Source organism: Mesoplodon mirus, assembly GCF_964341445.2.
Source record: "Mesoplodon mirus genome assembly, chromosome: 1".
In the NCBI taxonomy this organism is placed as follows: domain Eukaryota; kingdom Metazoa; phylum Chordata; class Mammalia; order Artiodactyla; family Ziphiidae; genus Mesoplodon; species Mesoplodon mirus.
Window position 1 is genome coordinate 194,907,114 of NC_138976.1, and position 72,089 is coordinate 194,979,202.

At 36.7% G+C, this 72,089-nt stretch overlaps 1 protein-coding gene across 1 annotated transcript; it reads left to right on the forward strand.

Annotated features, from left to right (window-relative positions):
- Positions 1–23,649: 23,649 nt before the first annotated feature.
- On the forward strand, positions 23,650–60,228 carry LOC309807010 (E3 ubiquitin-protein ligase RLIM-like; the record flags this gene model as incomplete). The annotated part of the gene is made up of 3 exons (XM_082626169.1): positions 23,650–23,655; positions 57,063–57,306; positions 58,634–60,228. 3 exons carry the CDS (start codon positions 23,650–23,652, stop codon positions 60,226–60,228), a joined length of 1,845 nt encoding a protein of 614 aa, XP_082482295.1.
- Positions 60,229–72,089: the final 11,861 nt, after the last annotated feature.

Genomic DNA, 72,089 nt, shown 5'->3' on the forward strand with positions numbered 1-72,089 from the left:
AATGCCCTCTTTCTTTGAGTTGTACATACAACTGAGGCTTCGTCTCCCTCATGCATCCAATTCCTGCTCAAGGGCTTCTCTCTCCACGTCCCCAGCACCCACCAGCAGTCTCTACATTCATTCCAGTTGTGCTTAGGGGATTCAGTCTTTCCAAACTCTAGGTTGCCTTCCTATTTCATTTGACTCCAGATTTTATAACTTTTGAAACAAGCTCCTTTTATTAAAATCTACTTTCTAAACTTCCTGAAGCAGATTTCCTGTCCTGCATGAGTAATCCCAGGAAAAAGATGCTCAAGATGGGACTCTGGAATAAGGTTTTGAGCTTGAATGTAGTAGTGACTCCATTGCCAATGCAAAGACAAGTGCTTCTTCCGAGTAGTGGAAGCCATAAATAAATTACCAGCAATATTTGCTTTGAACATATTGCCAGTTGAAGACAATACTTTTACATCTCAAGTGGCAGCTGATTTTGTCTATTACAGCAGTAATAACTACAAGCACCACGGGGACCATTAGCTGCTTCTTATAGCACCAGAGAGCTTACAAAATGAAAATGTTTACACTTAATGTTAAAAGGTGTTACGTGTTTAAACTCTCAGATCGAGGCATGGGAAGACACAGAGAGCCACACTGAGGGCCTTAAAATTTTCTCATGTCTTATAGCCACACAGCAGACATGGCTGAGGATCAAGTTTCAAATCTAAAAGTGTGAGTTGCAGATTTAAAATGCAAGTTCAAGGTACATCTGTGTTAAGTCTCACAGATTAATATCAGGACATTGATCAGGAAGAGCTGGGTATTAAGATAAGGATATATTGAGTATTTAGGATAAGTGCAGGTAGGCAGACTCAGATTAATATGAAAATTGTTAACCCAAATCTTCCTGTGGTTTCCTGGCCAAAGGAAGCCACCCTTCTTCCTCCCCATTTGAGGAAACTAACCTTCCCTTACTTAACATATCTCTAAAGACCTCATCTAAATAGGTTAGTTTTCAAGGAAGTTTCTACTTTTCTCAAGACCCATCCACATCAGCACGTACTGCATCCTAATAACTACAGTCAGATTCCACCAGGCCCCAGGAGGCAAGTATAATGTCCACCCTGGTAGGAGTTAGCATATACATCAAAAGAAATGCTATATCCTGCTAATGTGTATCAGCAGAAACCTGTAGAATGTGTGTGTGGCATATGGTTTTTTGGGTTTTTTTGTTTGTTGTTTTGCAGTACGCTGGGCTCTCACTTTTGTGGCCTCTCCCGTTGCGGAGCACAGGCTCCAGACGCACAGGCTCAGTGGCCATGGCTCACAGGCCCAGCCACTCCGTGGCATGTGGGATCCTCCTGGACCGGGGCACGAACCCGTGTCCCCTGCATCGGCAGGTGGACTCTCAACCACTGTGCCACCAGGGAAGCCATGACATATGTTTTATAAGTGCTAGAATGAGAAAGATGGAATATAAAATTGGAAGGGGTTGAATTTATTATAAAGAACATACCTGAGATTCAAAGTATTCGCTCTAGCTGATGGAATTGGCTCTAATCGTTGGCTTGTTTGGCTGACTGAAACATAGATTCAATAGTCAGCAACATTCAAAGAGGGCAAGATGCCATAATTTATCTGACAGAATGTAGACAAAGGAATCCATGTACTTAAAATGAGAATGTTGGAGTGGATTAATTATGTAAAACCCACTCAACTATCCCACAGTTATGCCCCCACAGAGGTCATCGATAACATTCTTCTTCAAGACATTAAGACATTCTTTGATGAGAGAAATACAAGCATCCTTGAATACAAGCATCTGTCTTCTGGGGGCTAATGATGACAATGTGGGATAGCACCAATGAAATGGCCCCCGTGCTTTTAACAGGAATATGGGGTTACAGAGTAGCAGAGGTTAAGTGGTAGCATTTAATATGAGAAACAAGGTGAGTGCAATTATCATAAAGGTCAGCAGGGCAGAGTGGCACTATTTTCACCCAAAATGAATTCCAGCAGTAACAGATTAATCACATTTACACTGGGAATTACATTGATGAGCAGGCTTGACTGTATAAATGAAAATAAAATTCAAGCACAATGAGCAGAAACCTGCATTGATTTTCCAGGAATGAAAATTACAGCCTCGCCCAGACCTAAACCAGAGATCAGTTGGCTACAACGGCTTCAGAAACTTTGCTGCAACACTGTCAAAAGTATAGAGTGTGATTTTTTTTTCTCCAGGTCTACCTCAAAGGGGTTTACAATTTTCCAGGGGGAATGTTTAGAAAAAAAAGTGGAAAACTCAGAATTTTTCAGAGATTATTAAGATAAATTTACACACCTGAGGTTCCAAAACATCACTGTGGTCTTCAGGTCATAATAGGGCTTAAGGAAGCCATGTGATAATTGAAATTTTGACACAAGTTCACCTCACTAGAAATCCTGTGCAGTGACCTACTCTATATTTTCCCATATCTGAATATATTTTTGGAGTACACATACTTGGAAAATGACAGAACTCTCAAACAAGGTAAGTGCTATTAAGAACGGCTACTGCCTGACACCCATTAGGATAGCTATTATTAAAAACAATAATAAATAACAAGTATTGGCATGGATGTGTAGAAATCTGAACCCTTCTCCACTGCAGTTCCTCAAAAAATTAAACAGAATTACCATACGATCTAGCTATTCTACTTCAGAGTATATATCCAAAGGAATTAAAAGCAGGGACTTGAACAGATGTTTATAATTTCATGTTCTTAGCAGCACTATTCACAATAGCCAAAAGATGGAAACAACCTAAATGTCCATCAACAGAGGAATGGATAAACAAAATGTAGTATATACATACAATGGAATATTAATGACCCTTAAAAGGTAAAAACATTCTGACACACACTACGATACAGATGAACTTTGAAGACATTATGGTAAATGAAATAAGCCAGAACCGAAAACACAAATACTGTGATTCCAGTCATATGAGGTATTAGAGTAGTCAAATTTATATAGACAGATAATAGAATGGTGATTGCCAGGGTCTGGGTGCAGTGATGAATGGAGAGGTGTTGTTTAATGGGTACAGAGTTTCAGTTTGGGAAGATGAACAAAGTCCTGGAGATGAATGGTAATGATGGTTGCACAACAACGTGAATGTACTTGATGCCACTAAATGGTACACCTACACATGGTTAAGACGGTAACTTTTATGTCATGCATATTTTGCCACAACTGGAAAAAAATACATAGGAAGGGCCAAGTGGGAGCTCCTGGAACTGTCCCTACATGAAAACAATACCGAAAAATAGCAATAGCACATATCTGGGGAATTGGCAGAGACTAAAATAACCATGCAGATGGTAATCTCCATCACCTGCCCCATTTAAATAATCTGTTTGGCCTGTAAAAAAGGCAAATAAGTCATGGACAATGATTGTTGATTATCATAAGATAATGAGGTACTAATTCTAATCAAAGCTGCTGGATTTTATGGGCCTTTTTTTCCTGGAACAAATCAAAACATCTCTAACTCCTGATATACAGCTATTGATCTGGCGAATAGTTGTCTCCACATCAAACAGCAAAGATAATGGAGCAGTTTACTTCTATCTGACAGAGACAGAAGTACACTCAAACTCTGACTTACTTGAGTGCTATGCCAAGTCTCCCGATGTCTATAATATTATAGTCCATAGGGAGATTAGTCATCTGGATATCACAAAAGCATTATGATAGTCCCTTGTATTGATGAGTTTATGGTGATTGGACATGAGAAAAAGTAGGAAGTACTCAAGTTGTGTCAGTAAGATACATAGATGTCAGAGTGGGAAAGAAACTCCATGAAAATTTAGGATGTCAAATATATCACAGCCTAGGTATGATAATGCACACAAACAGAAACCAACCTGCAGAAAGCACTGAAGATCATGTTGATTTGTTTTAAAGATGGAGGCAGCACACAGCTAGGATTCCGAACGATTTTTTACACACTCCCTTTCCTAAATCCCATTCCTGATAGTGACTGCTCTTTCCTTTTACCTCTTCTCTCCTGTCCTCACCCTTCCTTTATTGCTCCCTATCCTTCTTACCCCTCTGCCCTCTTTCATTCTTCCTCATAGAGAATAGCCTGGGCTATTATTTGTATTCTTTACATTCTTTGTATCTCTCTCCCGTCCACCCCCCACCTCAACAAAGGCCTTGTACCCACTAAGAAAGGAAACATTTCAAGTCCTCAGAGTATTGAGAGGAGAAAGGTTATGGGTAAATAGCAAATCCTGACAATTTAAATATTCTCTATGTATCACATAAGTATATTTATCGTAAATAAATTCATACATGCAATAATAGTACAAACAGAAAATATTCACAAGCTACCAGACTGCCAAATTCTGCATGAGATACAAAATCACATACCTATACTATCTGCTTTTCAATTTATAATTAAAACCACGTTACCTCAGAATTTTAAAAATAGCATTTTGATAATTATAAAAAAAAATTATAACTACATTAAAATTTTAAATTTCTGCACTTTTAAAGACACCATTAGAAAATGAAAGGGCAAGCCACAGATTAGAGAAAATATTCATGAGATATAGATATAGATATAGATATAGATATAGATATAGATATATACATAACATAGACTGGCATCCAGGATATGTAAGATGATCTTACAACTCAATAGTGAAGTAGTATTTAGGGGAAATACTACTTCAGAATTATAAGAAACAAATATTTGTGTTTAAGCCACCCAGCCTATAGTATTTTTTATTGAGATATATTTGAAATATAACATTATGTAAGTGGAAGGTGTACACTTGTTGGTTTGATACATTTGTATATTGCAGTATGTTTACCACCAGTAACATTAGCTAACACCTCTATCATGTCACGCAATTATAATTTTTTTGTGGTGAGAATAATTATGATCTAGTCTCTTAGCAACTTTGAAGTTTATAGTACAGTATTGTTGACTGTAATCACTATGCTGTGCATTAAATCCCCAGGGCTTATTTATCTATCAATACCAGTTGCAAGTTTATATCATTTGACCAACATTTTTCCAATTTCCCCACCCCCAGCCCTGGAAACCACCATTCTACTCTTTGCTTTTATGACTTTGGCTTTTTTAGATTCCATATATAAGTGATATAAGACAGAAAAAGACAGTCTATGGTATTTTTGTCATAGCAGACCAAACAAAGGAGTATTTGGGAGATGCCATATTATGTACGCTTTTTAGTCAATGGTGAGAAATATTGATTTTATTCAATTACAATAGGATAGTGCAATGCAGAGTTGGGTTTGGAAGCTTAAACATGGGAGAAAAATGATCTAATTTATTTTTGTAAGATTATCTATTGGGGGCTGCTTCCCTGGTGGCACAGTGGTTGAGAGTCCGCCTGCCAATGCAGGGGACACGGGTTCATCCCCCGGTCCGGGAAGATCTCACATGCTGCGGAGCAGCTGGGCCCGCGAGCCATGGCCACTGAGCCTGTGCATCCGGAGCCTGTGCTCCGCAACAGGAGAGGCCACAGCAGTGAGAGGCCTGCGTACCGCACACACACACACACACACACACACACACACAAAGATTATCTATGGGGAGTTTCCTATAGAGAAGTAAACAAGGATTCAAGAAGAAACTTTAGAAGGCCCTTTATAAGAGTCCAGGTAAAGGATAGCAGATTAAGGTGGTAAAAATAGAAAAACATTAACTAGCAATTAACTGAGAAATAGATTTTCAGGAACTAACCCCCACACATTTAGATAATTCATCTGAAATATGCTATTTGAAAATATACCTTCTTAGGATGCATCATCTCTCTGAAGGAAATGCTAAAATAACAATGGATTGATAGTCCAAGCAATGAAGATTTACTGAGTAGTGTGTGTGTGTGTGTGTGTGTGTGTGTGTGTGTTTCGTCCTCAACTGTCCTAGGTTCAAGGAAAGGCAAATAGAAATAAAACCTTCATGTTGGAATACTGTCCCATAGTGAGTAAAGGTATCATGTACTTTTAAAATTATATTTATTTAAACAAAGCCTAATATAATGGGAAAAATAAACTAGACCTGGAATCAAAAGACCTGAGTTTGAATCACAGCTTGATTAATTACCAGAATATTAAGTTCGGGCAAGTTGTCCACATTTGATCAATTTCAGGTTCCTTATTTACAAAATGGTAGGCTGGATGGAGTGATCTCTAGGCTCCCTTCTTGCATGAGATTTTGTTATTCTACAACACCATATAGGTATTCTCATTAAAGTGAATTTCAACGGATTGGTCAAGAAGAGGCTCATTTATTTACTTCTTTTATTTCAAATTTAATAATAATGTAAGCCCTCATCCCATCAGGCAAAGAAGAAACTCTACCAGTTTGTCATCATTCAAGAATCCATTTCTTTCATTAGGTCACATGAACATTCTAGAGGCTTAAAATAACCCTAGAAAGTGTGGTAGAGGCTCTGTATTTGGGCCTTAAACAAAAGATATATCTTGTTGAACTTTCATGGTGGCTTTAAATCTGCTGACTCTACTGCTTCACTGATAAACTGGAATAACAGGAAAGTTGGTGCCTGAACCCATATTACTTGCATGAAGTGCATAACCACTGTTTCTGAAATCTTTCTGTATATCTGGAGACATGCCCTATTTTCACATTGCCATAGTGAATGTTTAAGTTTTCTGCTACATGAAGATACGTCCCTCTCTCCAGCCTCAGGGACATCTATCCCTCTTCCTTTGGAGTCTCAATGGCTCTCCTCTGTTTCCTCTCTCTCTCTCTCTCACCTAACATTATTCTTTCAAAGTATTTGTGCTTATCAAAGAACAAAGGAAAATCTGTCAATTCCAGGAAACAACAGCTTTTCACCCTAACACAAATCTCCCCTGAAGTAATTAACAGCAAATGTTAACTACCATCTTGAAGTGGTGGTAATAGAGTTATTGGGGAAAATAAACACAAATTAAAGCTTCAGTAAATTATACTGCCATAACTACAAATAATTAGCTCTTCAAGAAAACAGATTTATATATCTACAAAATCCTTGTTTTGGAGCCTCCTCACCAAATAGCCTTAGTCGTTAAGGGAACAATCAATGATCTGAAATCTATCCCTCACCAAGCATACTTTGAAAAGTTCATTCTACTATACAGCTCATTAGATCGAACTTGCAATAAATCTTAACAGTCTCAGAGAAGAAAATGTTTATTTAAAGTGGTAAATTTTCAAAACTTCACGTGGAGCCTGACCATATTTCCAAAGATCTGATTCCTGCATTTCGCTTCAGATCATCCCCAATCATTAGAGAGATCTCTAACCAAAAGGTATGTAAATCTATGTTCATGTTGCCATATCTAACTACATATATATTCTTATTTAACACACACAAAAACTCATGCACACACTGTCTCTCGCTCTCTCACATACATACACAAACACACACACACCCATCCCTTCAGTTCATATATTTGTAAACCTACATACTCTTTTTGTAACTGCAATTTATTTTTTAAATCCACATTATGTTATTATGATCCACCCATGTTAATACACACAAAAACATTTCATTCAATTTACCTATTGTATAAGATTACTTTTGAAAACAAACCATAATTTATTTACCAATTACCTTTAAGAAGGGAATTTAGGCAACATCCACCTTATTATAAAAGGCACTACATTAAGATTCCAATGCACCTAGCTTCTAATGTAGATAAATAAGAACTTCCTTAATGATAGAGAGGCTGACCTTTCTATTATAATTTTCGTGGCCACCCAGATTTATTCTTTTGTGTTTTTATTTGTCCATTTGTCTATACTGCTGTGGAAATGTTTCAATATTAATGTCATATAATCTGTTCAGCTTTTCTTCATACTTTGTGATTGTTTAAATGTTGTGTTTAAGAAACCTTTCCCTAACCTGATTTCATAAAGCTATATCCATATTTTGCTTTTAAAGTATTAATGTTTTTTCTTTCATATTTAATTTTTGATTTGAACTGGAATTTATTTTCTCATTTCTTTAAGATAGGGGTCTAACCCTTTGTCCATATGAATTTCCAATAATCTCAACACCATTTATTAAAAGGTTCATCCTTTCTCCACAAATCTGTAATGTTACCACATTAGTCTTTTTTTTTAATCTATCTATGTTCCTGGGCCCTATATTCTGTTCAATTTTGTTTGTCTATACCTTTGCTGTGCCAGTACCACACTGTTTTAATTAATATGACTTTAAGTGTTTATATCAGGTAGCATAGGTTGCCCTTTCTTCATGTTTCTTAATGTTTACACATCTTCTTCAAAAATTTTTGGCTACTTTCAATTCCCTACTTATACCTAATGGTCACCTTGGCTAAGACACGGTAACCAGACATTTGGTCAAACATTATTCATGATATTTGTGTGAAGAATTTTTTTAGATGAGATTAATATTTAACCCAATCAGTTGAAAGTCTTAATAGAAAAAAGACTGACGGCCCCTCAAAAAGAGGGAATTCTGCCAGCAGACTGCCTTTGGACTCACACCGCAATATCAGCTCTTCCCTGGGTCTCCAGCCTGTTGCCCTGCCCTGCAGATTTTTTGCACATACACATGTCCTATTGGCTCTGCTTCTGTTTCTCTGGAGAACTCTGCCTAATACACTTCTCTCCCATATAAACTTTAGATTTAGCTTGTCATGGCTTATGAAAATATCTATTGCAATTTTCATTGTAATAGCAATGCATACACAAGTTATTGCCATGGTCAATTATAAGATATTGATTCATGTTTTCAAAGAATATTACAAAGTGTTCCATTTAATTTTTTACATCCTTTAAGAAAGCTTCATTTTCTCTATGAATATTTGACTCACATTATATTTATTCTCAAATACCTGATATTTATTGTTTTATTGTGAATGATATTTTTACTTAATAGTAAAAGTATTAATGGAATAGTATTTACTAATAGTAGTACATTTTCTTACTGGTTGTTGCTAATATTTTAAATTCTTATTGGTTTTTGTACGTCAGTCATCCAGCAAGTTCAGAGATTACAGATTTTCTTATATTTTGTATGCAGACATTTTCCACCTCTTTTTTTGTTTTCACATATATTTTCCACTGGCTTTTGCTTCGGTACATATAAATTAATCTTGTGTTAATATTTTATTGGGAATAGTTTTATTGATTTCTATAAATGGATGTGTTGTATATTTTATTTATTTATTTGTTTTGGTTTGGCTATTGTATATTGAAAAAGTGAGTATACCCTCTTGTTTCACTCTCTGAAAAATTTTATATAAGATAAAGGTTAATTTGAGCCCTGAAGGATTTGCAAAGTCACTTTTAAAATGTCTGGTCCTGGTGTTTTTGTTTGCTGATTTGTAGACATTTGACCAGACTATTCTATTCATGTAAAAGTTGTTAGTATACTATGTTTCTCTATTTCCTCTTAAGACAATTGTGCTAATTTTATTTTTAATTCAATTTTTTATAAATTTTCATATTAATGGCATAATACTCTTTACTTTATTCCTATAATTAGTAAAACTCCAAATATATGTAAATAAAACCCCTTTTCTTTCATAGTTTTGTTTGTGCCTTCCTCTTCTATGAACATAAAAAAATACCATTCTTTATATTTTCAAAGAAACAAAATTGAAGTTTACTGATCCTCTCTATTGTCTATTTAGATCCCATTTTTTACTGACATATAATTCACATACCATCGAATTCACCTATTTATATATTTCAGTGATTTTGAGTATATTCTCATATAAGTGCAACCATCATTACAGTCAATTTTGAACATTTTTATCACTTCAAAAAACTAATCTAATATTCTTTAGGCATCACCTCCCTATATTCCCACCTTACTTGCCACAAGCTCTAAGCAACCACTAATCTATCTTCTGTCTCTGTAGATTTCACTATTCTGGACATTTCATAGAAAGAGAATCATACAATATAAGGTCTTTTGTGACTGACATTTTTACTTAGCATAATATTTTGAAGGTTCATCTAAGTGATAGCATGCATCAGTATTTCATTCCTTTTTATAACCAAGTAATATTTCATTGTATGGACATACCAATTCTGTTCATCCATTTATCAGCTGATGGACATTTTGGCTGTTTCCACTTGTTTGCTACTATGAAAAATGTTGCTATAAACATTCTTCTTCAATTGGTGTGAACATATGTTTTCATTTCTCTTGGGTATACATCTAGGAGTAGAATTGCTGGGTCATATGGTAATTTCATGTTTAATTGTTGGAGGAACTGCTAAGATGGTTTTCAATTGAGTGACACCATTTTACTGTCCTACCACTATTTTTTTAAATAGTGTGAAGTGTGAGTCCTCCTACAAGTTGGAGATTATTGATACCGTCTAAAGTTTGTTTTCTGTTTGTCCTACTTGTTTTTTTAATTATCTCTTCTTCTATGGCACAATCTATTTAATTCTTATGTTGCAAACTTAGCTAATTAATTTCTAATAAGTTTCCTTTCAAATATGTGTGTGTCTGTGTGTGTGTGTGTGTGTGTGAGACACAGATTACAAGTATTGATTTACAGGTTCCCAGCAAGGGTTTTTTTTTTCAGCTCTAAATATTTAGTAAATTCTGACAGAAATTGTCATTAAATAATAAAATAGAGCTTACAGTTTCAAACTTAATAGAGTAAAAGTAGACTGTTATAAATATTTCATGATTCCAGAAGAAAAAGAAAAATATGAAAGAATTTAGACAAGTAGGAAAAAAAGGAAGATTTAAACCAAATTAGTAACTACATTTAATGCAAATGGATTGGCTGCTCCAAATGAAAAGAAAATAAGTGTCAGATTGTATAAAATTACATGGAACTATGTGCTATCTTCAAGAGACATACCCAAAGAAAGTGGAAGAAGTAAATAACAAATGCAAGAGCAGAAATTAATGACATAGAAAATAAACAACACAAATTCAAAAGCTAACACTTGGCTCTTTGAAAATACTAATAAAAATGGCTATGTACTTGAGAGGCTTCTCAAGACCACAAAAGAATAAAAAAAGATAGAAAGCGCAAGAAACAAAATATCAGAAAGGTAAAAGGGTCATATATCACATACATGTTACAGACTTTACAAAGGAAAAAATGAACAAAGTGTTTTCAAATAAATTTTAAATTTTATAAAAGTCACAGTCCCCTAGAAAAATATAACATCAAAATAGATTCAAACAGAAATAGAAATTTATACATATTTATACATTACAGACATTGAATCAGCACTCACTACTCTCACCATGAAGAAAGCTGAAATCCAAGATTTTTCACTAGTGTGTTCTAAAGAAAGGAAGAATTCCAGTAGTACACAAACTCTTTGAGAATAGAAAGAGGGAACACTATTCAACTACTTTTTAATATTTTCTTCATTTCAAGACAGGAAAGGGTAGTATAAGAAAGCATAATTAGAGGTGACCTTACCCAGGAAAATAGATGATAAATATAATATAAGCAAACTGAGTCCAATATAAAAAGCTAATTTCATGACAGACAACCAAAATTATTTTACACAACAAAATTAATAAAATTAAACATAGAAAAAAATTAAATCCAAAGTTTCTTATAATTTCACCAGTCATGTATGATTTTACAAAAACCTGCAGCTAATCTTATCAAAGTAGAAACAAACTTTCTTAAATGAAAATTAGCAATCTACCATAGAGTAACATTATAGATACAGGTGAGATGATGAAAGATTTAAAGATCAGGAAGAAGACAAGGATGCCCCCTGTCACCACTCTATTCAGTATTGTACTTGAGAGTTTAGCCAGTGGAGAAAGTCAAGAAAAAGAACTAAAATGTCTAAGGATTAGAAAAGAAAACACACAACTTGTTCTATTTATATATGATATGGTTGTGTACAGAGAAAATACAAAATAATGTACAGGAAATTGCTAGGATTTGTAAGAGAGCTTCTTAAGATTTCTAGATAAAAATCAATAAAAATAAATTGTGTTTTTATATAATAGCATCAAACAGAAAGTGATAGTAAAAAGAAAGAAATCCTTTTAGATAGCACCAAAAAGCTGAAGTAGCAATAAATCCAATAAGATATACAAAGCCTTTACAGACAGCTTTTCGAAGACCTTGAAGAAATCAGAAATGAATAGAGATATATTTTGTGTTTATAAGTTGGATATCTTAATAGTGAAAAGATGTTAAGTCTCTAAAGATTAAGTTATAGAGTAAGCAAAATCTAAGTGAAAATGCCAAAGATTTTGTTTTGGACCTGAAAAACTTCTTTAAAAATTTATACAGATTACAAAAGCCCACCACACACTTGAAGAATAATATAAATGTGGGAAAACTTGTTCTACTGAATATTTAGTGTTCTTATAAAGCTATAGTAACAAAGAGGGTGCAGTTTTGATACAGAGACAAACAAATGAACCAAAAGAAGACTTAATAGAGACACAGAAAAACAAACCAAAACATATATTATTAAAACAAAATCATATGTATATATATGTACACACACACACAGACATACATATGACACCTCTGTATAACAGAGGTATCACAGCACCTCAACAAAGACATAACAAACTTATCGATTAAAAAATGCTGAGCACTAGGGTATCCATAAAGAAAAAAATAATTGAAATTGTATGATATTTTAAACAAAATTATTTCCAGATGGATTAAAGACCTATATGTGAAATGGTACCAAATATATTTTAAATGACAATATAGGATGCTATCTTTAAGCCACAAAGTAGAAAGATGGAAAAAAGTATAAGCTTTAAAGGAAAAGATTGATGTATTTACCCACATTAAATTAAGAAATATTTTCCAACAAAAGAAAACACAAAGATAGTTAAAAGAGAGGTCATGCCACAGAGTTTGAAAAGATCATTGCAACATATAAAACCAACAGAGAGACTACTATTCAAAACGTGAAAAGAACTTAAAAAGAATAAAGCTGGAGGTATCCCACGCCCTGACTTCAGACAATAGTACAAACCTACAGTAATCAAAACAGTATGGTACTGACACCAAAACAGACATATGGAACAGAATAGAGAGACCAGAAATAAACCAATATACACTTATGGTCAATTAATCTAAGACAAAGGAGGCAAGAATGTTCAATAGGAAAAAGGTCTCTTCAATAAGTGGTGATGGGAAAACTGGACAGCTACTTGTGAAACAATTAAATTAGAACACTTTCTCACATCATATACAAAAATAAATTCAAAATGGATTAAAGACCTAAATACAAGATCAGAAACCATAAAACTCCTTGAAGAAAACATAGGCAAAACACTCTGACATAAATAATAGCAATATTATTTTGGATCTGTCTCCTAAGACAAAGGAAACCAAAGCAAAAATAAACAAATGGGACCTAAATAAACTTAAAAGCTTTTGCACTGAAAAGGAAACCACTGACAAAATGAAAAGACAACCTGCTAAATGGCAGAAAATATTTGCAAATGATATGACCTATAAGGGGTTAATATCTAAAATATATGAATATCTCATAAAACTCAATATTAAAAAAACAATGAAAAATGGGCAGAAGACCTGAATAGACATGTTTCCAAAGAATACATACAGGTGGCCAATAGGCACATGAAAAGATGCACATCACTAATCAACAAAGAAATACAAATCAAAACCACCATGAGATATCACTTCATACCTGTCAGAATGGCTATCATCAAAAAGACTACAAATAACAAATGTTGGCAAGGATGTGGAGAAAAGGGAAGCCTAGTACACTGCTGGTAGGAATATGAATTGGTGCAGCCACTATGGAAAACAGTATGAAGGTTTCTCAAAAACTAAAATTAGAACTACCATAAGATCCAGCAATTCCACTCCTGGGTATATATACAAAGAAAACGAAAATACTAATCCAAAAAGATGAATGCACCCAATGTTCACAGCAGCATTATGTACATTATTTACAATAGCCAAGATATGGAAGAAGCCTAAGTGCCTGCTAACAGCCAAATGAATAAATAACATGTGGTATGATACACACACACGCACACACACACACACACACACACACACAGAAATATTACTCAGCCATGAAAAAGAAAGAAATCCTGCCATTTGCAACAACATGGATGGACATGGAGGGTATTATGATTAGTGAAATAAGTCAGACAGAGAAAGACAAATACTGTATGTTATCATTTATATGTGGAATCTAAAAAATAAAATGAATGAATATAACAAAACTGAAATAGACTCACAGTTATAGAGAACAGACTAGTGGTTACCAGTGGGAAAAGGGAAGGAGGAAGGAGCAAGATAGGGGTAGGGGATAAAGAGGTATAAAATGTGTAAAATAAATCAGCTACAAAGATATATTTACAGTTCAGGAAATATGGCCAATATTTTATAATAACTTTAAATGGAGTATAATCTATAAAAATATTGAATCACTATGTTCTACATCTGAAAGTAATATAATATTGTAAATCAACTATACTTCAATTAAAAAATGAAATAAACTCTTAAAAGCAAGAATAAAAAGGCAAATAACCCAATATAAAAGTAGGCCAAAAATTCAATAGACCCTTCAAAAAACAGCAAATCCCAAAAGCAAATAACTATATTTAAAATTGTAAAATATTTATATTTTCACTAGTAATCATGAAAACTAAAATTCACACCATAATGAGGTACCACTACACACAGATTAGATAGGAAATATTAAAATAAATGATAACAACTAATGTCAAGGAATTTAAATATGTCACCACCACTGTTGGAAGTGTAAGTTGATTTGACCACTTGTCATTATGTTGTGGTTTAAGGACATATATTCTCTGTGACTCAGCATCTCATTCCTGAAACTTCCCTATAACCCAGTAGTTCACTCCCTAGAGAAATGTGTTCTCCTGTGTACTAGGATACATATATAAACATGTATCTTGTTCAGCATTGTTCATGACAGCCATAAATAGAAAACAACACAAATATCTATCAACAGTATTACAGGAATGTGCACATAAGTAATAAATCTACAAAGAAAAAACAATGAATGGGTTAACATAAAAGTTAGGTAAGTGGTTATTGGTTGTGCTATGGGAGGGTTTTGTGATGATGCAAGGCATGGAGGGGATTCTTGGTTGTTGCCAATGTTCCATTTCTTGACCCGTGTGATTGTAACAATTGTTACTGCTTCATAATTTTCATTAAATGTACATAGAGTCTATGCATTTTCCATCTAAACTCACAAAGAAAAACAGCTATTGTGCTTACTACCTAGGGAGTTAAGTACACAGGACTGATGCTACAGATGAATACTTATGTCTCCACAGTGATGCTTGCTGGCCACAAAAGCTAAAGCACCAGGATAACTGCCTTTCCTTATTTTCAAATTCCAAGTCTCACATAAATGCACTGAGTTTGTGGAATTTCTTTTATATAAAGATCCCAAGCTGAAAGAGGGTTTGGGATTTTTTTTTTCTTAACTTCTATCCTCTGCCTTAGGAAGGTATACTAGAAAATGCAGTAGCCCCCTTATCCTCAGGGTATACATTCCAAGACCCCAGTGGTTGCATGAAACAGCAGATAGCATAGAATCCTATATATACTGTGTTTTTTTCCTATACTTACATACCTATGATAAAATTTATAAGATAGGCACAGTAAGAGGTTAACAATAACTAATAATATAATGTAAAAATTATAGCAATATGCTATAATAAAAGTTATGTGAATGTGGTCCCTTCCTCTCTCAAAATATCTTATTGTACAAATTTAATGCCTTTTCCATCTTAACTAAGCACTTATCATGCACTGTGGCCATAACTTTTGCAAATTGAGGTGTGACCGCAAAACTAGCATGAATTTATTTTTCCTTCTTCACAATTTCACATACAGAAGATTCATTCTTACCATAGATCTTAGCAACCTCAGCAAATGATTTTTTCTTTCCTTATTAAACCAAGAACTTTCACCTTTTCACCTAAAGAAAGTACTTTACAGCTTCTCTTTGGCATATCCAAATTGCCAGCATCACTCCTCTTTTGCTTTGGGGCCATTATTAAGTAAGATAAGGGTGACTTGGACACAAGCACTGTGATACAGAGACAGTCAGTTCTATAAGGAAGAGGGCTACTAAGTGACTAAGGGGTGAGATAGGCCAGACAAAGGGATGGTCCATACCCCGGTGGGTGGATGGATGATACAAGATTTCATCACACTACTCAGAAATTTATGAATTGTTTATTTCTGGGAATTTCCATTTAATACTTTTGGACTTCGATTGACCGTGGGTAACTGAAACAGCAGAAAATGAAATCTCGAATAAAGGGAAATGAATATAGATCAAATAGATGCTGAATGCCAATCCACTTATTTCACTCTAGGAGTAATCTTGGATGAATCAATTATAATACTATCTGAACTCTCCAAATATCTTTAGTTCTTTCAGATTGGTAAGAAGTGGTCTTGTTAATGAGATAAGTAATTCCTTTTCCCCTTGTCAATAAACAACATGGTGCACATATTCACTGAAGTGTGTCAAAACTCACACCTGTTAAATGACATTTTCAAATTAACTTCCTTAAGGTGATCTTGCCCTTAGAGAAGTAACTTTTCTTGCTTTTTCAGAGTCCTTAACTCCAAGAATCAAGTTTATTATTTAACTATACCTACACTTCCAAATACTCTCACCAATAGCCACTGTCCCCAAAGAGTTTAGACTCTAGTGTTACCCTGAAGCATTTTTTCAAAGGAAAAAAAATCCCCCTAGAAAAAAGTATTTATATTCTCTTTAGGTTTGGTCTTCCCTTGGGTATCAAATAATATTCACTCCTTCCTTAAATCTAACACAGACAAAAAAATTCCTGAATCTATACCATGCCAACTTCTGAATTCTGAATTTGGGATATAGTAAATTAATGATTAATAGTTTCTTCTTCAACTTCCTTTAGTACAAACACACACACATCCTAATTTTCTTAGTCTTTTAAAATACCATCACAATTGAATAAGATTACTAACTTCGGTACTATGATATCATAATATAGGATTTCCTACTATGGTACCATAAAACATTGATCTCTGATGGCTCAATCACACTGAAAAGCTCTACAAACTCTAGGGTTCTACAGCTGTAGTTCTCCTTTTGCACTGCTTATTGAGAGGAAAAATTTGTATTCATACCTTATAACTTCTCTTTAAGCTTGCCTTCCATTCTTAGGTTACTTAAGATTTTGTATATTCAAATCTGTCCATAAATTGGAGTCAAATATTACTCTGATATTTGATTAGGTGCTAAAATCAGTGGAAAATATTGTTTAAGGGACTAAAGTCAAAATTACCCTTGAAAATCTCTTAAATCAATCATAATATACACTGTCCACTAAATAATTTATATCAATTCCTCTAAAGCTTATTTAATCAATTTCCCTTACCCATCCTCTCAATTAATTATTCAATGAATTATTTGAGAATGGCAGAGAATCATGAATTCCTAAAGAATGCATTCTTCTTCTCACGTTCTTACTGGCTGTCTTCTCACTAGTTTCAAGCCCTGTTTCAAATGTAGCTGGAGCCAAATACTGTATCAACTGCATTGCCCCCATCAATATTGCCATATCATTCAGGGACTTTTTCTCCGTCTTCATAAACAATCTAATTTCCCTTCTATCATCCATTTTGGATGATGCAGATACACAAATGACCTTCCCCAGACTTCTTCCCTCTCTTCATAGCCTGATAACTGCTTGTGAATTTTTCCTATGGGAAACTAATAAACTCACTAGAAAGTATTAACCTAGGCATTCATGTTAAACCATGCATTCTCAAACTTGACACTCGGCCAGTGCTTCCAGGCCAAGATTACTACTTTTCTCAAGTTACTCCCCTGCTGAAAGAGTATTCATTACATCAGTTTACAAAAGCTGTGAGCACTCCCCTTCCTCAGCAACAATCTGGTAGTTTAGAAAAACGGTGGAGTATTTCTTGGCTAATTTCTATGGTAGTCTTAGATGGAGGCACAGCCATATGTTATGTCACAGTACAGTAATCTCAGACAAGACCACAAGTATATAAATCCTTATTTATGTCGACTTGAATATCTGGAAGAACATAAAAGTGGGTCTGTTACTAGAAGAAAAGCCTACTTTACAATACAAAACACATAGAGAACAGTGGAGAGCATGGATAGTGTTTTCCTCTTTTCCATTTAAAGTCTATACAGGTTTCAGCTTAAAGCTGCATCTCTGTAGGTTCTCCCTAACTTTTCTCCTCTTCACCATGACCTTGGTTTTTTTTAGCTTTCTTCTTACTCTGCAAGGCTTGATTAGCAGTCAATAGGCTCCTTTCATCTTCTCAGCAAGATAGGCTGTGGGAGAGGTCAGGTACCTTGAAGGTCCTACGGAAATATGTTTTAATCTTTCAGTTAAACATCTACAATCAAAATTTCTCTTGCAAATGTTGATAGCCTTTATTTGGTGTTATGATAATAGAAACTTTCTTTTCTCATCTAAGCTAAGGCTCTCTTCTAGGAGGGGGAAATGACCAAAAAAAGGGAGGGGGGACTTGGAGAAAACAAATCTTGTCTTACTGCGTAACCCTGAAGACAGAGAACAGAATTATATGGCACTTTTTCTTGAGGAGATGATGACGTTGCACTGTGGTATTCTTTTTTCTTCTTTAATTAATTAATTTTTATTTATTTTTGGCTGCGTTGGGTCTTCATTGCTGCACGTGGGCTTTCTCTAGTTGCGGCGAGTGGGGTTACTCTTCATTGTGGTGTGTGGCTTTCTCATTGCGGTGTCTTCACTTGCTGAGGAGCACGGGCTCTAGGCACGTGGGCTTCAGTAGTTGTGCCATGCAGGCTCAGTAGTTATGGCACACGGGCTTATTTGCTCTGGGCATGTGGGATCTTCCTGGACCAGGTCTCGAACCCATGTCCCCTGCCTTGGCAGGCAGATTCTTAACCACTGCGCCACCACGGAAGTTCTGCACTGTGGTATTCTAATGATAGAAGTGGAATTTTTTTTAATTGTTTTGCATAGAGGGAATTTACCACCATAGTGGTGATATCTGACTTCTCTTATGTCTTAACTTCTGAGACCTAAAGCCATTCAGCAGTGTTTTCTTGGTAGCTCTGAAATATCAGACCATAGTAGAAGAAATTACAGACCTTTCTCCAATGTCTAAAGCCAGTTTATTAACCAGAAGCACAATTTAAGGACTCTGTACTTCCAATAAATCAAATCCTTATAGTCTCTAATTTATACATAATCTTTCAGTTCCATTATTTTTCATTATTTTTCATTTCCAAAGATAATTCTTTTTAAATCCACTAGGCTATATTTTCTACCTAAACTATATGTTCCATTAAAATAAAAGTATGGGGGTTGCTAAATGGGCCAAGATCCTCTCATGTTCTATCATGTATGTCATTAAAAATAATTTAGAAAACAATGCCATGTTTATTATCAGATTATGTGTCTGTTATAAAGATACATTGGAAAATCAGGTTAATCATATGTGGTTTGATTGAGAAATTCAATCTTGATGAAGTAAAAAAATTTAAATGTTTAATTTTTTTCAGTAACTGCTACAAGGGAAATTTAATGCTTTTGCAGTCTAGAGCAAAAATTACATCTAATTTTAAAGAATTCGTTTAAGTAACTATATGGACATTTCATGTACCACTATTGTTATGTTATTATTTTTATTGGGGGGATATTTGTTCAAAGCAACAACTCCAAATAGCCAAAAAGCTTCCCACATGCTCTTCTCTAAATTCCTGTTTTGTTTAATTATAACCCTGAGTTTAGAATTAAAAAGAAAAAGGGGGAAAGAGGGAGACCCTCCTCTGACTACAAGCACAATTAGCTGCCCATTAGCAGTTATGATCCTGGTCTTCTGCCTCTGATATCAGTGACCTCTAATAACATGGGATGGGTTCTTTCTGTGGCTTCAGCATGGGAAGAGTTTAGGGTTCATCCTCATTCTTGCCTCTTTTACAACGGAAGAACCCCACCAAAGTGGAAGCCATGTCATACTTTTGTCACTTCCAGCAATAACCCCCTCCAACTTATTCTCTGGGCTACTGTTCGACCACATTGAGTTCTCTTTTAAGCTCTCTGAGAGTGACAGTGAACTAACTGGAGGACTGGTATTTTCATCATCTCTTACCCAGAAACACTGTTTCTTCTACCAAGTCTGACTGGTAGAACAAATGAAACAAATTTTCAAACAACAAAGTTTCAAACACACAAAACCTATCAAATGATTTGTTTCTTGCTTTGTTTTAATCTCAATAACTGTAGCTTTCATCTCTAGAAGTTAAATTTGATTCTTTTATGTATCTTCTATATTTCTACATAACTTTTTTTAACATGTGTGGTACAATTATAAGAGCTATTTTGACTTCCTTATCTTCTAATTCTAACATCTGTGCCAGTTTTGGGTCACTCTCAAGTGATTATTCTTTTTCTAGTTCATCTTTTCCTGTCCCTTTGTATGCCTGGTAATCTTTGGTTGGATGCCATAACTTATTAATTTTGCCTGGTAGTAGTGATGAATATTTTTGTATTTCTATAAATATTATTGAGTTTTGCTCTGGAACATAGTCAAGTTACTTGGAAAGGTTTTCACCTTTTTGTGTCTTGCCTTTAAGATTTGTTCTGCTCTCAAAAACTTCATTAGTTCAATGTTTTATATCTATTGTTTAGATGATGAAAATGAAATTCCTAGAGAAAATGTAAAAGCCATGTACCTGGCTGTGGTAGGATCTCAAAAATTATCACTGAATAATTTGAATTCATATCCCTCTGATTCTAAAAACACCATGGTGCCACTCTTCACAACGTTTCTCTGTTTTAAATTAACTCACTTATTAGCTAGATGAAAAGTCCCTCAAAAGTTTCTTAAATATCAAATTTAAATACAGTGCTAAAAAAAACAATATAATAATTTTCTTACCACTGGCTGTAACAATTTACTCCTCTAATTCAGGCTTTTCATTTAACAGTAATTATATATGGTTATAATATGTGAGAATATGCAATGAGAACTTACGTTGGGAAAACATCTGTTCTTACATTTCATATTATAAAAATGTTTTCACTGTACAGGAAAAGCCAGACATATTCTAAAATATTTATTTGCAGGAATGTCTTGGATATATATTTTCATTTAATAATTAATAAAACTAAGAACTGACAATAGCATTGATTGAGGAGGAGTATAATTTTGAGGTTCCTGCCTCAGAGATGGTGTTAATCTTCATGTTCACATTTCATGTAGTTTAGTTCAGAAAAAAGTTTTCATTTTCCTCTTTGTAACTAAAAGGATCCCCATTCTGCATTCAGAACAGTAACAATAAAAAACCAAGGCCTACTTTATATAAAGTCAGAATTTATAAACACACACACACCCATATATATATATATATATATATATATATATATATATATATATATATATATATATATACATATCTTCCATATTCTTGTTTCCAAAATATTATTGTAAAGAAAATTATGACTTATGTGGTATTTATTCATGAATAAACTCTAATGGAGAGTTCTGCTCCTCGTTTTTGTCCAGTGTATGAACACATATATAAGTTATAGAAATCCCCATCTTATGAGGAAGAATCTGTCTCTCATAGAGATTGAAAATGCCAGCTACTTAATCTCTGAGTGTCCTTTAAAGCCATAGGCTAGCATATGACCTTAGCTCTGACAATCAGTTATATCCATTCTGGAGACTGGACTAGAAGCTACTGACGAAGAAACAACTGCTTAGAATATATTCTGGCAGTGGAAAGCACAAACTGTTTTCAGTATCCAGAACAAATGTATCAGTGATTCATATTACTGTATTTAGCATCCCCTATCATTGATATTTGTAGTTCTAGCTGAAGTGACTCTGCCCAGTGACTCTTGCACTAGGTTGCCCCCAGGACCAATTCTACAGCATGATTCCTAGGCATAAGTTTAAACTTCCAAACACCAATCCTGTTTGTTGAATCTTTTATTTAGAGATTCCATAAAATGTCCAATATCTTTTTAATAGTTTATTTTCTACTTAATTAACCCAGAGTAAGTCACCAATTGCTCTAACATAAAAATTGATACCAGGAGAGATCAGAGACAACAGATCATTGAGGATATAGGGGAAATTGCCATCACTTATCTAGCCTGGTTGGCACTGAAGACAGTAAATCTCTAGTTGGCAATAAGAAACAAATTGAGAAAAAAGTATCCTTAGAGTGTCCTGGAACTTAAAGCCTACTAGTGACCTGACTAGGGAAAATCAAGTAGTAACTCACATGTAAAAGTATGAAGGTCCTGGGACTTCCCTGGTGGCACAGTGGTTAGGAATCCACCAGACAGTGCAAGGGACATGGGTTCGAGCCCTGGTCCAGGAAGCAACTAAGCCCACGAGCCACAACCACTGAGCCCGTGTGCCACAACTACTGAAGCCTATGAGCCTAGAGCCTGTGCTCCGCAACAAGAGAAGCCACGGCAATGAGAAGCCCACACACTGCAATGAAGAGTAGCCCTCACTTGCCACAACTAGAGAAAGCCTGTGCACAGCAATGAAGACGCAATGGAGCCAAAAATAAATAAATAAATTTATCTTTTCAAAAAGTATGAAGGCCCTGAGTATACCAAATCTGTAGGGTGTCATGGTTACTTCTAAGGGCACTGGGAGAGCATCCTTTCCCAATTGTGTATTCTTAGCTCCCTTGTCAATGATCAGTTGGCTGTATATGCATATGTTTATTTCTAGTCTCTTTATTCTGTTCCATTAGTCTGTCTTTTTGCCAGTACCATGCTGTTTTGAGTACTGTAGGTTTGTAATATATTTTTTGAAATCAGAAACTCTTATGCCTCCAACTTTGCTCTTTCTCAGAACTGACAAATGGTGTTGGTGAAATTGGATATCCACATGCAAAAGAATGAAACTGGACTCTTGTATCATACACAAAAATCAACTCTAAATGGATTAAAGACTTAAACATAAGATCTGAAACTGTAAAACTCCTAGAAGAAAACATAGGGGAAAAGATTCTTGACACTAATTTTGGCAATGATGTCCTATCTATATGACACCAAAAGCACAGGCAACAAAGCAAAAATGGGCAAGTAGAACTACATCAAACTAAAAACCTTCTGAACAGCAAAGGAAACAATCAACAAAATGAAAAGGCAGCCTATGGAATAGAAGAAAATACTTGCAAACCCTGTATCAGATAAGGGGTTAATATTCAAAATTTATAAGAAACTCCTATGACTTAATAGCAAAAAATCCCCCAAACAACCCTATTTAAAAATGGGCAATGGACTTGCACAGACATTTTTCCAAAGAAGATACATGAATGGTCAACAGATATATGAAAAGGTGCTCGACATCACTAATCATCAGGAAAATGTAAATCAAAACCACAATGAGGGAATTCCCTGGTGGTCCAGTGGTTAAGACTCTGTGCTTTCACTGCTGAGAGTGCAGGTTCAATCCCTGGTCAGGGAATTAAGATCCCACATGCCACACAGTGCAGACCAAAAAATTCCCCCGCCAAAAAAAAAACATACAATGAGATATCATCCCGAACCTGTTAGGATGGCTATTATAAAAATAAAAAAAAATAAAGTATTGGTAAGGATGTGGAGAAATTGGAACTACCGGGTAATGTTGGTAAGAACGTAAAATGGTAGAGTTGCTATGAAAAATAGTATGGAGCGTCTTGAAAACCTTAAAAATAGAATTATCACGTGACCCAGCAATGTCAATTCTGTGTATATAGTCTAAAGATTTGAAATCAAGATCTAAAAGATATTTCTGCACTACCATGCTCACTGCAGCATTATTCATGATAGCCAAGATATGGACAAAACGTAAATATCCATTGATGGATGAATACATTTTTAAAATGTGATATATACATACAATAGAATATTGTCCAGCCTTAAAAAAGAAGGAAAATCTCCCATGTAGAGTAATATAGATATACCTGAAGACATTATGCTAAGTGAAATATGCCAGTCACAGAAGAACAAATACTGCATGATTCCACTTATATGAGATATCTAAAATAGTCAAACTCGTAGAAACAAAGAATAGAATGATAGTTGCCAGGGGCTGTATTATACACTTAAAAATGTGAGAGTAGATCGCATATTGTTTTCTTACCACAATAAAATTTATTTTCATAAATTAATAAAATAAATTAAAAATAAAGACAACAGGATACACCAATGTAATAAGAATGTAATATTCCAGTCTTAAATTCCCAGCTCAAGATAATGCCAACATATCATTAACTTTCTGTGAACGTGATAAAAGTCTTATTTCTTGCATCCACAGGTTGAGATAGAATGACACTAAACATTTAATTCTGATGACTGCTTTATTATGAGAGTTTAATTGGCATCTTGGAATGGGGCATTGACTGAAAAGGAACTGGACTTCTTTGTAGTGGGATGAGGATATAATGGTAGATTCCAATAAAGAAAGGACTCTCCAACCCTCACTTGCCATCTTTCTAAGGAGAAGTCAATTTTACAATATATAGTAACATTTTTTTCATCATGATTGGAGACATGTAATGACTTAGCCAAGAAAAGTTACCTAGAAAATGGAAGTCAATTTTTCCCATCCCAACCTCTTTAGCCTTTCCTGTATTGATTCTTGGTACCTTCAATACCACTATTCTCCACTAGTCAGGGTGGAGACATGAAGATGAAATGATAAATGGCAGTTAGACTTAAGTCTGCCTCCCAATAGGACTAGTAGGATGCCCCAAATGTCCATAAATATTTCATTAGTTTCTTAGTATATCATTAAAGTAGTACACTCAGCCACAAGCAGAATCACCATCTTGGCTGCATGTCTCAGGGAATAATATTTTTATTAGGAAGAGCCCACTAAAAGCCCCAAGAGCTTCCTCTATTTATTATAATAATATGTCAAAAGCATGATTAAATCCCTAAGAGAATCACAGTGATTAGTTTCACTACTGAAGATTTTACAAATTCAGGATTGGTGATTTCTATCATATTCCCTTTTAAAATTTCAATATGTCTAGTGTAGAAGTCAGAGTATTCAGGAGTAAAACAGAAGACTGTTAGAAATTTGAGCAGCTAGAGACAGCAAATTGAGGCCGTTGTTCTATATGTGGTCTCTTCACTAGAACAAATAAATAAGGTTCTAAGGAACCTGCTTTGCTTTCTAAGTAATCGATAGCTATTGATTAGGCACATGCTTTTATTCCTTTACTCTAAAAAGCTGAGAACATCAGAACAATTTGCTTGCAAATCACAAGGCAGCAGTATTAATTTCACTGTATTGTCTCAACTTTTTCATTCTATATCACAGCTTAGCTCATAGGGACCTTGACGTTCTGACATCACACTTATCCTCTATTTTAATGACCTCGTGCTCAGAGAACCTACAGATCAGTAAATAGACTATCCAAAGTGTCTTGGCAAGACCCATGTCTGCCTGAAAGTCATAGATAAATTGCATGAACCTTGTCCATTCCCTATGTTTTAGGAATCTCCCACTTTATGAGGCAAATCCACCTTTCACCATAGAAGCTAAACATCTCAAGTACTTATTTTCTCAGTCTCCTTTGAAACTAGGGCATTAGCACAAAAACGGAATTCTATCAGTTGGATGCATATGCCCCAGATTTGCAATTAAAAGCTGCCAGTGAGTGAGTGGAAAACAGCAATTGTAGAGTCTATACTGGTCACATAAAAGAACCCTAATGGAAGCAATATCCTCTTTCCAGCAGCATCTAACGTTCTGTGTTTGTGAGCTCAGCATTACATTCTGCAGAGTAATCAAGTAATCCAGCAGTAGTGGCAATCTCATCTTCACCACATCAGACCATGAAATAAGTTTAGACATTTCTCCTGGATGATAGTTTGGACCCACGGTTCTCTGACTCTCCAAACCATTCTGTGAGCTACTCTATATCATTGTAATAAATTCATTTTCTTAAAATTATCTAAGTCATATCATGTTGCTTAAAACCGAGAGTTCTGCCAATACACCCAATTAGCATATAGTAAGCATCTTCACCTGGCCTTATCAGGCCCTAAAGGAAACTAGATAAATAGGATACAAACTCTGTTAGTGCATATGCTTGTGGGGGAAACTGTGATGGTGGTAGAGTACACACATATGTAATAAACCATGGGAGTATAGCTAAAATTTTGCTTTTCTTATGCTAATTGTGATTTCTTCTTTGTGGATTATTAAAGTAAAATGCTTAATTCCTGAACATTTGGATCTATTTTAAAATAATTTTTGTTACTGATTTCTAACTCAACATCTCAATGGTCAGAAAGCATATTTTATTGTATTTCAGTCTTTGAAATATGTTGAGACTTGCTTTATGTACAACCATATAATTAATTTTGTAATAGAGTCTATATATACTTGTTAAAAGTGTGATTTCCATCATTGTTGCATAGAGCGTTTTATATATTTCAAATTGATCAAGTTTGATATTTGTATTAAAAATCTTCCATGGACTTCTGGCTGGTTGTTCTACCTACTACTGAGAGAGTTGTGTTAAAATCTCCCATGATGATTGTGGATTTACATATTTATTCTTCTTTTCCTGTCAATTTTTGCTGTATGAATTTTTAAAAACATTATTGTTTGTATGAAATCTTAGATTTATTACATTGTTTTAGAGAATTGATCTTTTAATCATTATGGTATTTGAAACAAATTCTACAGGTAAGCCATTTGAATAAGATAATTTAACAAGGTTGCTGAATCCAAGGTCAGTATTTTTAAAAATCAATTGTATTTGTACAGACCAACAGCCAATAGGATATTCAGAAAACGATGCTCTTGATGGTAATATCTAAAAAGTGAAACACATAAAAATAAATCTAATGAGAGATACAAAGACTTCTATATGCAAAATTATGAAGCAGTACTGAGAAAAATTAAAGAATACCTAAATAAAGGGATATACCATGATCATGGACTGAGGGACTCAACTTATTAGAGAAATCAATACTCCACATATTAATCTCAGTTTCAACATAGTCAAGTCCCATTAATTTGGGGTTTTTTATTTTTGTTTTTGTGTTTGGCTGTTATATTTGTTGCATATGTGTTTGTTTGTTTGGTTTTTATTTCTTTGGAGAGATTAACAATGGTTTTAAAATCACTGGGAAGTGTGTCCTCCTACAATTTAAAACTGCTACTCTCTTCCTCGTTAATGCTTAAAATTTCATATTTAGATATACATTCTATAACTTTACCTTTCTTTGCCCCTCTTAAATCTCACTCCTCACACTTCCCTGGGAGAGGCAGCACCTTAAGGCTTGTAAGCCATTTACATTTCAGTACAAGTTTGATGTAAGTTTCCTAGAAGAAGTTTTGGTAGGAGAAGGAGAGAACAGAGATAAGAGGCACCTAAAAGGGCAAGGAAAAAAGAAAATGAGTTCAATAAAGACAACCACAGATTGGAGAAAGACCAGCCTTTTGCTATTTCTCAATCCTTCTTAGAACAGCTCTGTTTATTGACATTCAGAAAAACAGATGACTGCAGTATTTCTGCTTATTGATTTACTTTATATTCCACTATAAGCCACTACCAATCAAGCAGTCATCATCTGCTTAATCCAAAGTTTTACGTTACAGTTGTTTTTTATGTTGCTTTTTAAGTTGATATGATATCTGGATTCTAAAACATGACATTCTGTTCTCTTTTGGATACAGGAAAAATATTTTTTTTTTGCTTTATAACAAATTTAATAAGTTATACATATACATATGTTTCCATATCCCCTCCCTTTTGCGTCTCCCTCCCACCCTCCCTATCCCACCCCTCCAGGCGGTCACAAAGTACCGAGCTGATCTCCCTGTGCTATGCGGCTGCTTCCCACTAGCTATCTACCTCACGTTTGGTAGTGTATATATGTCCATGCCGCTCTTTCACTTTGTCACAGCTTACCCTTCCCCCTCCCCATATCCTCAAGTCCATTCTCTAGTAGGTCTGTGTCTTTATTCCTGTCTTACCCCTATGTTCTTCATGACATTTTTTTTTCTTAAATTCCATATATATGTGTTAGCATACAGTATTTGTCTTTCTCTTTCTGACTTACTTCACTCTGTATGACAGACTCTAGGTCTATCCACCTCATTACAAATAGCTCAATTTCATTTCTTTTTATGGCTGAGTAATATTCCATTGTATATATGTGCCACATCTTCTTTATCCATTCATCCGATGATGGACACTTAGGTTGTTTCCATCTCTGGGCTATTGTAAATAGGGCTGCTATGAACATTTTGGTACATGTCTCTTTTTGAATTATGGTTTTCTCAGGGTATATGCCCAGTAGTGGGATTGCTGGGTCATATGGTAGTTCTATTTGTAGTTTTTTAAGGAACCTCCATACCGTTCTCCATAGCGGCTGTACCAATTCACATTCCCACCAGCAGTGCAAGAGTGTTCCCTTTTTTCCACACCCTCTCCAGCATTTATTGTTTCTAGATTTTTTGATGATGGCCATTCTGACTGGTGTGAGATGATATCTCATTGTAGTTTTGATTTGCATTTCTCTAATGAGTAAAGATGTTGAGCATCCTTTCATGTGTTTGTTGGCAGTCTGTATATCTTCTGTGGAGAAATGTCTATTTAGGTCTTCTGCCCATTTTTGGATTGAGTTCTTTGTTTTTTTGTTATTGAGCTGCATGAGCTGCTTATAAATTTTGGAGATTAATCCTTTGTCAGTTGCTTCATTTGCAAATATTTTCTCCCATTCTGAGGGTTGTCTTTTGGTCTTGTTTATGGTTTCCTTTGCTGTGCAAAAGCTTTTAAGTTTCATTAGGTCCCATGTGTTTATTTTTGTCTTTATTTCCATTTCTCTAGGAGGTGGGTCAAAAAGGATCTTGCTGTGATTTATGTCATAGAGTGTTCTGCCTATGTTTTCCTCTAAGAGTTTGATAGTGTCTGGCCTTACATTTAGGTCTTTAATCCATTTTGAGCTTATTTTTGTGTATGGTGTTAGGGAGTGATCTAATCTCATACTTTTACATGTCCCTATCCAGTTTTCCCAGCACCACTTATTGAAGAGGCTGTCCTTTCTCCACTGTACATTCCTGCCTCCTTTATCAAAGATAAGGTGACCATATGTCCGTGGGTTTAACTCTGGGCTTTCTATCCTGTTCCATTGATCTATCTTTCTGTTTTTGTGCCAGTACCATACTGTCTTGATTACTATAGCTTTGTAGTATAGTCTGAAGTCAGGGAGCCTGATTCCTCCAGCTCCATTTTTCGTTCTCACGATTGCTTTGGCTATTCGGGGTCTTTTGTGTTTCCATACAAATTGTGAAATTTTTTGTTCTAGTTCTGTGAAAAATGCCAGTGGTAGTTTGATAGGGATTGCATTGAACCTGTAGATTGCTTTGGGTAGTAGAGTCATTTTCACAATGTTGATTCTTCCAATCCAAGAACATGGTACATCTCTCCATCTATTTGTATCATCTTTAATTTCTTTCATCAGTGTCTTATAATTTTCTGCATACAGGTCTTTTGTCTCCTTAGGTAGGTTTATTCCTAGATATTTTATTCTTTTTGTTGCAATGGTAAATGGGAGTGTTTCCTTGATTTCACTTTCAGATTTTTCATCATCAGTATATAGGAATGCCAGAGATTTCTGTGCATTAATTTTGTATCCTGCAACTTTACCAAATTCATTGATTAACTCTAGTAGTTTTCTGGTAGCATCTTTAGGATTCTCTATGTATAGTATCATGTCATCTGCAAACAGTGACAGCTTTACTTCTTCTTTTCCAATTTGGATTCCTTTTATTTCCTTTTCTTCTCTGATTGCTATGGCTAAAACTTCCAAAACTAGGTTGAATAAGAGTGGTGAAAGTGGGCAACCTTGTCTTGTTCCTGATCTTAGTGGAAATGGTTTCAGTTTTTCACCATTGAGGACGATGCTGGCTGTGGGTTTGTCATATATGGCCTTTATTATGTTGAGGAAAGTTCCCTCTATGCCTACTTTCTGCAGGGTTTTTATCATAAATGGGTGTTGAATTTTGTCGAAAGCTTTCTCTGCATCTATTGAGATGATCATATGGTTTTTCTCCTTCAATTTGTTAATATGGTGTATCACGTTGATTGATTTGCGTATATTGAAGAATCCTTGCATTCCTGGAATAAACCCCACTTGATCATGGTGTATGATCCTTTTAATGTGCTGTTGGATTCTGTTTGCTAGTATTTTGTTGAGGATTTTTGCATCTATGTTCATCAGTGATATTGGCCTGTAGTTTTCTTTCTTTGTGACATCCTTTTCTGGTTTTGGTATCAAGGTGATGGTGGCCTCGTAGAATGAATTTGGGAGTGTTCCTCCCTCTGCTATATTTTGGAAGAGTTTCAGAAGGATGGGTGTTATCTCTTCTCTAAATGCCTGATAGAATTCGCCTGTGAAGCCATCTGGTCCTGGGCTTTTGTTTGTTGGAAGATTTTTTATCACAGTTTCAATTTCAGTGCTTGTGATTGGTCTGTTCATATTTTCTATTTCTTCCTGATTCAGTCTTGGCAGGTTGTGCATTTCTAAGAATTTGTCCATTTCTTCCAGGTTGTCCATTTTATTGGCATAGAGTTGCTTATAGTAATCTCTCATGATCTTTTGTATTTCTGTAGTGTCAGTTGTTACTTCTCCTTTTTCATTTCTAATTCTATTGATTTGAGTCTTCTCCCTTTTTTTCTTGATGAGTCTGGCTAATGGTTTATCAATTTTGTTTATCTTCTCAAAGAACCAGCTTTTAGTTTTATTGATCTTTGCTATCCTTTCCTTCATTTCTTTTTCATTTATTTCTGATCTGATTTTTATGATTTCTTTCCTTCTGCTAACTTTGGGATGTTTTTGTTCTTCTTTCTCTAATTGCTTTAGGTGCAAGGTTAGGTTGTTTATTCGAGATGTTTCCTGTTTCTTAAGGTGGGATTGTATTGCTATAAACTTCCCTCTTAGAACTGCTTTTGCTGCATCCCATAGGTTTTGGGTCGTCGTGTCTCCATTGTCATTTGTTTGTAGGTATTTTTTAATTTCCTCTTTGATTTCTTCAGTGATCACTTCGTTATTAAGTAGTGTATTGTTTAGCCTCCATGTGTTTGTATTTTTTACAGCTCTTTTCCTGTAATTGATATCTAGTCTCATAGCATTGTGGTCGGAAAAGATACTTGATACAATTTCAATTTTCTTAAATTTACCAAGGCTTGATTTGTGACCCAAGATATGATCTATCCTGGAGAATGTTCCATGAGCACTTGAGAAAAATGTGTATTCTGTTGTTTTTGGATGGAATGTCCTATAAATATCAATTAAGTCCATCTTGTTTAATGTATCATTTAAAGCTTGTGTTTCCTTATTTATTTTCATTTTGGATGATCTGTCCATTGGTGAAAGTGGGGTGTTAAAGTCCCCTACTATGATTGTGTTACTGTCGATTTCTCCTTTTATGGCTGTTAGTATTTGCCTTATGTATTGAGGTGCTCCTATGTTTGGTGCATAAATATTTACAATTGTTATATCTTCTTCTTGGATCGATCCCTTGATCATTATGTAGTGTCCTTCTTTGTCTCTTCTAGTAGTCCTTATTTTAAAGTCTATTTTGTCTGATATGAGAATTGCTACTCCAGCTTTCTTTTGGTTTCCATTTGCATGGAATATCTTTTTCCATCCCCTTACTTTCAGTCTGTATTTGTCTCTAGGTCTGAAGTGGGTCTCTTGTAGACAGCATATAGATGGATCTTGTTTTTGTATCCATTCAGCCACTCTGTGTCTTTTGGTGGGAGCATTTAGTCCATTTACATTTAAGGTAATTATCGATATGTATGTTCCTATTCCCGTTTTCTTAATTGTTTTGGGTTCATTATTGTAGGTCTTTTCCTTCTGTTGTGTTTCTTGCCTAGAGAAGTTCCTTTAGCATTTGTTGTAAAGCTGGTTTGGTGGTGCTGAACTCTCTCAGCTTTTGCTTGTCTGTAAACGTTTTAATTTCTCCATCAAATCTGAATGAGATCCTTGCTGGGTAGAGTAATCTTGGTTGCAGGTTTTTCTCCTTCATCACTTTAAGTATGTCCTGCCACTCCCTTCTGGCTTGTAGAGTTTCTGCTGAGAGATCAGCTGTTATCCTGATGGGGATTCCCTTGTGTGTTATTTGTTGTTTTTGCCTTGCTGCTTTTAATATGATTTCTTTGTGTTTAATTTTTGACAGTTTGATTAATATGTGTCTTGGCGTATTTCTCTTTGGATTTATTCTGTATGGGACTCTCTGTGCCTCCTGGACTTGATTAACTATTTCCTTTCCCATATTAGGGAAGTTTTCAACTATAATCTCTTCAAATATTTTCTCAGTCCCTTTCTTTTTCTCTTCTTCTGGAACCCCTATAATTCGAATGTTGGTGCGTTTAATGTTGTCCCAGAGGTCTCTGAGACTGTCCTCTGTTCTTTTCATTCTTTTTTCTTTATTTTGCTCTGCAGCAGTTATTTCCACTATTTTATCTTCCACTTCACTTATCTGTTCTTCTGCCTCAGTTATTCTGCTATTGATCCCATCTAGAGTATTTTTTATTTCATGTATTGTGTTTTTAATCGATGCTTGATTCATCTTTAGTTCTTCTAGGTCCTTGTTAACTGTTTCTTGCATTTTGTCTATTCTATTTCCAAGATTTTGGATCTGGGAAATAGAATCTTGGATCATCTTTACCATCATTATTCTGAATACTTTTTCAGGTAGACTGCCTATTACCTCTTCATTTGTTAGGTCTGGTGGGCTTTTATCTTGCTCCTTCTCCTGCTGTGTGTTTTTCTGTCTTCTCATTTTGCTTATGTTACTGTGTTTGGGGTCTCCTTTTTGCAGGCTGCAGGTTCGTAGTTCCTGTTGGTTGTTTTTGGTGTCTGTCCCCAGTGGCTAAGGTTGGTTTAGTGGGTTGTGTAGGCTTCCTGGTGGAGGGGACTAGTGCCTGTGTTCTGGTGGATGAGGCTGGATCTTGTCTTTCTGGTGGGCAGGTCCACGTCTGGTGGTGTGTTTTGGGGTGTCTGTGGACTTTTTATGATTTTAGACCACCTCTCTGCTAATGGGTGGCGTTGTGTTCCTGTCTTGCTAGTTGTTTGGCTCAGGGTGTCCAGCACTGTAGCCTGCTGGTCGTTGAGTGAAGCTGGGTGCTGGTGTTGAGATGGAGATCTCTGGAAGATTTTCGCCGTTTGATATTATGTGGAGCTGGGAGGTCTCTTGTGGACCAGTGTCCTGAAGTTGGCTCTCCCACCTCAGAGGCACAGCACTGACTCCGGGCTCCTCAATTTGGGATGATGTGTTGTCTATTCATGTATTCCGCAGATGCAGGGTACATCAAGTTGATTGTGGAGGTTTAATCCGCTGCTTCTGAGGCTGCTGGGAGAGGTTTCCCTTTCTCTTCTTTGTTCTCACAGCTCCTGGGTCTCAGCTTTGGATTTGGCCCCGCCTCTGCGTGTAGGTCGCCGGAGGGCATCTGTTCTTCGCTCAGATAGGACAGGGTTAAAGGAGCAGCCTCTTCGGGGACTCTGGCTCACTCAGGCCGGGAGGGAGGGAGGGGCGCGGAGTGCGGGGCAAGCCTGCAGCGGCAGAGGTCGGTGTGACATTGCACCAGCCCGAGGCACGCCGTGCGTTCTCCCAGGGAAGCCGCCCCTGGATCCTGGGACCCTGGCAGTGGCGGGCTGCACAGGCTCCTGGAAGGGCGGTGTGGGCAGTGACCTGCGCTCGCACACAGGCTTCTTGGTGGCGGCAGCAGCAGGCCCAGCGTCCCACGCCTGTCACTGGGCTCCGCGCTTTCAGTCGCGACTCGCGCCCGTCCGTGGAGCCCCTTTAAGCAGCGCTCTTAATCCCCTCTCCTAGCGCACCAGGAAACCAAGAGGGAAGAAAAAGTCTCTTGCCTCTTCGGCAGCTCCAGAGTTTTCCCGGACTCCCTCCCGGCTAGCTGTGGCACATTAGCCCCCTTCACGCTGAGTTCTCGCCGCCAGCCCCAGTCCTCTCCCTGCGCTCTGACCGAAGCCCGAGCCTCAGCTTCCAGTGCTTTACGCCCCGGCGGGCGAGCAGACAAGCCTTTCGGGCTGGTGAGTGCCGCTCGGCACCGATCCTCTGTGTGGGGATCTCTCCGCTTTGCCCTACCCAGGTATGTGGGGAGTTTCTTGCCTTTTGGGAGGTCTGGGGTCTTCTGCCAGCGTTCAGTAGGTGTTCTGTAGGAGTTGTTCCACGTGTAGCTGTATTTCTCAGGAAAAAATATTTTGATGTTTGAGACTGTATGATTAATTTTCCAAATGGTGGAAAAAGTACTGGATTGAGAACAGATATTTTAATATTTCTTAATATTTAATATGCAATCATTTATCTTTGGTAAATTGCTTAGCTAAGCAGGCTCATATTTTTCTCATTTGTATAATGAAGGGACTAAAATATCTCATGAACCTGTTCTCAACCCCTTTAAGAGTACCTGACTCTTAGTCAGATGTTCATTGGATCACTCAGGAAATTCTTTCTAAGAATGAGACAGTATAATTTTAGATGACACCTTTCTTTTAATAACATCAATTAATTTTTTCTCAAAAATTTCCAGTTAAGCAGTAGAGATAAATATCTTTTAGATATGGGGATATCAATAAAGTCTGAAGTTTTACTAAGCTTACAGAGTTGAAAGTAAAAGGATAAGTATTGTTAATATCAATATTATCATTTAGAAAATGCTTTTTACATCTTTTAGGTTTAGTTCAGAAACAAATAATGTTTTAAGTCATCTCCAAATGCTCAAAGGGCAAATAATTTATTCTATATATGACAATTATAATAACACAACACTTTGACTCCTTAAGTATGATTTGTAATTCAAACTTACCCCTCATTTATTACAAAAAATGTTTATTCCTTTGATTTAAATTTACTAAAATAGATATAAATTGTCTGTGTTAGATAATATTTTCAAATGTAACTTCCTTGTCTTACAATACCCTCACTTGAGACAGGCAATATAATAGATGTATTATTAAAATTCCTGCTCTTTCTACAATCTAATGGTTTTCAACATGACTTAGTCAATCAGTAAATACTTACATCAAAAGTTACTGAGACCAGGGACTTCTCTGGTGGTCCAGTGGGTAAGACCCTGTGCTCCCAATGCAGGGGGCCCGGGTTTGATCCCTGGTCAGGGAACTAGATCCCGCATGCATGCTGCAACTAAGAGTCCACATGCTGCAACTAAGATTCCGCATGCCACAACTAAGAAGTCTGCATTCCGCAACTAAGACCCAGTGCAGCCAAATAAATAAATATTTTAAAAAAAGAAAAAAAGTTACTGAGACCAGTGGTTTTTAAGTTGTATTCTTGGAGTTTGGGGATTTTGTCAAGGACATTTATGAGTTTATGAAAGAGCGGAGGGTACAAATAATCAAAGCCACACTTATTTTGTATTTCAGAAAGTTATTGGGATTACATGTAAAATTATGTTTGAAAGATGGGATGTGTTCTATTAAACATCTGGATGTCACTGACTGTACAGACGCTTTTCAAATGTAGAGGTTAATAATAATAATAATAATAATAATAATAATAATGCATATTGAGCATTCATTAAATACCAGGCACTGTTTGAGTGCTTAAGAGGCACTAAGTTATTTCATCCTAACATCAATCCAGTGATCATTATCTCAATTTTACAGACGTAGAAATCAAGGCACAGAAAAATTAAATATCTGTCCCAGTTAGTAAATGAAAGAACAATAATCAAACTCAGGCTGTTTAACTCCAGTACGTTCACTCTTACCCACAACACTAATTCACTTTCTTAGGACCTCCTTACAATAGAAAAATGGACAATCTTAAAAGTCAGAAAAAAAGAGACAAAATAGACTAAATGAAGTTTCTGATCAGAAAAACAGCAATACAAAAGTGGTATTAAAAAATATTCATCTGGTAATTAATGTAAAATAAATAATAGGAGAACCTAACTTTGGGTATTTGGGCTCATTCATTTATTAATGAATATTAATTGAGCTAGTTATCATCCTTTGTGATTAGGCTACATTAATGAACAAAGCATAAAGAAAATTCTGCCCCCTTGGACTTTCTAATGGATCCAGAGACTAGTTACCTTGGCCCAAAGACCTGGCCTAGGAGGATAGCAAGGAGCCTACAGAGTGTTAGTTGAAAAAACATTCAAATTTTTTTGTATCTAAAGGCTATGGCAGAGATAGAAGAATGAGAAAATCAGAAAGGGGGACTAGGTTTGGAGAGAAAAAGGATTTTGAATAGCTATCTTTCAAGGAATAGCAAGACATCCATTTATGAATATTTAGAAGGCAATTAGCAATATAAAGTTGGGGCTTTAGTAAGAGTACATTACATGGATACCATAGCCATTTCCCACTGAGGTAATAGCCAATCCAATGGCAGGTTTTAGCTGGAAACATAAAATTGAATCAATAGTCTGATAGAGGAGAACCAGCACACAAAATACAGAAGTATGGTGAATTCCCAAAATAATGGAATGGGAAAAATCAAAAAGAAGCACTCAAAGTAACAAACTGATTTGCTAAATATGTAAAAAGAGTAACAGGTAGTACATAGTCAACACAATTACAGCAAAAGAGATAAGAGTCATCTGCGAGGAGCAAAAGATCAAAAGCAATTGAGATTTTAAAGTAAATGAGACAGAAGAAAAACCTTTGAATTTGGAAATTATAAAGCCATTACTGATGTGGAAAATAAAATCTTGGTGCAATGTGGAATGAAAGCAGGGTGAAAAGAGAACATAAAGAGTTCGTAAATGTCATTTGTTTTGCACATATAGTACAAAGAAGGGGAGGAATAGACCATTAGGAAGAAGGGCATGCTTCATTTTGGTGGTAACTGCATCAAGAACACTACAGGATTTTGAAACCACAAATTAGCTGAGGATTAGAGAAAACTTTACTTAGCTTTGGAAAAGCTGTGCTTCAAATAGCTTAAGGATAGCCTAACTAATTCCTTAGTCTTTCCACTACTATATGCTACTTCCAATAGAGTAATACAAACCTGTCACTTGTTTTTATTTTTCTTATTTTTTTTAATATTTATTTATTTATTTATTTATTTATGGCTGTGTTGGGTCTTCGTTTCTGTGCGAGGGCTTTCTGTAGTTGCGGCGAGTGGTGGCCACTGTTCATCGCGTTGCGCGGGCCCCTCACTATCGCGGCCTCTCCTGCTGCGGAGCACAGGCTCCAGATGCGCAGGTTCAGCAATTGTGGCGTGCGGGCCCAGTTGCTTCGTGGCATGTGGGATCCTCCCACACCAGGGCTAGATCCCGTGTCCCCTGCACCGGCATGCAGACTCAACCACTGTGCCACCAGGGAAGCCCTCACTTGTTTTTAATAATGCTTGCTCATTTCCCCAGCAGTTTTCTCTTAATCTACTATCTTTGACTTCCTTGCCTTAGCTTACAGTAACACTTTAATACAGGGACTATAACAATAATGCTGGACTCATTTATAATTCCATCTCTTCAAACACATTTTCCCACATGAAATGTTGTTAGGATTAAGTAAAAAGAAAGTAAAGTGACAAATAAGAAAACCCTCTTTTAAAAAGATTTTTTAAAAAACCTTTGCTCTGAAAGGCAGATGTGAATCACTGACAGCACACATTTGGGTATTAGCTAGGTGTAATAAAGTTCTCACACTCTTTCACTCAAGCTTTGTTTCAGTCCAATTGTGCCCTCTACAGTCTTATCAAGTGAATGAAGGTGACTTTAGCTTGAAAGGAATCTGATAAGTCTCTGACACTCAGTCCACACTTTTCAGACAGGAAAGCAATATCTGATTCTTTGTAAAAATTTCCGACCTATTTAATTTGGGGGAACTCTCTAAGATAAAAGGTAATGAAATTTAACAAGTGGATACATTTGCTTGGCTGTGTGATGACCACTGGAAAAGAAAATAAAGTTTTATATAGTCTAATTGTGTCCTTCAATACTGAAAACTATTATTAGTGACAATGTTGAATTTTACCTGAGCCCTCGAATCCTGGAAAACAGCAAAAGTTAAGATATCTCTCTGCCCTTTGTGTTGTGGAAAACAGCTTAATCCTAAGAACCACCACAGATGCCTCCTCTTGTTTACCAATGGCAATGCCAGACAAAGATATTCCAAATTGCCATTTTTTTTGGTCTCATAAATTATCATCTGAAGTGTTTATTCCTACTAATCAATTGGAACAAACTGCTTATTAATCAAACTGTAAAGTTTCACTCCTTCCTCCAGGCTCCAGAACTCTGACTCACTGTCAGACTGAGTCAACATATAATCTCTCCTAAGAACAGGCTGACCTCAAGGTAAAATATTCTCTGATCTACCATCCACTCAAGCTACTCTTTTATCCCATTTTCCCACAGCCTACCCTTAATACCCTTGTTACTTCCTCTCAAGAGAAGAAAAACCCCTTTTGATTAACCACTGAGAGGCTTGCAGATCGTAGGGTCACAGCATTCTCCCTAATGCAATAGTTCTCCTCCCCCAATTGCAATTGACCCCTCCTCACACTTAACCTTTTCAGTAAAGTTTCTCCTTACTATGCTGGTATTGTTTGGGTTTTTTTTTTTTAGTTGACATTGGCAACTGATAGAAGAAGTAAATATTGCTGAATCTGGATATATGTGATAATGGGGGATTGAAAACTCTAAAAATTTTAATTATTTTTTATTGGAGTATAGTTCTTTTACAATGTTGTGTTAGTTTCTTGCTGTACAGCAAAGTGAATCAGTCATACATATACATATATCTGCTCTTTTTTAGATTTCCTTCCCATTTAGGTCACCACAGAGCACTGAGTAGAGTTCCCTGTGATATACAGTAGGTTCTCATTAGTTACCTATTTTATACATAGTAGTTATATATGTCAGTCCCAATCTCCCAATTCATCCCACCCACCCCTTCCCCCCTTGGTAACCATAACGTTGTTCTCTACATCTGTGACTCTATTTCTGCTTTGCAAATAAGTTCATCTCTACCATTTTTCTAGATTCCACACATAAATGGTACTATACAATATTTGTTTTTCTCTGTCTGACTTACTTCACTCTGTATGACAATCTCTACCTCCAACCATATCTCTGCAAATGGCACTATTTCATTCCTTTTTATGGCTGAGTAATATTCCATTGTATATATGTACCACATCTTCTTTATCCATTCTTCTGTTGATGGACATTTAGGTTCCTTCCACGTGCTGGCTATTATAAATAGGGCTGCAGTGAACACTGGGGTGCATTCATCCTTTCGAATTATGGTTTTCTCTGGATATATGTTCAGGAGTGGGATTGCTAGGTCATATGGTAGCTCAATCTTTAGTTTTTTAAGAAACCTCCATACTGTCCTCCATAGTGGCTGTACAAATTTACAGTTCCACCAACAGTGTTGGAGGGTACCTTTTTCTCCACACCCTCTCCAGCATTTATTGTCTGTAGATTTTTTGATGATGGCCATTCTGACTGGTATGAGGTGATACCTCACTGTCATTTTGATTTGCATTTCTCTAATGCTTAGTGATGTTGAGCATCTTTTCATGTGTTTGTTGGCCACCTGTATGTCTTCTTTGGAGAACTGTCTATTTAGGTCTCCCACCCATTTTTTGATTGGGTTGTTTGTCTTTTTGATACTGAGCTGAATGAGCTATTTGTATCTTTTGGAGATTAATCCCTTGTCAGTTGCTTTGTTTGAAACTATTTTCTCCCATTCTGAGGGTGTCTTTTCATTTTGTTTATGGTTTCCTTTGCTGTGCAAAAGCTTTTAAGTTTCATTAGGTCCCATTTATTTATTTTTGTTTTTATTTTCATTACTCTAGGTGGTGGGTCGAAAAAGATCTTGCTGTGGAAAACTGTAAATATTAAATGATTTGGTTCATTTAGTGAATTATGAGTGTTAATGAATACATTAAACAGTCCACAAAGAGAGAGTTCTTTAAGCATCTGCTGTGTGCTAGGGTTTCCTCTACTAGGCCACAATTAGAAAAATCTGTGTGCTCAAAAAGCACATAGGTCAGTACAGAAGACAAACATAAAACCATCATGAGATGCATTGATAGAAATGTACACAGAGTGCTATGTTTACATTTGATAAAGTCATTTACTATGAGTGCCTAAGGTCTATGGTAGGAAAATAATGTGACAAGAAAAGTTTTAGAGTAAAGGTGATATCTGAGAAGACCATCAAAGAATAAGCACGACTTTGTCAGATGAACAAACTGTGAAGAATCTGTATTTGGCATTGGGAACAAAATGATCACAAAAAGCCCAAGTAATACCATGGTTCCTCTGGAGAGCAAAAGTAGTTGGAACTGACTCAACTGTAGCTCACATATGTAAGACAACTGAAGGAGAGCTGGAAAGATGAGCAGATACAAAGCAGCACAGCCTTTTACAACTATGAACGTTGGGGACTGCACAACTCCAGGGGGTACCATTCATAAAAATGTCAATGTGAATGACACATGCTGGAGTTGTGTACAGCCCTGAGCAAGACCTCTGAGCAGGTACCAAATTAGTAGAGTATTTTTATGCCAAGTGTATAAGTTAGGATGCTTTTGGTAGCAAAAAATGGAAACCAAATCTGTCTGTCCTCAACTTTAAGAGGATTTTGGAAAGAACATCAGGGCTCATGTAACAGAGGAGGACCCTATGGGGCCTTCCTAGGATAGACTCTTCCCCCATATCCTCTACTTTAGCTCCTCTCTGAAGTGCATAGATAACAGTATTTGATGCACATTTCCTGCTTTACAGATGCTAAAACCCCCACCAAATGGAAGGTAAACTACTTAATGACCATAAGCACATAGCCCCCAGGCCTACTGGAGCCAAAGAATTGATGACCTTAACCCCTGGGACACTGTCCTGTAACCTCACCATCAACCAAACAGAGAACTATGAACAAGCTGATCACATACCCTGGGACTCCCCTCCCTCACCTTGCCTTTAAAAACACTTTGCTGAAACCCATCAGGAAAATGAGGCTTTTTGACTACTAGCTGTCTCGGACTCTTTGTATGGCGACTTACAATAAAAACGGCACTTTCTTTCACCACAACCCAGTGTCAGTAGATTGGGTTTACTGCATGTGGAAAAGTGGACTCAAGTTTGCTTCAGTGACACTCACAGTACAGCTATGGGGCTTTTGCACAGCAATGGGAACCATAAACAAGACGAAAAGACAACCCTCAGAATGGGAGAAAATATTTGCAAGTGAAGCAACTGACAAAGGATTCATCTCCAAAATTTGCAAGTAGCTCACGCAGCTCAATATCAAAAAGACAAACAATCCAATCCAAAAATGGGCAGAAGACCTAAATAGACATTTGTCCTAAGAAGACATACAGATTGCCAACAAACATATGAAAGGATGCTCAGCATCACTAATCATTAGAGAAATGCAAATCAAAACCACAGTAAGGTATCACCTCACACCGGTCAGAATGGCCATCATCAAAAAATCTACAGACAGTAAATGCTGGAGAGGGTGTGGAGAAAAGGGAACCCTCTTACACTGTTGGTGGGACTGTAAATAGGTATAGCCACTATGGAGAACAGTATGGAGGTTCCTTAAAAAACTAAAAATGACAACTACCATACGACCCAGCAATCTCACTACTGGGCATATACCCTGAGAAAGCCATAATTCCAAAAGAGTCATGGACCACAATGTTCATTGCAGCTCTATTTACAATAGCCAGGACATGCAAGCAACCTAAATGTCCATCAACAGATGAATGGATAAAGAAGGTGTGGCACATATATACAATGAAATATTACTCAGCCATAAAAAGAAACGAAATTGAGTTATTTGTCGTGAGGTGGATGGACCTAGAGTCTGTCATACAGAGTGAAGTAAGTCAGAAAGAGAAAAACAAATACTGTATGCTAACACATATACATGGAATCTAAAAAAACCCAAAAGGTTCTGAGGAACCTAGGAGCAGGACAGGAATAAACACAAAGACATAGAGAATGGACTTGAAGACACAAGGAAGGGGGAAGGTTAGGCTGGGACCATGTGAGAGAGTAGCATGGACATATATACACTACCAAATATAAAAAAATAGAGAGCTAGTGGGAAGCAGCCGCATAGCACAGGGAGATCAGCTGGGTGCTTTGTGACCACCTAGAGGGGTGGAATAGGGAGGGTGGGAGGGAGATGCAAGAGGGAGGGGATATGGGGATATATGTATACATATAGCTGATTCACTTTGTTATACAGCAGAAACTAACACACCATTGTAAAGCAATTATACTCCAATAAAGATGTTTCAAAAAAAGAAAAAGAAAAGAATGGAGGTTTTGTAAAGAAAAGGGAAAAGCCAAAAAGTGCTGGATATAATTGAGGATTTCTGTATTAGAGATTCTGCAGCACTGAAGTATAAGAAAATTGAGTAGGGGGATGAAGATTTAAGAATGTTCAACTTTTTATGAATTTAATTCCTTTCACCTTTTTTTAATGAGTAATGGTTACAATTTGAATTCCTTTATAAATTACTTATGGGTGATTAACTGTGTTTTTTAAAATGCATCTCTGTACAAAGACTCTCTCTGAAATTTATTACGGTGGCCTAAATAAATTAATACATCTTGAAGGTCTTAGTGGTAAATCACCACGTTTAATTCCAAGAGAATTTAAAAGGTAAAGAAAAATTAGTTTCAAAAATATTCTCAACAAGTTGACATTTATGAAAAAATTTGAAAGATGAGCAGCTATGGGCATACCACATTATTTTAGCTGATGAACTAATGAATATAGACTTCACACATTTTCAAAGTACTGAACTGCCTTTTCTTCTATAGCAATCCTCAACATATACCAGGTTAAAAAAACTAATAATCTTAAATCATGATTTCTTCCCTAAAATCCCCTTTCTACTCCTTTATAAATCCTCCTTAACATTAATTTTTTCCTATCATAATTCTTAGCCTTGATTATTTCATGTACTTGATGTACAAATGTATTGAACACTTACAATATGTACAAGATACTTTTTTTTAAAGCTACATGTTAGTTGACTCTTTTGTGCTTGGCACTGGAAGATACACTGTTGGAAGATTCAGCCCCTGCACTCAATTTTCTCACAGGTTAAAGAAGATTCAGACAAGTAAATCCACAATTCAACACTCTGCTATAAAAGATATGAGAAAGGGTAGCCCAGGGGGTTTTGATTGTAAAGAGCAGGAGAAACTATCTTTTCCTGGGTATGGGAGGATTCCTAGAGGAGATGTTACCTGAGAAAAGGAAGATGAAAAGAAATTGCCAGGTGAATAAGGGATATTTTTTAGCTTTTATTTCTATTCAATTCTCACACAAAAAGAAAAACTCAAAAAATAAATGAAGGTATATGACTCTCAGAGCTCCTTAGGCTCTTTGGTATCTATATTTGTAGCTGGAGATACATGTGCCACAATTATGTTCTAAGTTAAGGGAGTCTGCGTGTGTCATGCATCAAGCATGTAGCACAAGCTCATGTTAATAAAAATAGCCATTCAGGCATAATCAAGGTAGAAAAGCAACAACTCACTACATATTCACTGATACCTTTCCTCTAGTCTCCTCTCCTGTGTTCCTTTCACCCACCCAAATGTTTTGGTGTGTAAGCTTTCCTCTCAAGACAATGGAGTCCACAGCATGGCCATCACAAGTTTGAGTGTTGAACAATAGGTGAGATCCCTAGTGAATAATTATACCCAGTTGGAGAAGATTGAACAATGCTTGGAGCCAGGTGAGAGAAATAGCGTTTGGCTTATCTGCTCTGAAATAATATCTGAAAGACTCAATCCATAAAGTTTCCATATGGTTGAAAGCAAGTTGAAGAGTGAACCCTGGGTCTTAACATTATGTGTGTGTGTGTTTGTGTGTGTATGTTCTGATTCATCAAATGTTAGGGAGAAACATTTTATGATAGAAAGAGCATTGGCCCCAGAGGCATGGGTTTAAAGTTCTATATCTGTCACTCTCTTGCCAGGAGGCTTTTTTAAAAGCTCATTTAATGACTCACTTAATGCTTTTTTACATTTGAAAAAGAATGAGGCTTTTTCCAACTTTAAAGTTTGATGATTTTATGGTCACTTTTATTTGCAGCTTTTTAAGACTCCCCATCCAAATAAACTCTTAGGCTCCATGACGTGTGCCCAACCTAGACATGCCGAAGGGGCTTTGAAATCCTGGCCTGCTTTCAGCCAACTTTATGCATTTATATCAGTTGATTTGTTACTTGATAAAAATGTTCAGGATAATGCAGTCACTTTTTTAAATGCTGTAGAAAAGACCACTTCAGAAACAGATTAGAACAGCCATGATAATGGACCGGAGTCCTGAGGCATTGAGCTGAGAATTCCATCTCCCCCCTGCATGAGAGAGGCAGATCGTTACCCTCTACAGCATCTGAAGTTGGGGATTTGCTCCCTACCCCCCTAACTCTGGCTAACAGCTTCCCATCAGCCTACCATCTGTGAATGAATCTGGACCTGCAGATTTATAGTCTCAGTTGGTACCATGTCTTAGGATGTGGAGGACAGCTTGCTTTATTTTTCCCTAATGCTGCTTCTTCTCAATCTTAAGAGCTAACTCAAGATTTAGTGAATAACCTATACACACGTTACATGAGCTACTCAGATTCCCTCCCACATCGTGTCTTCCAGACTGAGGAGTTCTTCTAACCGCCTATTCTCAAACGGAAGTTCCTCCTCTCCCTCGATGGTTTTTGCTTCCCTCTGTATTTTAAGGTGTACTTATCAAAACTTCCTAAGAACTTCTAGGTTCAAACAAATTTCTATTTTGTCCAAGGGTAAGACAATACCTTTCACTTTGTTTCCAATAACCTTTGTGATAATGTCCAACAAATTTGGTCAGTGTTGGTTTCCTGGTCGTAATCTTAGACTGTACCTTCAGGCAACAGAGTCCTTAGGCTTTCTTCTGCAGTGATAATCAGTTCTCAGAGGCTTCCATCTCATAGAAGAGTTTCAATGATTTTACCTGAACTGTTTCTCCCTGCTCTTATTAGAGCTCCTCTGCTCATTTCAACTCCTGTTCATCCTACTTTGATGATTTTTTTATTACCTGGAAGAACTTAGTTCTGTGCACAAATTTGGAAATTCTCCCATGGTACTTCTTATCTTGATCCTTTGAAAAAAATGTTAAATAAGGCCAGTTCAATATGCCTTCTTAGGGGTTCCTATTATAAACCCTTTTCCTTCCAGAGAAAATGATCATTTATCCCAACTCTTCATTTACTCTCTAAGATAATTCTCTCTCCATCTCAAAACATTGTCTCTAATCCCAAGAAAACTCAATTATTTAGCTTTAGTGAGGTGTAATTGATATATAATAAACTGTACACATTTAAAGTAAAATAAATAAATAAACTCTCAACTATTTATAAACTTCCAAGTATATATAGATAGCTGATTACTTGTGACCTCTCACCGATGGGCCTGTTCCACTCAACTAAAGACAACTATGCCGCAGAAATGCACTCAGTCTGTGTAGAATACAGATCTAAATGTCTACCCACTCACGGTGTCATAATATATATTTAATAAAATGCTCTGTAATATTGATGACTGTGGTCTTTAGTGTCCCATGAACCTAAACATGTTGATTAATGGAGTAAAATGTAGATTTCACGTGTGTTATTTACAGGAGCTTTATTTTTATTAAGGTCATTGCTAGAAAAATGTTTCTGCTAATAGTATTTATACTATACATCAAAAGTTAAAGTTATTATTTTGGCAAGATCAGACTCCTGATACTCACTTATTTAGTACTGCCCAGTAAATTTTCAATATTGGAATTCTTTATCGATGAAGAATAAAGAATTCATGATACTTTTATTATTCACCTTTTACATTTGTATCCACTAAGAAGCATTTTCACAATACATGCATATGAATATTTGTGGATTATTTTAATGTATCTAACACAATGTTAAAATCTCTTTCAAGACCCATTTGCTGTTAAGAGGTCTTACCTCTTTAATAATAGATGATAGATGATTTATTGTCATATTAGCCAATGAAAAGGAAAACCATGGCCAGAATTTGTGATGTCACTCTATGTAGACACATATGCATGGAAATAACCTGTAGGTGTTACACACACACATATATAGTCCTATATATATAAGTATATATTTTTATATGTATATATTGTGCATACATATGTATGTATATGTATATGTGTGTGTATGTACTCACTTATCTTTCCACCCACCCATACATGCATCCATTGATCTATCTAGCTATCTTCCAACACACAGAACCCCTACAATGATAAAATAGGATCAGAGTTTCATAGAAATATAGAGCCCAAAAGATCCTTAGACATAGTTAAAAAACAAAGAATGTTATTCTTAGAGGTGTAACTCTCCGAGATAGCACCAGTAGAAAGAACTCAGCTGGAACCTAATCCCCATATTCCAATTACAAGTTCAGTTTTCATTCCACCATACCACACTGTCTTTCACACAGATATCTGTTATACAGATGGATAGATACTGATCCTTAGAAGACAGTGTCAGTGCTGAAACTATTTTCTGTACTGAACACCCTGCTGTCAACTAAATTCTCGTTTGAGTTTTGAAGTTTACTGATGGTTTCTGTCAGTCCCAAGCCCTCCTAGGCATTTTTACACATAATCAATATGAGGGGAACTTCCTGTCTGGCATCAATCAGTTCTTTAAACAACAATTATCTATTAAACTATTGTTCTTAAGTCAGGAAAAATGGATGTTAGTGTCAAACACAGCTTTGCTCACTCTCTCACACACACACACTCACGCAAATTACAAATAGTATTCGACTGCTCTATATTTCAGGCTATTCAATAACTAGATAAATGACATATACTTTCTGTCTACATAATTTTTTTTACTATGCCAAGGCATACACACTAGTTGTTCCCTGCAGTACCTGCCGAATGCAACTAAATTTGCCACAGAGTTAATCACTGGCGCAGCTGAATATTTTAAGAGATTTCTCCTCTGTAGGAAATTCATCTTTTTTCCAAGAAAAGGGCATTTACCCACTCTTTCATCTCCAACTGAAGTAGTTCCGTGATTTCCTTCCTTTCTCTGATTTCCACGCTCCAATTCCCAAAGACAAGCTCATCTCTGATGACCTTTCAGTCTATGAGTATTTGGGGTAGGAGTGGGGGTAGTCCACAGTTAAAATAAAGTTTGTATACAATCACTTTCTATGTTGTTATGAAATTATTCTAAGCTTCCCTAATAATAAACTTAAAAGAAACCATGCAAATGGTTCAGATGTGCATATGGAGATAGCTATTATCTAGAAAGCATCCAGATTTCTTAAAAAGCCAAAAAAAAAAAAGAGACTGACTCACTCAGGATATATGGAAATATAAGTGAGGTAGGTGGGCTAGAGTGTATGTCATTATCAATAAAGCCCTAGGAGAAAATCATAATTTGAAAAGATACATGCACCCCAAAGTTCACTGTAGCACTATTTACAATAGCCAAGACATGGAAGCAACCTAAATGCCCACCAACAGATGAATGGATAAAGAAGATGTGTTTCATATATATATATATATATATATATATATATATATATATATATATATATATATATATATATATATATATATATATATATATATTTATTTATTTATTTATTTATTTATTTATATTTATATATATTTATATTTATATATATTTATATATTTATATATATATATACACATAAACACACACACATACACACAATGGAATATTACTCAGCCATAAAAAAGAATGAAATAATGCCATTTGCAGCAACATGTATGGACCTATCATACTAAGTGAACTAAGCCAGACACAGAAAGACAAATATAATATGATATCACTTATATGTGGAATCTAAAAATAATTATACAAATGAACTTACATATGAAACAGAAAAAGACCCACAGACATAGAAAACAAACTTATGGTTAGCAAAGGGGAAGGGGGTGAGGGATAAATTAGGAGTTTGGGATTAACATATAAACACGAGTACATATAAAATTGATAACCAACAAGGACTTCCTGTATAGCATAGGGAACTATATTCAATATTTTGTAATAACCTATAAGGGTAAAGAATCTGAAAAAGAATATATATGTTTATATATGTGTATATATATATATATATATATATATATATATATATATATATATATATATATATATATACATACATAACTGAATCACTTTGCTGTACACCAGAAACTTATACAAGATTGTAAATCAACTATACTTCAAGAAAAATATTAAATCAAATTAAAACTAAAAAATAAAATAAACCCCTAGATATATTTTTGCATAACTGAATTAAATTCTTAAAACCCCAAAAATGAATGTTTTAACTGAATTTGAGAAATGAAGACTAAATTAAATCTTGGGTTTAGAATTAATTTGATTCATAATGGAAGGAAGTTAGAAAATGAAATTTATTAAGAACAACACTGTTTAGCAATCCTATATGAAGATATAACACACAAAATATCTCCTATTACTTCCCTGTTAGAAGAGCTCTTTGCTTTAATACTTACACTACAGAGAATTTAATTAGTTCTCAATCAAATATTCTTCAGCCAGTGATTATACAGCAATAAAACATATTTGCATCTGCAAACTCAAGGTAACTTTTGTAAGAACACAGTGGTTGGAGAAAATCTTGAGTTACATTCCAAATACATTGGGTAAAACTTCAGACTCCTGTGTAGACATTTTGAAAAGCCTGCAAAGTGTCACAGAAGAGGATGTGCAACTCTGATGTTACTGGGGTTAAGAGAGGCCATGTTACTGCAAAGCAATGTTTGTTAAAACCATATTAATTATTAGGTGATTAGGATATCATGATTTTAAATATCTATATTATAACAATTTTTTGTTTCTTTTGTTTCATTGCGTTTCAGGAAATTTGTTGGGATTGTTGGGCTAACATATAAAACATACTAAAGGTTTCCATTAAAATAATAGGAAATTTTTTCCTGGTTACATTTGAACAAAAACTGCTTGATTTTTACAAATGGATTCCTGACCTTAAGCAGGAGACACCTTTACATATAGTATCACATTTACTTTATTTTACATAGAATGTCACTAAAGTTTACCACAACCCATTTAGGTATCATTGCCTTTTACAAATAATGAAACTAAAACTGAGAGATTAAATAACTTACCCAATGTCACACAGCTCATGAGTGGGGGAGATCAGAATCCAATTCAATAGCCTTTGAATTTTTCACTATATAGTAGGACCATAGTTCAACTAATCAGGTATTTATTGAGTTTCTAACTGTGCATAACATTTGGTGTTAGGCATTAGAGGGGCAAATAATGATGCCTACTTCTTGCATCACTACAGTTTACAATCTAGTAGAAGGCAAGTGCACACATTGTTCTATTTAAGAGTCTAAGAGGAAAGAGGAAGGTGAAAAATGGCAAATATTTATGCAAACAGGAGTTTTACAGGCCATCTTGAAGGGCAGTGTATTTAATACAGGACTAGAAGGGTACAGATATTGCAGAGAGGTTTGATATGAACTAGGGCATAAAGGGTAGGGCATCGCAAGCACAGATTACAATGTGGACAAAGGCATGGAAAAAGTGACAGCATATGCAGAGAGATGTAGGTAAGGAAAGCCTTGAAGGTATTGAAGAAAACAAGTATACATGATACTTGTTAAAGATAGCAAGGATAAGTCAGGGAGACTACTACAGAGGGGCTGTGTAGTAGGAGAGGGAGATGGGGCTCAACTCCTAATATAATAAGAACAAGTAGAGATATAAAGGCAAGGAGCAGGGTGGGGGTCAGTAGAAAATTACTAAGAGGAAACATCAGGAGTAAGGAGAATTCTGGCTAAACCAATTTGACAGAAGTTTTTTCTGTAGTCAGGCTAGGGTGATAAGACATGAAGGGTGAGGGATAAAGAGTTTGATCATATATCAAGGGTAGAGGATTTTTGCTAAACTGACCCACCAGAATTCATGCTAATACTAGTCTAAATGGGCCAAGGACAGAGCCTAAGGTCAGGGACTAGTTAGAAAGAGGACTCAGAGAAGCCTGACTCAAGTTTGGTCAAAGAAGAGTGCTATGGTCTGAATATTTATGTTCCCTCAAAATGTATATGTTGAAATCCTAACCCCCCAAATTGGTGGTATTAGGAGGTGGAGCCCTTGGAAGGTGATTAGGTCATGAGGGTGGCACCCTCATGAATGGGATTAATGCCTTTTATTTCAGATTTTTTGTGACTATTATTATTATTTTCATTGAAATATAGTTGGTATACAATATAAGCTACAGCTGTACAATATAGTCATTTGTGATTTTTAAAGGTTATACTCTATTTATAGTTATCATAAAATATTAGCTATAGTCCCTCTGCTGTACAGTATATCTTTGTAGCTTATTTTATACATAATAGTTTGTACCTCTTAATCCCCTTCCCTCTCCCCACAGGTAACCACCAGTTTGTTCACCACATCTGTAAGTCTGTTTCTTTCTCGTTATATTCACTTGTTGGTTGTATTTTTTAGATTCCACAAATTCCTTCATGAATGGGATCAATATCTTTTAAAAGAGGCTCCAGAGAGCTCACTAGCTCCCTTCCACCATGTGAGGACACAGCAAGAAGGTTCTGGCTATGAATCAGGAAGAGGGCTTTCACCAGAATGAGACAATGCTGCTATCTTGATCTTGGACTTCAGGCCTCCATAACATTACAAAATAAAGTTCTGTTGTTTATAAGCTGCCCAGTCTGTGGCATTTTGTTAGAGCAGCCATAATGAAAAAAGACAGAGAGAGAATCTTTGTCCTTCCTTCCTCCCTTTCTCCCTCTGGCCTTTCTTCCTAACTTTACTTATTTCACTCTCCAATGCATATTCATTTAGTATCTACTTTAAGGAACTGAATAGATGGAAAACACAGGTTGAGTTATAAAGATCACTATTCTTATAGTATAAAGTTTATTGGAGGAAGAGATAAGCATCTGTGACAGAGCATGACATGCACAATTTTATTTTAGATAAACTGGTCAGGAAGACCTTTCCATGGAAGTGACATTTAAACTGAAGTTTGAAAGATGAAAATGTAGTAATATTGGCAAATCTAGAGTGATTTTTGTAAGGACTTACTACACATTTTACTTTATTCTATATGCAATAAGTTGTCAAATGTGTTTGAAGATAGAGGATGCATTCTAATAGTGTGGATAAGAGCTTGCATTTAGCCTGAATATTAAAGAGGCCCCAGGAAATCCGACCATAAGGAAACCCAAACTCTGCTCCCAATACAAATGCTACTTTTTAAAGAACTTTCACCCTTTGGTCAACCTACTGTCCATTGAATTTGTTGAGGTTTGTGGATATTGAGACTTAAGCAAGAGAGGGAACTTGATTATAGTACAGTAGTTTGAATTTATGCAAAATGGTATGCCTGAAATGTAGGGGCCTTTTTGTAATGTAATTTGAAAATGTGGTGAGTTTCTTTGAATAGGCAACCCAGACTGACCATTCAATGACTCTCCATAAGAGCGACTACAACACCCAATTAGCACCATAAAAGGGAGAGTCGACATGACAGAGATGTGAGGTGACCATTTTTACCCACACCACACGCTGCCATTGTGGTTACACCTACTGGTGTAAATACTTGGTGAAAGAGGCGGTGCACCTCCCTGTGTCTGCAGGCTACTGAACAAAATCACCAACCTCCCTTCAATAGGAGCATATAAAATTCTAGGCCTGGAGAAGAACAAGTAATAAAGTAACTATTTACTCTCCCTGAGTTCATTATCCTCTTCTCTTCTCCCTACTGGGTCGAAGGAAGGCAGAAGATAGCATTAAAGCTCATTTTCGGGGTCTGCATGTTCAGTTGTACAGGTGGTGCACTGCATATTTATAGGAGTGTCATTCACTTTCTTCTTTACATGAATGGTGCCCCCTGGGAATTTTAGAGGGAACAACCTGTGAATCTGTATATGGCAGACCTGCTTAATTTGGTTTTGCTCATATATTGTGAGCTTTTGTGTTGCTTATTCATTTTGTGTTCTCTGTGTTCATTTGTTTTGAGAAACAAACCTGATATCCGTTTCATCCTTGGAACCGTAAAATTCATCTTTAAATATATCTATATAGGTAACAAACAGAATATTATTTATGTATATGTAAGTTTATTTATTTATTACAATAATCTAGGATGTAAGACTTTACAGATAAACAAATGTGCGGAAATATGAACTAACTTGCTTGTGAATAACAGACCTGGAGCATGCCTCAGAGAAAGTGTGTAAAATGGCTCAAAACTAGAGAAAGCATAGAAGCAAACTATCCACTGACACGGCACTAATAGAAAAGCTATCAAAAGTCTAAATCCGAGCAGAACCGGGAAGAAAGGAAATCATAAGAGGGATGAGACCTTGCTAAATAAATACGTTTTTATTTCCATAATTAGAGGTAAGCATAGGAAGAGTTGAAACTAATTCCTAGTGTCAAGCCTATGTAAGTGGAAAGGGTGTGATTTCAATTAACAAGAATTTCGTGTTTAGATTCAAAACAAGTATTTGTGTCAAAGAACCAATTCCAGTAGATTCCATGAGACATGCATATTTAGATTCATTTTTCTGCATCAATGCTTTCAAGCTTTTAACCCATCCTTCTGGTGGGAAAGAAAAAGACATAAATATATGAAATATCTTATCAAGCTTTAATTATGTTTACTTCTTGATTTAAAATTACTCTTTATTAAGTTAAAACGAAGATATTCTAGACTAACTCCAAAGCAGAATTGAAATGGCACACGAAAATGATCAAACATGATTCAAGCATCTCATTTAACTGAGATTTTACTACGTTTGTGTAATGATGTCTGATATTGTGTTTTCATTAAACATAACAGAGTAGAGCGAAACAGGGAGAGTCATCCTATAGACCTTGTTGGAATCTAAACTATTATCTATTACTGTAACTTTGAGAAAATCACTTAATTTGCATCAGCCTCCATGCCTTTATCTCTGAGAATAGTAATACCTATCTTGCATGGGGCTTGAGATCAAATAAGTTAAAACACAAGCAGAGTGTCTAGCAATTACAGTTGCTCAGTAAATAGCTCTTAATATTACCAATGGTCTCTGATGTGGGAAAACTATTACATAATAAAAAGATCCTTAATCGGGTATCTTTAAAATCAGGCTGAATGCAAAGAACTTCAGATTTTATGTCCTCCCTTTTTTTATTTTTACCCAGAGAATAATGCAATTCAGAAAACAGAGGGAGAGATTAATTTCCACTTCAACTGAAAAGTCATCATTATAAGATTTTTTTCATCATGTGCTATAGTACATTAAATATAACCATAAAATCTTTGTTATCTCTCTATTGAAAGGTAGAATGTGGTGTCCCTCTTCTTGAATATGGGTTGATCCGGTGGCTTATTCAATCAACAGAATGCAAGAGAAAAGGTGTTCTTGCACTTGTGAGGTTAAGTCATAGGAAGACTTACAGATTCCAGCCAAGTCTCTTGAGATGTTTACTTTGGGTAAAGCCACTCACTATGTAAGAATTCAACTATTTTGAGATATCCAGGTGGCTAAGACTCCAAAACTACACCGAGAAATTTCATGGAGAAAGACAGAGACACAGGGAAAGCGAGCCCCAAATTTTTCAGCCTGTGCAGCCCAACTCAAGCCCCAGATTTGTGAATGAAGATGCCATCTTGGTTGGACATTTCAGCACCAAAAGATGTGACTCAAAGAAAACTTAGCCAGAACCAAGGCCCCAGACATATGACACCAGTCAAGTTGTCTAATCTATCTCCAATCATTCAAGCCACCACAGCTGAGGCCCAGGCATGATGGAGCAGAGATGAGCCATCCCCAGTATTCTTTATCTTTATTCTTAGCTCACAAAGTCCTGACTATAACAGCATGGTTTCTATTGTATCTACCACTGCGTTTTGGACTGGTTTGTTATACTGCAATAGGTATCTGGAATATATGTCTTGATCATTTCTTACAGTTCTAAAGCCACGGAACTCCTTTTACCCATATTCAGGGAGAATGCTATCTCTTGCTTATTTTCAGTCTCCCTTTGAGTCATAGAATCTGTTCAGAAGCTTCCTTGGACAGAGTCAGTAAAAGAAAACTCTTGATTACAAAACTCCATTATTACAACCAGGATAAAAGAACAGCCAAATCTGCTCACACACACCCCATTTTTTCACCACATCATAAACAATGGATTGGCCAAATTTTTAAGTGCTTGACTCTGATTGAAAGTAAGCAGCTTTCCATCTTCAACCTCTTCCCCTCCAACTCAACTTAGAGTGATGCTCTAGTCAACCTCAGGACTTCCTGATGCATCTCACATCTCTGAAATGAGAAGTGAAGAAAAAATATCTTCAGAAGACTTCTGATATCAAGACAAGGGATAGAACAAAGGCCAAAGCAGCAATATTGCCATCCAGAGGAAAAACTACTGAACCTACACTGCAATATTCAGAAGGAAAGTCAAGACATGAGAGAACTAAGTGTAAAGCACAGCTATATTGGTGGCTTCTATTTAAATAATCAAGGTCAATAAGTAGGTCTCTGGGATGATGATCCCTATACCCTGTTACTTGCACCAGAATTGGGACATAACCAGGAACAAATAGTTCAAGAAGCTAGAGTCATTGACACTGAGAGCCAACTACAGGGAACACCAAACATCCGTGGCTATTAGTTCATGTGCTTCTATACCTAAATTTGGAATGACTGTAAGACTTTCTGAATCTTCAGGTAACTTGCATACTATTCTAATCATAAGCAATCATGCTCCCTCTTAAGCTAAACCATACAACTTCAGAATCAGGTGTTACTTCTTATTGGTACCACTGTCCACTAAGCAAAGACAGAAATACAGAAGTAATCCTGACCCCTGCCTTTCCCTCATATATTCCCCCTCCCCACTTTTCCCTCTTTCCCACATATTACTAGGTTTAATCAGTTCTGCTGCCTAGAGATCTGTTAAAGTCCTTCATTTTAATCATATTCCTTTGCCCTGATTCAGATCCTTATCATCACTAGCCTAGGCTGCCCTCTATCTATTTCTGCCCCTCCCATCTGAACTGTTGCCCTTCATATTCATCCTCAACACTACTATCAATATTATTTCTAAATTGCAAATTTGACCATCAACTGTCTAAAGACTTCAACATCTTTCCATTGCACTAATGATAAAGTCCAACTTCTAAACATGTCATAAAGGTCTCCATTTTTTGACCTTGCTCTGCCAATTTAACTAATGTCTTTTTTTAGTAATTAAAATCTACTATCCTTGTTGTTTTATGAGTGTTAGCAGTTGCTGTTCTCACTTTTGAAAATATTTCCCCCTTTCATTCACTTAGAAAACTCCTGTTCATCCTTTAAACCCCAAATGCAGTGAAACCGATTTTCTCTCTCACTCAAATCACTTTCTCCTCAAAACTGTAATTTTACCTCTGTGTAGCTCAATTGTTTGTTATACTCTAATGACAACAGATTCTTAAATATACTCATCTTTGTATCTTAATATCCGATAATATGACTGACATTTAACAAATGCTAAACATACTTGACACTTGAATTGATTGAATTGAATTAAACTGAATCAATCACTCTCAAGAACACTAACGATTGTGAGGGTTTCCTGCATCAAGAGTACAAATCACGCTGAATTTTCATAATACTGCTAGTTTTGATTGAGGCACAGCAAACAAGTTTACAACAGAGTTCCCCTGTGAAAAGAATAACTTCAGTAAAAGATAACAAATACACTCAGAAGTCCATAAAGGAGGCAGGGTAGTCTAGGGGATTCTGTTCTCATCCAAAGTCTTGCTGAGATTTGATTCAGAGGGGAAAGATTGATTTTTCTAGCTTAAGTTAAACAAGGCATGGAACAAATGTCAAAAGCAGGACATAGACTTAGATTCTTCACTGTCACACCAGTAAAGTTACCATCCTTCCATCTCCTTGAGAACAAACAAGAAAGCCTGCTGTGGACCGTGAACAAAACAACAACTGTGAATTTACACAGCTCCTTCAACTTCTAAGCTGTGTACTGAGAGTGAATTAGAGGTCTCCTCCAGATAGCATTGCAAATGAGCGTTATTTTATTTTCACCAAGCCTTTCAGGTGATACATGCGACAAAGTCAGCAAAGTCAGTACTCACTGTGGCAGACAAAGTAACTATTATGTATCTGTCCTAAAAGTTCCTGTGATGTTCTGGCTAGTTTTGCTTAAGTACTATTTATAATATTTATGAGAAAGGAGGACAAAAATGAACCTGATGCTTTTGTGGAGAAGGAATTCCCTGGCTGAGCAGAAAAGCCTGCCAAAGTTTTGGTGTTTCTTGTTTGTTTGAAACAAGACTAAAGGACCATATAATGCAAGATGAAGCCATTAACAGTTAAAAGGGAGAGGACACACTAAAGAGACTCAGCCAGGGCCCTGGTAAATTATCAAAAATCGTGGGCTTTCTTAGTGAGAGTCTAGGATTTGAGAAATTCATGAGAAAAGGCGGAGGTCCCTGGGCACCTGAAAATGAGAATTGCTGCATTGAACTAGGCTGACTTTGGCATGGCATTTTGAAGAAGGCAGTCATATGGAATGTAACGAATAAATAGAGCATATCAGAGCCTGAAAACCTGAGAATAGGCTCCTGTGGGTGAAACGAGGTGAAGCACGGTGCTTGGTACACTATAAACCCTCAGTAACATTGGCTGGTTTTGAATGAAATGAAACCTAACCTGAATCCAGTCCCTACTCGGTAACAGCGGGGAAGATAATGGGTGCCTAGGCAACGTCTAGCAAGTTCTGGGCTAGAGGCGGCTCCCAACTGTTGCGTCACCAGGGGCCACAGAACTGAGTCGGGAAGGGAGAAGGGAGGAATCTGTGCGGAGGGTCATCCGACTGAGTCGGAACCGGACACTCTGGCAGGAAGTAGAAAGCGAAGAAAACGAAACGACCATTGGTGAATTTCAACACCACGTCGTGAATTTCAGATAATTTTCCACTTGTTTATTAAGGTGGAAAACTCGGATTCCAACGAGGAAGGAGATGGAGTTTCGGCCCAACACATAAGTCAAACGGACCGATTGGTTCGGGAAGAAGATTTCTCCAGGTTCGTAAATAATCTGAGTGAAGAAGATTACGAACTTATGAGAGACAACAATCTTCTAGGCATTCCAGGTGAAAGTACGGAAGAAGAGTTGCTGAGAAGACTTCAGCTAATTAAAGAAAACGCACCACAAGACTCAGATGAAAATACAGGTATATTTTGCTTTTGGAGGGAATCGGATGGGATGAATAAGGAACTTCATAATAGGAAATAGTAACTTCATAATTTTAAATACTAAATTATACAGAAGTGACTTACATTAATTTGGTAAGTAACTTCTCATAAAAAGAACTGGCATTTACTTGATTTTTGGTGAGCATGTCAAGGTATGTTTGTTTGTTTTCCTGATTCACATCTGGGTTGTTTTAATTGGGAAACAGTGCAAAGTAGCCTATTTGTATTTTTCTTGGTTTTCTACCTCAACTGAAAGTCCCTCCTACTTCCTGAATTATTTTTTCTACATAGACATGTAAAAAAAGCAAACAGAAATATTCTCCACTGGGGACAATTGTGCTTTCTTCAACACCTGGGGACATTTGACAATGGCTAGAGATATTTTTGGTTGTCACAGGGGAGGCATGGGTGTTACCAGCATCTAGTGGGCAGAGGCCAGGGATGCTGCCAAAGATCCCACAATGCACAGGATAGCTCCCCAAAACAAAGAATTGTCCAGCACCAAAATGTCAATAGTGCTAATGCTGAGAAACCCTGCTCGGACCTCAGGTCTGGTGCCTTCCCTTCCAGTGTGAAGTAGAGGATTTTGCTGTCTAATGAAGAAGATACTATAATACTTTGGCTGTTGAATATGGTCTTATATGTACCATGCTAGGTTCAGTCTATTCATTTGATCTGACCTTCAATTTAATGTCAATTAAAAATCTTGGTAACATTAAGAAGTATTCAAAATGCAAACACTTTTAAACCTATAAAACTTGTTTATGTTTGGGCAATAACCTTATATTTTAAAACAGCTTATCTATTATCAAAAGCACATAAGTGAAGAGCCTACAAGTAGTCATGTTGGAGACTATTGAAAATTAGACAATAATGTAAATTGAACTAAACTACTAGCATTGTACCTTAACTGGTGTTTACCTTGTTTAATTGCATTAGTGTTTTGACAGTGGACTGAAAAAAAAGTCTCTTGACATTCCTCTGACAGTGGTACACAGGGCTGTGTATATGATGAAATACTGAAACATAGACTTCCTCCGGATTCCCTTTTTAAAAAATTCTCTAAGTTTATCTAGGATTAGCTCACTCTTTTTGGATGGAATCGAAACTTTTCTACCTTTACTTATAAATCTACACAGTGCAGTTTATAAAATATTAACTCTATAAATGTGAAATCAGTTTAAAACATCTGAGTATTTAAGTTCTCATTTTTTGTTTTTGAAACAAAGTTTCAGAGTGCTATTTTATGATGGTTCTAATTTTGGTAGTTCTTTTATGCACCCTCCCCATTTCTTTTGTTAACAGACAGAGGAGACTCTTCAGATGACGTGTCTAGTGGTGACTCTCTAATAGACTGGCTTAACTGTTCTGGACAAACTGAAAATATGACAAGTGGACAAAGAGAAAACCAATCTTGGAGAGAAGAGAGCCAAATTAATCCTAAAAGTGATCAGTTCATATTCAGTTTAGAAATAAATGCTAACCTTGATAATGGGAGTCCAAATCCAGAGAATGAATATGTAGCATCTGCAAGACTTCCCAGAAGAGAAAATATGGAAGACAGCCAAAGGCAAGTGGAAAGTCCACAATCTGAATCAATATTTACAAGACCATCTATGCCTGAACAAGATACAACTGAAACATTAATGGAATTCCCACCTACCACAAGTCAGAGACGAGCAAGAAGTAGGAGTCCAGAGTATCGGAGAACCAGAGCAAGAATTGAAAGTTGGTCGCCTCCACGTTCACTTAGGGAAATTGTACAAAGACTTAATCATAGTATACCCTCTCAGAATTTTGAGCAGCCTCTGCTAAGTGAGAATGCGAGATTTTCTAGAACTGAGCACCAAGAAATATTGACACAGCAAATGACTGGATTTGAGTTGCAAAATAGCGGTCTTATTGAAACTTCTAGAACAAGGAATGCCGTTCATGGAGAAAATTCTCCAGATACAACCAGCAGTGGTGAATCTTGGGGAATGAGGGAAATATATCCAACCATACCCTTCAATCTTGAAGTAGGACAAGTTCATTCTGGAGCATATTCTCAGAGAGACAGCAGAGCTAGTAGAACTCAGTTAACATCTGAGACACCAAACAACACTGTTACTTCTGAAAGTGAACGAGGACTGAGGCATATGTATTCACATTCTGAGCAGGCAGGTGTGAGAGCTTATGTCAATACCATTAGAAATCCTGTTTGCAGAATGTTAAATACTAGCTTAAATGATACAACATCTGTTCCAACTCAGAGCACGTTAAGGCAGACAATGACAGAATTTAGTAACTCAAATAACCTTATGGACAGTGACAGTAATTTAGAGCATAGTGTCTCACCTCCAAGTCAAAACATGGAATGGCTAGAGTCACCTAATGGTAGTAGTAGTGGTACATTTGGTTCTGATTCAAATGCTAGCTATGATACCCATTCAAGTTCCACACTGAGTTGGCATTCAAGCCCCAATTGTACGTCTAGTTCCAGTTCTAGTCCTATTTCTGGTTCCAGCTCAAGTGATGAAAATTCAGGAATTAGATCACTGATGTTTGAAGGCATTGAAGAAACAAACTTATCATCAGAGACCAGCCCAGGGGTTAGACAAATTAGCCTAATAATATATGATGAAAGTGACTCTGGGTCCTCCCATAATCTGCAAACTACAGGACTCACCAAAGCACAGATTAACAGCTTGGCTGTAAGATCTTTTGGTGAAAATGATGCACTAAAAGCCTGTAGCATTTGCCTTACAGAGTACACAGAAAACAGCAAGCTTCGCATACTACCTTGCTCCCATGAATATCACATTCACTGCATTGATCGCTGGCTGTCTGAGAACTCTACGTGTCCGATTTGTCGTAGGCAAGTAGTGGATTCCAATGAGAGTGAAAATCCTGATCGATGATTTCTCAGCTATATAAAGTGTTATAGGGCTTCCCTGGTGGCACAGGGCTTGAGAGTCGGCCTGCCGACGCAGGGGACTGACAATAAAAATTAATTTCACACCATAGCAGTTCACTGAATTTCAATAAAAACTTAGCATGTGCACTGGGTTGGGATGTTCCTGATTCCATGGGAGAAATGTCTTAATATGATATAATGAATCTAGATAGATCCTAGTAGTATTATCTCATCATGTAAATCCCAGACATCTCTTAGCCCTGTTCAATCCTGGTTGTGCATGCAAAGAAACAGAAACCCAACCAAATATCAATAATTAAGAAGCCATTTAAGACTACATTAGAGTCATTCACATAAAGAAGTCATGTTACATTCCTAGAATGCCATAAAAAGCTTTGAAACCCTTCTCTTCCTATCTCTCTCCACAGCAGTTTATCCCACCTCCCTAACACTACCTTAACGTTTCGCCTATTCCCCACTACCAATGTATCAGTCAGTTCTAGCTAAAAACTGATGGCACACTTTAAAAGAGTGATGGAATAGCATTTAATGAAGAGACTAAAGTGTGTAAAGAATGAGGGGAAACCAAGAGATGATGAAGTAGCCTGAGGCTAGCAGCTGTGAGAAGCCAGTATTATAACCACTAGGTTTGAAGGGGCATAGAGAGATAGCAGTTCCTGCAACCCAGAATGTCTTCGAGTTATAGGAGAAGCCCACCCAACAAGAGATGTAACCTTAGAAAATGGCATCCACTGCCAACCTAAAGTTTGGAAGGGGGCAGATCATGGAAATAAATACCCTTGCCTTCTTTCCTCCTGACTTCTAATCACTTATCAGTAGTTCATATTAACCAAACCCAACCTGAAGACACAGAGAGACTGGTCCATGAAGCTGATAAAGATCAGCCTCCTGGAATCACGAAGCAGGGTTAAGAAGGATAGCGAGTAGATCCGGTAAGCAAATCAGAGACCATCTACCACAACCAGCATTCCCAACTCTCTTCAAACCCAGCCTGTGTATGCTTTCTTGCCTCTTCCGCTTCCGCTTGTTCTCTATTCCACTCTATGACTCAGCTCTTTAACAACCCTCTCTATTTTCCTTTCATTTACTCAGATCTTGTATTTTTAAAAGTGATAAGATGACAAAGCCTTAGAACTTAATTACCTTTCTCTTAAACATGTCACACTTTGATTTGCTGTGATTGTAAACAACTAAGGATAAAGGTCAGTTATAGGTATGTTTTTAATTTTTGCTTCTTCAATATATTCAAGCTTCAATTTCTTTCTATATATGTTTAGTTCATATAATTAATTTTTAAAACAGATTCTAATTTCTTATAAAGGGTTTTATGGTTTATATATGACTCAATCATATGATTAAGAGTGAATTCATGTGAATGACCCAAAGTAGCCAATTGCTGCTTGGAGCCTCACAAGCTGCAATATGAAAGCCTTAAAGGTAAAACTTGGCTTCAGGAAACATGTCTACATAGTTCAATTCTAACTGTCCCCAGTAAAACCATCACCCAAAACCCCGAGTATTTGAAATCAAAATTTAGGTCATGCTTCCTTCCAACCTAAACATAGTGAAGGACTTTTCTCCTAATTCAGCCTGAAGGCTATTTTTTGGGGGTTGTATTGGCCAGTCCAGAAAATTTTGCTTAAATTTTTCAATCCTGGTATAGGTGAGAGTACATTGTATTATAACCTAAAGCAATAATCAGAAATTTTGTGCAATGTGCAGCCTATACAAATGTAGGCAGTGTTAAGTATACACCTTCTCTAAAAAGTTAAAATCAGAAGCATCACTGACCTTTCTTTTCTATGTGAATTGCTGGCAGCCACAGTATTTGCACATAACTACAAAATATAAATGGGGAGTGGTGGTGAAGTTTTTGAAAACATCTTTGAGGTAGCATATTTTTCACACAGAAGATATCTGCATGGCCAGAAATGAAGGCTTGGCTCAAACCTCTGAAATTTACATTAACTTCTGAAAGTTGTTTGAATAGTCTGATTTTTAGGAAGTATTTTTGATATCAGATATACTTCACTTAAAGTGAGTAGAATAATTATAACAGTACTTGGCTTTCATACTATCCTAACAGATTAAAACCTTCCAAAGGATGATAATTGCTTAATTAATGCTTCAGTACATTCACATGCACCTTCTGTGGTCGACAGAATTCTAAGATGATGCCCAATGATCTTTGTAGGAGCCCCTCCCCTTGAGTATGAGACCTGTGAATGTGATGGAATATCATTCCCATTATTAGATTATGATATATAGCACAGTTGATTGGGAGATTATCCAGAGTGAGCCTGACCTAATCAGGTGAGCACTTAAAAGGCACAGAGAGAACTTCTAATCCAGATAAGATGGGTTATACTTCCCTCTCCCTGCTCCCCCTTTATACGCACAACTATATATCCTGGAAATAATATGAGACAACCAAAGGAGATCTCTGAAAGGTCTAGAGAAGGTGAATTGCCTAGGGACCCTCAGAATGGATGAACAGCCTCATGGCAGGGCACCTTATGACCCTCTACCAACAAAAAAATGTGATCCAGGCCCAGCATTTCCTAACTCCCAACTTAGTAACAGGAAGTGGCTCAAAGAGGCTCTTCCTCCATCACATCAAATGGGAATCCGCCAAAAACCAGGCGAGCCTTGCAGAACCTGCAAGGACGAACAATTGGAAGCCCTGATGACACTAAGTGACCAGGGAAAGTGCTTTCCTTCCCCACTGGGCCTGAGATCCCCCTTCACCACCCAGACACATCAGTGGCTAAGGGTCCCAGCAAAAGTGCTCCTACCACAAAAAGCTCCCACCTGGACAATGCTCTCCTCAGATGGGCCTGAGACTCCTCTCCCCTCCCCAGAAACATCAGGCAACTTGCTGGTACCGGCAACGGAGATCCCTCCACAGAAAGCTCTCAACCTGGTAAGCACCCTCCACTCCTTACAGTCCAGGGAGACCCTGTCACAAGTGCCTGGCCCAGGAAGGACTCTTCATCACGTGTTCCAGAGATTCCCTTCCCTCACCAGAAGCACCAAGTGCCATATCCTGGGGAAGATACTTCAGACCCCATAAGCAGCATGAGAAGGGACCAGAGGTAACCCCACCTACACAAGAGAAACGGACCAAAAGAGTACCACAAAGGGTCAGAAAATTAGGTTATCATGGAACCACCGTCCATAAAAGTACAGGAAATGTGTGCCAAACCTATAAAGAGTGAATGCCTGCTAAAAATTAAAAAAAACAAAACACTTTAAATAGGGACCAAAGTATCCTAACATAATAGCCAAAATGTCCAAAAGACAATAAAATATCACTACTTATACCAAGAACCAGATACATGACAGCTTGAATAACATGTAACAGATGATGCCAACAGAGATGAATTAGATGTTAGAATTATCTGACAAGGGTTTAAAAATGCTGATTTCAGACCTTTAAGACCTTGAACACAGAACCTAGTCACTCCATGCCAGTATCCCCACCTATAGAACTGTGAGCTAATAAAGGGATGCTGTTTTAAGCCATTACATTTGTACTAATTTCTTATGCAGCAACAGACAACTAATACAACTTCTTATCTAGGATCCATCCTGTACCTAGAAAATGATTATAATGAGTCCTAGACAAGTAAATGGCTTAATGTCTTGGTTCTAGGCCCACTATAACATTATATTCTACCATTTTTCCCAAAAATGGAATCCCTAATTCCTGCTACTGAAGCTGCTAGAAGACAGTATCCTTCCTGTTTGAACAACCACCAATATCGTATCGCTCTAACTTTACTTCACATCACCCTATCTCATTCTACCAGTATATGCTGCTTATATCATAAACCCAATTTAACACTCTGACTTTGAAACTATAGAGCCACTTATTTTTCTCTCAAAGCGATTGCTGAGTATTATATTGCTCTTCCAAATCATATTCCTCTCTGTCTGCCCTGACAAATCAGAAATGGAGAAGATTTGTACCTGAATCTTCTGAGCTCAACCTGATACGTTTTTTACATTACAGTATATCAGTTTAAATACACAGCATCACTGTGGTTGTGAGCATAACTATTTCCATCTTAAGAATTTTCTCTGTATTTTCTTGGTAGTTTTTAAAACATTTGTTTATTTTGGCCTAATTCCAAAAAAAAACCCTTATCTGAATAACAAATTTTTTTGAAAGTAGTTATAGCCTGTGGATAAGTTTTTGATAGCAATATAAAGTCTATCTTTTTTGGCTAACCATGAAAATAAGTTGTGCTCTCAATATTCCATGAAGAATTAAGTATAAAGATTCTTTTGTAAATGCAAACAAGCCTGAGCATCGAACAACATGAACATCAAAACACTGCATGTACTGGAAATTTCACAAAGAAATGTGACGTTTCTGTTAAGTAATATTACTTGTTATCCATATACAATACTTTGAGATCTTCAGTATCTTCTTTACTACAATTAACCAAACATTTCATGTCTTTTCATTATTTGAGAGGTGAATGTATACTCCCTTCAATGAGAAGTTCCTGGTATGAGAATTTCGACTGGAAACTGAACTGCATTTCTTTTCTGTGACTTCATTTAAGATTTGAAAATTCTTTACCATCCTAACTCAGGCTTTCTCCCTATGAAATAAGAGGCTCTCCTTTGTGTGATATTCAAAACTCTCCATTTTTATGCATCAAGCCAGCATCTTTAACACCACTGCAAAAATGTGGAGATTTGGAAAAGCATGTTGGGGAAAATCCTTTTTCTCTCATCCACCATTCGTAGAGGACAGACACTAATTATAAGCCAACTCTGGGCTCTGGGTTCTCCATTCTCACATCACTAGTCACAACACAGTTATCTACCACCCCTGGCCTTGTCATCTTCTATTCTGGAAGTGTATTTTTTTTCTTTAGTAGCACTTGTGACTATCTAAAACATTTTTTATTTATCTTGTGCTTGTTTTCTTCCCCATTCCTATCCCAAAATAGAAGCTCCAAAAGATCTTTCTTTTTTTTAAAATTACTACTACATTTCTAAAAACTAGAAGAGTTACTGGCATACACACACACACACACTCACACACACACACACACACTGCTTCAGAATTATTGGCCACTGTGAGCATCCCAGACTTATTTTTCACCCTTTATTCTCCAAAGAAAACCTATTTTAATACTGTTACCTACCATCCAGGATTTGATGTATTTCAACATAGATCTCTCTCACTTACTTAACATATTTGTATAGGGTTTCTTGCCTATTAAGTTATAATATCTGCCAACCATTTTCTAAATCACTATTTCAGGCGTTCAACACTGACCAAGAATGTGCCATGCCTGATGCTGGGTGCTAGGGTTATTGTTACGAAGTACAGCAATTATCATGAAGAAATGTATTACATTTTAAAGAAGGCAGATGAATAAACATACAGTAACACTCTATGTCAGGGATGCCCTGACACAGATTCAGATACAGGATAAAACGGAATGATCTAGGAGGAGAAATCTACACTAATAATTCAAACCTCCTTAAAGTTGGGTTATATCTGAGTTGTATCTTACAGGACTAGTAGCAATTAGCCAATGAAATGAAGTCATTAATTTTATTCTAAGCAAAATAAACACTGTATGCAACAGTAAAGATGCATTGAAAATTTAGGGCTCAGTAAACAGTAAGTATGAATCATCATGCTCTGGGGTAGAAGAGGAAGAGATGTAAGTACATTAGCAAGAAATGAAGAGATGAGGCCAAAGAGGTAACAAGTGGTATTGTGTATCAGGCTGAAGAGTTGAACTAGATCTTCTAAGCAATGCACAGTCAACACAATTTTTCTTTTCCATTTTTTTTTAATTTTTTTTATCAGTTTCTGCTTTATAACAAAGTGAATCAGTCATACATATACATCCGTTCCCACATCCCTTCCCTCATGCATCTCCCTCCCTCCCACCCTCCCCATCCCACCCATCCAGGCAGTCCCAAAGCACCGAGCTGATCTCCCCATGTTCTGCGGCTGCTTCCCACTATCTATCTACCTCACGTTTTTTTTTTTTTTTTTTTTTTTTTGCTGTACGCGGGCCTCTCACTGTTGTGGCCTCTCCCGTTGCGGAGCACAGGCTCCGGACGCGCAGGCTCAGCGGCCATGGCTCACGGGCCCAGCCGCTCCGCGGCATATGGGATCCTCCCAGACCGCGGCACGAACCCGTATCCCCTGCATCGGCAGGCGGACTCTCAACCACTGCGCCACCAGGGAGGCCCTACCTCACGTTTTGTAGTGTATATATGTCCATGCCTCTCTTTCGCTTTGTCACAGCTTACCCTTCCCCCTCCCCATATCCTCAAGTCCATTCTCAAGTAGGTCTGTGTCTTTATTCCCGTTTTACCCCTAGGTTCTTCATGACATTTTTTTTTAATTCCATATATATGTGTTAGCATACGGTATTTGTCTTTCTCTTACTGACTTACTTCACTCTGTATGACAGACTCTAGGTCTATCCACCTCATTACAAATAGCTCAGTTTCGTTTCTTTTTATGGCTGAGTAATATTCCATTGTATATATGTGCCACATCTTCTTTATCCATTCATCCGATGATGGACACTTAGGTTGTTTCCAGCTCCGGGCTATTGTGAATAGAGCTGCAATGAACATTTTGGTACATGTCTCTTTTTGAATTATGGTTTTCTCAGGGTATATGCCTAGTAGTGGGATTGCTGGGTCATATGGTAGTTCTATTTTTAGTTTTTTAAGGAACCTCCATACTGTTCTCCATAGTGGCTGTACCAATTTACATTCCCACCAGCAGTGCAAGAGTGTTCCCTTTTCTCCACACCCTCTCCAGCATTTATTGTTTCTAGATTTCTTGATGATGGCCATTCTGACTGGTGTGAGATGATATCTCATTGTAGTTTTGATTTGCATTTCTCTAATAATTAATGATGTTGAGCAGTCTTTCATGTGTTTGTTGGCAGTCTGTATATCTTCTTTGGAGAAATGCCTATTTAAGTCTTCTGCCCATTTTTGGATTGGATTTTTTGTTTTTTTGCTATTGAGCTGCATGAGCTGCTTATAAATTTTGGAGATTAATCCTTTGTCAGTTGCTTCATTTGCAAATATTTTCTCCCATTCTGAGGGCTGTCTTTTGGTCTTCTATATGGTTTCCTTTGCTGTGCAAAAGCTTTGAAGTTTCATTAGGTCCCATTTGTTTATCTTTGTTTTTATTTCCATTTCTCTAGGAGGTGGGTCCAAAAGGATCTTGCTGTGATTTATGTCATAGAGTGTTCTGCCTATGTTTTCCTCTAAGAGTTTGACAGTTTCTGGCCTTACATTTAAGTCTTTAATCCATTTTGAGCTTATTTTTGTGTATGGTGTTAGGGAATGATCTAATCTCATACTTTTACATGTCCCTGTCCAGTTTTCCCAGCACCACTTACTGAAGAGGCTGTCCTTTCTCCACTGTACATTCCTGCCTCCTTTATCAAAGATAAGTTGACCATATGTGCGTGGGTTTATCTCTGGACTTTCTATCCTCTTCCATTTATCTATCTTTCTGTTTTTATGCCAGTACCACACTGTCTTGATTACTGTAGCTTTGTAGTCTAGTCTGAAGTCAGGGAGCCTGATTCCTCAGCTCCATTTTTCGTTCTCAAGATTGCTTTGGCTATTTGGGGTCTTTTGTTTTTCCAAACAAATTTTGAAATTTTTTGTTCTAATTCTGTGAAAAATGCCAGTGGTAGTTTGATAGGGATTGCATTGAATCTGTAGATTGCTTTGGGTAGTAGAGTCATTTTCACAATATTGATTCTTCCAATCCAGGAGCATGGTATATCTCTCCATCTATTTGTATCATCTTTAATTTCTTTCATCAGTGTCTTATAATTTTCTGCATACAGGTCTTTTGTCTCCTTAGGTAGGTTTATTCCTAGATATTTTATTCTTTTTGTTGCAATGGTAAATGGGAGTGTTTTCTTGATTTCATTTTCAGATGTTTCATCATTAGTGTACAGGAATGCCAGAGATTTCTGTACATTAATTTTGTATCCTGCTACTTTACCAAATTCATTGATTAGCTCTAGTAGTTTTCTGGTAGCATATTTAGGATTCTTTATGGATTCTTTATAGTATCATGTCATCTGCAAACAGTGACAGCTTTACTTCTTCTTTTCCAATTTGGATTCCTTTTATTTCCTTTTCTTCTCTGATTGCTGTGGCCAGAACTTCCAAAACTAGGTTGACTAAGAGTGGTGAGAGTGGGCAGCCTTGTCTTGTTCCTGATCTTAGTGGAAATGGTTTCAGTTTTTCACCATTGAGGACAATGTTGGCTGTGGGTTTGTCATATATGGCCTTTATTATGTTGAGGAAAGTTCCCTCTATGCCTACTTTCTGCAGGGTTTTTATCATAAATGGGTGTTGAATTTTGTCGAAAGCTTTCTCTGCATCTATTGAGATGATCATATGTTTTTTCTCCTTCAACTTGTTAATATGGTGTATCACATTGATTGATTTGCGTATATTGAAGAATCCTTGCATTCCTGGAATAAACCCCACTTGATCATGGTGTATGATCCTTTTAATGTGCTGTTGGATTCTGTTTGCTAGTCTTTTGTTGAGGATTTTTGCATCTATGTTCATCAGTGATATTGGCCTGTACTTTTCTTTCTTTGTGACATCCTTGCCTGGTTTTGGTATCAAGGTGATGGTGGCCTCGTAGAATGAGTTTGGGAGTGTTCCTTCCTCTGAAATTGTTTGGAAGAGTTTGAGAAGGATGGGTGTTAGCTGTTCTCTAAATATTTGATAGAATTCGCCTGTGAAGCCATCTGGTCCTGGGCTTTTGTTTGTTGGAAGATTTTTAATCACAGTTTCAATTTCAGTGCTTGTGATTGTTCTATTCATATTTTCTATTTCTTCCTGAGTCAGTCTTGGCAGGTTGTGCATTTCTAAGAATTTGTCCATTTCTTCCACGTTGTCCATTTTATTGGCATAGAGTTGCTTGTAGTAATCTCTCATGATCTTTTGTATTTCTGCAGTGTCAGTTGTTACTTCTCCTTTTTCATTTCTAATTCTATTGATTTGAGTCTTCTCCCTTCTTTTCTTGATGAGTCTGGCTAATGGTTTGTCAATTTTGTTTATCTTCTCAAAGAACCAGCTTTTAGTTTGGTTGATCTTTGCTATCGTTTCCTTCATTTCTTTTTCATTTTTTTCTGATCTGATCTTTATGATTTCTTTCCTTCTGCTAACTTTGGGGGTTTTTTGTTCTTCTTTCTCTAATTGCTTTAGGTGCAGGGTCAGGTTGTTTACTCGAGATGTTTCCTGTTTCTTAAGGTGGGATTGTATTACTATAAACTTCCCCCTTAGAACTGCTTTTGCTCCGTCCCATAGGTTTTGGGCCGTTGTGTCTCCATTGTCATTTGTTTCTAGGTATTTTTTAATTTCCTCTTTGATTTCTTCAGTGATCACTTCGTTATTGAGTAGTGTATTGTTTAGCCTCCATGTGTTTGTATTTTTTACAGATTTTTCCTGTAATTGATGTCTAGTCTCATAACATTGTGGTCGGAAAAGATACTTGATACAATTTCAATTTTCTTAAATTTACCAAGGCTTGATTTGTGACCCAAGATATGATCTATCCTGGAGAATGTTCCATGAGCACTTGAGAAAAATGTGTATTCTGTTGTTTTTGGATGGAATGTCCTATAAATATCAACTAAGTCCATCTTGTTTAATGTATCATTTAAAGCTTGTGTTTCCTTATTTATTTTCATTTTGGATGATCTGTCCATTGGTGAAAGTGGGGTGTTAAAGTCTCCAATATGATTGTGTTACTGTCGATTTCCCCTTTTGTAGCTGTTAGTATTTGCCTTATGTATTGAGGTGCTCCTATGTTGGGTGCATAAATATTTACAATTGTTATATCTTCTTCTTGGATTGATCCCTTTATCGTTATGTAGCGTCCTTCTTTGTCTCTTCTAATAGTCTTTATTTTAAAGTCTATTTTGTCTGATATAAGAATTGCTACTCCAGCTTTCTTTTGATTTCCATTTGCATGGAATATCTTTTTCCATCCCCTTACTTTCAATCTGTATGTGTCTCTAGGTCTGAAGTGGGTCTCTTGTAGACAGCATATATATGGGTCTTGTTTTTGTATCCATTCAGCCACTCTGTGTCTTCTGGTGGGAGCATTTAGTCCATTTACATTTAAGGTAATTATTGATATGTATGTTCCTATTCCCATTTCCTTAATTGCTTTGGGTTCGTTATTGTAGGTATATTCCTTCTGTTGTGTTTCTTGCCTAGAGAAGTTCCTTTAGCATTTGTTGTAAAGCTGGTTTGGTGGTGCTGAACTCTCTCAGCTTTTGCTTGTCTGTAAAGGTTTTAATTTCTCCATCAAATCTGAATGAGATCCTTGCTGGTTAGAGTAATCTTGGTTGCAGGCTTCTCTCCTTCATCACTTTAATTATGTCTTGCCACTCCCTTCTGGCTTGTAGAGTTTCTGCTGAGAGATCAGCTGTTAACCTTATGGGGATTCCCTTGTGTGTTATTTGTTGTTTTTGCCTTGCTGCTTTTAATATGATTTCTTTGTTTTTAATTTTTGACAGTTTGATTAATATGTGTCTTGGCGTATTTCCCCTTGGATTTATTCTGTATGGGACTCTCCGTGTCTCCTGGAATTGATTAACTATTTCCTTTCCCATATTAGGGAAGTTTTCAACTATAATCTCTTCAAATATTTTCTCAGTCCCTTTCTTTTTCTCTTCTTCTTCTGGAACCCCTATAATTCGAATGTTGGTGCATTTAATGTTGTCCCAGAGGTCTCTGAGACTGTCCTCTGTTCTTTTCATTCTTTTTTCTTTATTTTACTCTGCAGCAGTTATTTCCACTATTTTATCTTCCACCTCACTTATCCATTCTTCTGCCTCAGTTATTCTGCTATTGATCCCATCTAGAGTATTTTTCATTTCATTGATTGTGTTTTTAATTGATGCTTGATTCATCTTTAGTTCTTCTAGGTCCTTGTTAACTGTTTCTTGCATTTTGTCTATTCTATTTCCAAGATTATGGATCTTGGAAATAGAATCTTGGATCAGCTTTACTATCATTATTCTGAATTCTTTTTCAGGTAGACTGCCTATTACCTTTTCATTTGTTAGGTCTGGTAGGTTTTTATCTTGCTCCTTCACCTGCTGTGTGTTTTTCTGTTTTCTCATTTTGCTTATGTTACTGTGTTTGGGGTCTCCTTTTTGCAGGCTGCAGATTTGTAGTTCCCGTTGTTTTTGGTGTCTGTTCCCAGTGGCTAAGGTTGTTTCAGTAGGTTGTGTAGGCTTCCTGGTGGGGGTGACTAATGCCTGTGTTCTGGTGGTTGAGGCTCGATCTTGTCTTTCTGGTGGACAGGTCCACGTCTGGTGGTGTGTTTTGGGGTGCCTATGGCCTTATTATGTTTTTAGGTAGCCTCTCTGCTAATGGGTGGGGTTGTGTTCCTGCCTTGCTAGTTGCTTGGCATAGGGTGACCAGCACTGTAGCTTGCTGGTCAATGACTGAAGCTGGGTGCTGGTGTTGGGATGGAGATCTCTGGGAGATTTTCGCTGCTTGATATTATGTGGAGCTGGGAGGTCTCTTGTGGACCCGTGTCCTGAAGTTGGCTCTCCCACTTCAGAGGCACAGCACTGACTCCTGGCTGCAGCACCAAGAGCCTTTCATCCACCCGGCTCAGAATAACAGGGAGAAAAAGCAGAAAGAATTAGTAGAAGAAAGAAAGACAGAGGGAAAGAAAGGAAGAAGGGAAGAAAGGAAGGAAGGAAGGAAGAAAGAAAGAAAGGGAGGAAGGAAGGAAGAAAGAATGAAAGGAGGGAAGGAGGGAGGAAGGATGGAAAG